Raw genomic sequence first — 72,089 nt, 5'->3', positions numbered from 1 at the left:
AAGATTGCTGACTCCTATTATGGTAGGCAGAGCAGTATAAAGTAAATACAAATAACATTTTAGAAACTAAAGGGTTCTATTAACCTATGAGCCATGCTGCTCCTAAGACTCCAGTGAGTTCTAAAGGCTGGCTGGGGAATTCTGGGAGTTGAAGTCCACCCATCTTAAAGTTGCCAAGGTTGGGGAACCCTGGGATAAAGGAAAGAGCAGATTGCATTAAGCAGTTTTGATCAACAGACTGTCTAAAGAAGTTTGGACCAAAATCTGTGATATTATTTAAGATGAAACCATTAAAAAGATTCTGCATTATAAACAACAAAAGTCCAAATGGCTGTCTACCGATACATTGAAAATAGCTAAAGAAAGGCAAAAAAGCAACAGGCAATGGTTACCGAAGGAAATTTACCCAGACAAATGCCTAATTCCAGAGAGAGAGAGAGAGAGAGAAGCGAAGCAAAGAAATTAAAGACAAAATCTAACAGGAAGGATGATATATTCATTTAATAAAATGAGCAATGTCAAGAGCATAATAAAAGATAAAGAAGGCAAAAGTCTGATGATGAAAGCAGATACAAAGAAAGGATGGCATGAGTACAGAGAAGAACCACACAAAAGATATATGTATAAGTTAGGTATCATCACTGGGCTAGAGCTAAACATTTTAGAAATTGAAGTTAAATGTTCCTTAGAAAATACTGCTAACAACCAAGATGAAAATACCAGCAAAGCTGTTCAAAATCTTGCTTCTTACCCTAATGGCATATATTTAAATGAAGCATTAATTTCACTATACCTCCAACAACATAAATGCAATGATATTATTATTACTTATATTATATAAATAAAAGGTTTATTTATTTATTGTATTTATACAGCCGCCCATCTCACACAAAGTGATTTCTTGTTGAAAAGCATGTAATCTAAAGATCTATTGACCTTTTGGGTGTTTTGTAAACATCTTTTCTTTTTTATTGGTTAAGTAAAACATGAAATCAAAAAATGCAGAAAGAAAAAGATACATACTTAAAGGATTTTGAATTAAACAAAAATATTTTAAAAATTATAAAAAGGGTATTCTGGTAGCCTCCCTCTCTTTCTTTCTCCTCCCTTCGTTTTTTCCCAGCCATTAACTGCTACTTGAATATTTTTATGTTTTACTTTGAACATTATTACTCATTTTGGATCATTTTAATTGTTGTTATTATTGTTGATTGCATAGTCAGACAGATGTTTAGACTGGATTTGGCATTTTTATCCACCTATCAAGTCCTTCCCAAGGACCTGGGATAGGCAGATGTTGTTTGATGGTGTTAAAGGTATCATCACAGGATATAAGTGATTCCAAGTAAAGCTCCCTTTTTCAATTGACTGATGGTGATTTTGTTAATGCCAATGGTGTTCAAGTGATGCTCCAGATGTTTTGTGATTGTACCTGGATTGCACCTATTACTATTGGTTCTATCTTTGCTTTCTTTTGCCAGAGTCATTCTACTTCTATCTGCCGGTCTTTGAATTTTGTGATTTTCTCCAGTTCTTTCACTTCTATTCTGCTGTCTCCAGGCACTGCAATGTTCACTATCCAGACTTTTTTGTCTTTCTTATCATGAATTGTTAAGTCTGGGGTATTGTATGGCAGGTACTCATCTGCTTGAATTCTAAAGTCCCAGAGAACGTTAGCTTCTTCATTTTCTATTACAGATAGTCCCCAGTTTAAGAACGAAATCTGTTCCCAAGGTCTGTTCTTAAATCAAATTTGTACGTAAGCCAGAACAGTGTTATTGTATAATACTGTATAAGTAGTATTGTGTAATGAACTTGAACCATTGCGTATTTAATTCGAATCATTACATATTTAACTCAAATTTTGCTACAATAGGCTCTGTTCTTAACTATAGGTTGTCTGTAACCCGGGCATTCTTAACCCAGGGACTACCTGTACTTTGTACCAGTTCTTGCTTGCAGGCAAATGGTATTCCTTGCAGATATTCCAATGCACCATTCTTGCTACTTTGTTATGCTGCTGTTTGTAGTCAGTCTGTGCGATCTTCTTGCAGCAGCTGACTAGGTGGTCCACTGTTTCTTCAGCTTCTTTGCAGAGGCGGCATTTGCTGTCTGTTACTATCTTCTCAATTCTGGCTTTGTATGCATTTGTTCTTAAGGCCTGGTCTTGTGCAGCCAGAATTAGCCTCTCTGTCTCTTTCTTCACCTTTCCTGCTCTTAGCCATTTTTTAGCCTATTAGTTTTTTTGTGTGAGTTTACTGGCCATATAATACTTTGCCTTGCCATGTCTCTTTTCTATTCTTTATTTGGTCTTTCTTATAGACCAGTTTGGTCTCTCTGGAATTCAGTAAGCCTTCATGGTGTACTAGTTGTTGTTGTTGTTATCTCTTTTTCTTCAAAAACCATATGCTAAGTGTCTTAGCTTGCCTTGCTGCGTGATATGTTGTATATAACAGAATCACTGCTGCTTGAATTTGGTTAGACTTCTACTGTGAATTTAGTTTTTCCGTTGGCACATATTCTTCCATTTTAGTCTCCCAATCCTGTATTGATGGCAAGGCTTCTCTTTTCCAGTGTTGTGCCAGATTCATTCTTGCTGCTGTCTTTCATTTATATTCTCTGGGATCATACCTAATAAAATTATGACAAATCTAGACACATCAAGTGGCAGTGATACCACACTGCCACAAAGGTATATCTTGTTAAGGTCGTGGGCTTCCTAGACATAATATATGCCTGTGAAAGTTGGACCATCAGAAAGGCTGAACTAAGAAAAAAAATGCAGCCTTTGAACTGTAGAGAAAATTACTAGAGAAAATTGTTGAGAGTACCTTGGACAGCAAGAACAAATCACTCAGAAGCTAATGAAGTAAAATCAGGTATTTGGAATCAGTTATAATGAAGCTAATGCTTAAAGATTTTGAACATATAATACTGAAAAGTCCTTGGTGTTTGGAAAAATTTGAAGGCAATAGAAAAAGAGACTGGCAGAAAACAAGATGGCTAGATACTAAAACTGATAAAATGAGCTTGATTTTACCAGAACTCAGAGAAGCAGATGCAGACAGACAACACTGGTAAATTGTTGTCCATCAGGTCAGAAAGCATTGGAAGCAATTGAACAATATATGATTATGTAAGTTTGATCCAGTTATCCTACTGTCATTTCTTTAAAAAAATCTGTACAAATTAAACAAACCTATGGGCTATGTGGGAAGCTGGAGTGAAACCCTTCTGCACAGTTGACTGGAAAAACAGTGAAACAGTAAACCCTTGGTTTTTTAAAAAAAAAATGTCTAGGAGGAAAATTAAAAGAAAAAAATGTGAATACACACACATACATATATACATACATATGTACCAAAATCAGGCCACATAGGCCAATCACTATATGTTTTTTTTTTTTTTCCAGAGAAAATATTACTGTTCTTTGGAATGTTTGAAGGTCATGCATCAAATGAATAAGGAAGGGTTTAGAAGAAAATGGCAACCAATTTTAATATTTAATGTCATTTATATCAAATTGTCTATGAGACCTGACTTTTGCTACACCCTGTGTATTCCCCCTCCTTTGCATACCTGGGACCAAATTAGCACAGTGGGGCGGTATAGAACTGTTGCTCCCAGTATCCCTCTACAATGCTCATGATTGGAGGAGATTTGAATGCATGCTTTTGCCTAAACGATCTCTCCTTTTTCCCCAATATGCTTGCATTTTTTACTTGGAGGAGCCAAGTCGATTCAAAGCTGCAACTTTTTCTGTGCTAAGTGAAGTTCTTAATTATTATGCCATTTTATTAGTGGTGTTAAAGAAAGGTCTGAAAACAATAGGATGCTTGATCAGCTTTGGCTGAGTTGAAAGGACAGTCCTTCATCTGCAATTAACTGCTGAAGGTAACCTACAGTGAACTAAAGCACTCTAGTCCAAATTGTACTTTGGAAGTGGAGCAGAGAAGTATGCCCTGAGGTTGCTGGAAATTAATAGGGGTTGATGTTGTCCATTTCTGCCCTCCAAAAAAGATATGCTGCCTGTTCTGGTGACAGGGAAACTGGATAGTATGGATAAACCTTTAGTCACTATCCCAGTGAAATCTCTCTACCAGTGGTCCAAGCACCATACAATCACACAGCTGGATCAAACCCATCATTCTGGAAATCCAGAATCTGTATCCACTTTTCCCATAACACGATTAGGGTCTCACATGACATTATGACTTCATGACATTAGCTCCCTCCCCTTTAGCTAGGTTGCCATAGCATGAGCATTGCAGCCAGAGCTTTGGGGTATATTTCACATTTCTGGGCATTGTCTGTGGCTTTTGTAATAGAGGAACTTGCTTCTTTCTGTCCAGCTCCTTTTCTTGGAAGTCTTGATAAAAAAAACAGGCTTGTTGCCTAGGTTTTGGCTCTCATAACAGAACTGACTGGAAAGAACAAATTTGACTGTATGTAAGACTGAGTTTATTTGGGTTTAAATTTAGCCCCTGGAAGATGGTTGGGTCAGCTGACATCTTTTAAATGTTCTCACATCCATTAACACTCTCATTGACAAATTCAATGGGTTGTACAAACAGAATAAATAAGTTACAGAAATCCTTGGTTGGAATCCAAATGAACAGAAGTGAGAGATTTGTTTGGGTTCCAGAAGGTTGTTTCTAAGGCTCAAAGAAATTGTTGGAAAAATATGCAGAGACCTATCCTTCAATGATCAACAGATTATGAAGAAACCCAGGCAAATATTAATTTAGAGTAGGATTCAGAAAAGTTGGTGCAGAACAACAGAAGATTCACTAAGCTTTGGACAGCACTACTTATCCCCAATTTTCAAGAGAGCAAATGAAATATGTTTAGACAACCTACTAATATGTACGTGGATTAAAGCTCTTCCTTCTACATTAGGAAGTTCCCAGCCCACAGAAGAGGTGGTGACTGAATGCTTCCTGGAACGTTATTCCTTATCTCATCTTTACTTTTGAAGTTATGGCAGCAGCAATGTACTGTGTGTGTGTGTGTGTGTGTGTGTGTGTGTGTGTCTATATAAAAGGTTTTTCCTCCTGGAACTTTGATGTAGTTCAGGAGGGCCACTAATAATTTTCAAAAGCTAACATTTGCTTAAATCTAGTAGGAAGATTAAGACAGATTAGGCACTTCAGCTAATGCCATCAGCTTAGTTGTTCTGATGATGTGATTTCACACATCACCGCCTTAAATAAACCTCACATGAACAGTACATAACAGGGGAAAGTATCTTAAAAAGACTTCAACATTCCCACATGCAATATTGTCTTTCCTCTTGAAAAAGGAATATTCAAGAAATCAATTTATATCTCACAAAGGCACAAAAAATTGTCAATGGAGAATTAACAAAACCTTGTGAGATACAAAAAGAGGTAAGACAAGGATGCCCTTTATCTCCACTTATGAAATATTGTTTTTCTACAAGGTAACTGCAGTGAGATTATCATATGCACAAAGATAGAGACTCTGAAATACCCACAATAGAGGAATGGTTGCTGAAGATTACAGAATTTGCAGAGATGGCAAAATTGATTTGTTTGATTAGGGAAAAGACAATAACTACATTTGTTAGTGACTGGAAACCCTTTACAGATTTTTTGCTGAAAATGAAAGAAAATGAACTTGTGATTTATGGGTTTGATGATTAGAAAGGGTAGAATATGGGAAGGGAGCTGTGGCCTTATAGCCTTAGAGAGAGAGTATAAAATATAAATGCATTTATAATTGCTATAAAGAAGATTGGAAGTCACTCCTTTATATCTTCCTTTTTCTTTTTTTCTTTCTTTTCTTTTCTTCTTTTCTTTTCTTCTTTATTTACTTATCTCTTTCTTTTACTTTACTTTTTGAACTTTTACTTTCCTTTGTTTTAAATTTGTATTCTTTTTGTTCTGTAAAAAATTTATTTTAATAAAAATTAATTAAAAAGATAAAAGAAAAAGGAATATTCAAAACCGTTATCAGGTATGACCTCTTCTACTACTGTGATGGAGAAAGCTGGTGAATGGAAAGCTGGTGAATGGAAAGCTGTGATGGAGAAAGTTGGTGAAAGTCTGCTATTTACACAATTAAGTAAGGGTGAACGAATCATGAGACCAGACCTCTCTAACTACTTCTGTATTCTGATTTTCCAGTTGATAAAGGCCATATGCTATTTTTATGCAATACTACATCTTCTCTCTGCAGGTTCTACACCAAGAATGGGTACTTTATGGTCCCAGGGCTTTTTTGCAGCCAGGAGAGCCTCCCTGACCCTGACTGAACCGTGGTGAGATAAAGAAACATCTGAAGATTGTATCATATGCCCTAAAATAGCTTAATTTTAGGGGGGGAAAAGCCACTGCAAAATATCCTGATGAAGCCCAAATGCATAATGTAGCCTTGGCCATTTCATATGACTATTTAATCACTGCATACCCCAAATATTAAATGCAGCCCTTGCATACCAAAAGTTAACACATCCTTACATTACCTTTAAAATATGCATAAAAGATGCAAATTCAAAATATGGGGTTTTCTCCAGTAGGAACTAAAATGATGGAAAATATGTTCTATTATGGAGATTAAGGTAAAAAATGGTATGGGAGGGGGTGGTAAACATATACTATTTTTCTAGACATTTGGGGCATGAACATTCTTTTGTATGCAAGATCTTGCTTAATACTTTCATTGCTATAAGATTTCATATCCCTCTTTCTTTTTCTCCTACCCAGTTTCATTCTGATCACCTCTGGCTGTGGACAAATTACATTTTTCTGAAGCATCCCAATAATGAAAGCACCACATATTAATATTCACAGTATTAATATTATTGGTAAAGTGGTAAATTAAACAGTGGGAATGTGAAAAGTCAATTAAGACTTGCAAATGGAAAACATTAAAAGCAGTCCAAACCAGAATGACTTAAGGATGGTCAGAAGGATTAAGGGTTGGGAAACAGGCTGTTTACAAATATATCTGCAGGCAAAAGAACACTAAAGAGAAAGTAGTAATGAGTAATTAGTGAGGAAAGGTTGACTTGCAAGCACCTGAGATAATGAACTCCCCTTAAAATCCAGTTTTAACAAGAAAATTTGAAAGAGAACAGGATTTGGATCAAGTAGTAACAAAAATACTGCAAAAACAGAAAACATAAAAGTGTCTATAAGTTACTCTAAAAGTAACTAGTAGATTTTAGCATGTTTACTTAAAAGTAAGCTTGAGTTCAGAGAGGTTAATGCTCAGTTAAAACTCCCATTCTACCAGTGGTGTAGTTTTGTACTTCTAGATTCTGGCCATGATGGTCTTAACAAGATTCCCATCCTCATGATAATATGTATTTCAACAGCAATTTTATAATGCGGTCATGGACCCATTGTAAAATACTAATATAGGTAACATTTCCTTTATCAGGCAAGGTATGATAATTGCCTGATTTAAAAAACATGGTAAACCAGCCTTGTTTCTGAATGGGACCTTATCTTATGGCTTATAGCTCTGTGACGATAACCAAGGAGGAGTACAGGGAAGTACAGCTTTAATGCTTTTTGCACTACTAGAACAATGAAATTATCTGCTGGAAGTTTAGCTTAGGCAGGGGACCACATGCAGTACCTGAAGCTGATTTCTTCAAAGGGCCTCTTCTGTAAAGCTCATTAAAAGGAATCTCAGCATGGTTTACAGTTTATAAAAATATACAATACTGTTTGCATTTCTAATTAAAAGCTAAATGTTCCACTAGCTGAAGGTGTTTTGTTAAAGCTCACAGTGAGTGTATGGTATAAGAACCCAGTACTGTTAGACTTAATGGAAGTTACCACCAGGTACCTCTGCTTATGATTTCAGGCATACCTGTACCCTTGGCTACCTTATTACAACTTTTGGTTAGATTGAGTCTTTTTCTGGCAATATCACTTGACAAACTAATAGGTAGTCACAATCTTCATAAAACATTTATGTTTAAGGACTGGGATTTTTTTTCTTTACTGGCTTAGGAAACTCTCTAAATTGTCTGTTTACAGAAGGTGCAATGAAAAAAATATGGCAAATTTGAATCTAGAGACAGTTTTGAGAGTTTTTGAAAAGGAATTTAGCTGGTCTGAAAAGAGACTTAGGTGCTGGGTTGGCATGATTCCAATAGGTTACTTAGAGAATGTGATGCAGGTTCATTAGCTGGGAAGGTCTACTTTTTACAATAATTTTTGCATTCTCAATCAAATATGAAAAAGACACAAGCTGCTAATGATATGTAATTAAAAGGAAACTAAACTCTGTAGCATTCTTTCTAGATTTTGTAAAATTGCTGAAATGTTTAATAGTCTTTAGTTTATTTCCTCTCAATAAAGATTATCAAAGAAAGTTGTGTTTGAGTACAAGCCACTACGGGTGTATCTGTTGGAACCACACTGTCAAAATCTGATTGCTATTATTAAGCCTTTTATACCTTAACCTACATTTTCATTTTAAAGTATTTTTGTTTATACTTTTTAGCATGTAAAGGGTTCTGTATATATTAACAACACTTCTATGTCCTAAACGTGCATCCATCTTCTGATTTAAAACATTGCAGAAAAATGGGGCACTTCAGTATAAGTATTTTCAATAGAAGCTTGTTCACCAGTCTTTTTTCTTCCATTTCTAAGTCATCTGAAGCCATGACTTCAAAGAGTTAAGCTACCACTGACATGCCCGAAGGGCTAATACTCTTGATGATTTTGTTGCTATTCTAAAAATAGGCGAGCTTTCTAATCTCCTTGCCACTCGTTTCCACTCCCTGCCAGTTTTTTCCTGCTCTTTCTTGCAAAGGGGCATCTGCAACCCAGAACTGTCTATGACCTAAGTTTTTAGAATGATTACTAGGGCTTATTCAGCTGAACAATTTAGAATCCTTAACCTATCAGTGGGCTTTACAATTAGTTACAGAAAGTTTTTTTTTTTTTTAAATGAGTTGGTAGGTACGTTTGGGTTTTTTTTAAGGCAACTGTAATAGAAACAGGAACTAGGAAGCTAGCCCTGGATTTTACCATGTATATCCAAGGTTTGCATGTTCAAGTGAGGATGAAAATCATCACATAAGCTTTCCCAGGAACAACAGTGAGTCTTAGAAAGGGGATCTAGGAAAGTCAATTTGGCAAAAAATAAAGATAGTTAGAACATATTTCTCTCAATCTGTACTGTGCTTGATTCAGAAAGGACATGCATCTAACTTTATCAAAACTGAATATTTTTCAGAAAGAAATTTTCATTTTTCTGTTGAAAAACTGAATGAAGTCACCAGTTTGAGACACAGGTTAGCTTACTTGTTCAAACCCTCCAAGTGAACTATGAAAGCTTATTCCTTTTAATAAAATTTGTTAATTGGAAAAGGTGTTACCAGACTCCTCCTGATTTTTTGCTACCATAGATTAACATGACTCTTCTTTTATAAGGTCTACAAGTAAACAACATGGCTGAATTTTGAACTGAGTCCAATCTTCCCATCCTAGTTCCAGCACTATACCACACAGGATCCCCAATTCCCTCCACCAAAATGGAATGTCATGATAGTGGGGGTCAGCAGATTGATCTGGCAGGGCAAACAAGGCTGACTAGATACCACAAAAGCTAAATGTGATGCCTAAAAACTGGTAACACGATTAGATATATGTCTTCTTTCTTAGAGAGAAGCATGACTTATTTAGGAAGACTCATTTTAGTTCCTGAATTCTTGGGCTTATAACTGAGCACCTTTGACTGGGGAAGTTCCAGAGGTACTGGATCCTGTCAACCAGAATAACAACAATTTGTGAGATTCTTGCATCTGAAAAGGATTTGGTTGAATTAAATGAACTATATTATTTTCTTTGTTGGTTTCCCCATGTTTAAGGTTTTGTATACAGACAAATACTTTGCATTGCCCAATGTTTCAGTCAACTTCACCTGTTGTATGACACAAAGGAGATAATGATAAACTGAGCTGATAATGTCCTTCACACTTCAATCCTACTAAAATTTGATTGGCTGTTAGTTATGATTGTTATACATTATTCCCAACATCAGAGGCAGTTTACTTCTGAATGCCTCAGCAGATGGCTGTATCTAGCCAGTCCTGGCTGATCTCAGAAGCTAATCAAGCCAGATCTTTTTAGTACTTGAATAGTGGACCACAGGAAATTCCAGGACTGCTGGCTAGACTGGGAAACCAAAAAAAACATCCCAGAAGGCAATGGCAATGGCAAACAACTTTCATAACTAAGCCAAAAAACTACATGGATTCGGTACCAAGTGTCACACTTGACTTGAAGGCATCTTTATTTTATATTTTTGGATAACTTCCTGGGAAGATGAAAAGAAGAGCACTACTGCACTCATTACCTGCTTCCGAACTTCCAAAATATATCAGGTAAACCACATAGAGAACTGAATGCTCAATTAGATATGGCTTTCTTGTGAACAGTGTAAGCTTGGTAACATTTGTATAGGAGGGGCTACAGCAATGTTAATTAATTAATTAATTCGAGCTAGTCACTGCCAGACTCCAAACAACTCTGGGTAGCTCAGAACATAAAAACAAAACATCCAAATACTATCAAATAATAAAATATATAGCAATAAACAAAATAGCAAAACTGGTTAATAACAAACCTAGTATGTGCCCAACAAGCTGCTCCATCCATCCTAGCCCAAAGCCTGGGATAAGAGCCAGGTCTTTAAGGCCCTCTGGAATTCCTTCAGGATGGGAGTAACCTAGATCTCTAGGGGGAACCTCATTCCAAAAGGCAGGCACCATGACAGAGAAGGTACACTTCTGGGGTCCTGATAGATGCCACTGCTTAACTGAAGGAACCCAGAGCACACCACCCCTGTCGGATCAAACCAGTCAGGCCATAGGACATAGACGGTCCCTTAATTAACCAAGCCCTATCCCATATAGGGCTTTATAGGTCATAACCAGCAAGTTGAATCACATCCAGAAGCAAACTGGCAATCAGTGCAGCTTGCTGAGCAGGGGTGTCAAATGGGCACACCGAGGCATGACCATCACTGCATGCGACACTGCATTCTGGACCAGTTGAAGCTTCCAAGTGGTCTTCAAGGCCCATGTAGCATACAAAGCTTCTTGTTTCATTGCTGTGATAGCCCTGGAATCATTTTGGATGAGTCAATGATATTGTTTCTGAATCCAACATGATTTAGAATACACCTAAGGAAGTAAATAATTTAGGTCTATTTGTAAATAATCGTACCGGTTTGAAAACTTATCACATATATAGGAAATACTGATGCTGATTACAAATACACATTTCAGGCAATCTTAAGTCCTTACCGAGGTGAACAATGCAGGGTTTCAGAAGTACCCAACAGTCAGCTGGGTCCCTTAGTTGTTTGCCTGTGTTTTCACACAATGCTGTTGAATCTAAACCAATCAGCTGTTTGTCAGAAACAGCTGATTTTAGCTGTTTTGTTTATCATTGTAGGAGCCTGGTTTAAGGATTTAGGGGATTATTGAAGCAAAGGAAGTGAATCATGTTGACACAGACCTCTTCTGGTTTGCCCAGTTTATTGGGAGATAAGAACAACTAAAGCTACTTCAGATTCTTTTGACATATTTACATTCAATTTCAGAAGCAAGATTTTTTGGCGGGATCATTTACCTGGCTGTAGTTTAACATTAATAAAGCTTAAAGTCTGAAAAATCATTGAGCAATAGAACATATCTTTTCTCAAAAAATATGAGATACAGTATTAGATCATATCTATTTATTACCCAGGTTCTAAGCTGTTTATTATAAAGCTTGTTCTTAGACAGATTCTTTCTTAACAGAATAACTATGGGTTGTCCTTAAATTGGGCGTTCTTAACCCAGGGACTACCTGTATTTACAATACAGGACAATTTTTGGGAATAAATCAACATCTGCCAGAGATTATATGTAAGGCAATCTTACTAAAAGTCAAAAATTAGCATTCTGCATTTTGGAAGGACATGTTCTGCAAGCAGTAACAATAAATTTTAAAATTACTGTAATGTATAACAGATGATTAAAGGATACAAATTCAGTTAACTGAGCATTTTGATTTAGTGTTAGCAGCAATAACATATGGTACAGCCATTAGTTGGGGGGGGGGAGAGAGAGAGAGAGAGAGATGGATAGATGATAGATAGGATAGATGATAGATAGAAGATAGAAACTCAGAGAAAACTTCAGACTACTCTATGATGCCTGAATGCTATTCCTGAAACCATAGGATTGCAACCTAACAGTGAAAATGAACTGGAGGAAGGAGGGCATCTATATCCTGGTCTTTGGACCAGCACTTAGAGCTGCTAGACAAAGATCCCATTATTTCCTTCTTATCTTCATGATTTCCCAGCCCTGCAGAATAACCTATCTAGAGAAATAGTATGCCTCTTCTTTCTCACATTCTGTCCTGATAATTAGGTATTAGCTTTTCCTAACCATCCACATCAGTTCCACCCAATTTTTTTCACTGTGTATTTCTTTGATTAGACGTTGCAGATGAATGGACAGAAGAAGCTGAGCAAGAACCTGGAATTACAAGAAGAAAAAATAATGCTAAAATAATTTTTATTATCCCTTTGCCTAAAACATACAAATACTTATGAATAGTAGCTGACAATATAGATACAGGTAGTCCTCGTTTAGCAACCACAATTGGGACTGGCAACTTGGTCATTAAGCAAAGCAGTCAAAAAGTGAAACCGCGACTGTGCTTATGATCTTACTTCAGCTTTCCTTTGTTTTACAGACCTGCAAAGGTTGTAAATGCAAGGATTGGTCATAAAGTTACTTTTTCATCATTGTCATAACTGCAAAAGTTGCTAAACGAGGCAGTTGCTAAACAAGGACCACCTGCCCAATTGCACATGGGATTCTAGGATTTTTACATACTCAAAGTTTTTTCTAGGTTAGGATAACCTGAAAAAGCACAAGTGCATGCATGTATGTACATGTGTATGTGTATGTGTAGAATTAAAAAGCTTTAATTATATTAGATTAAGACATACTAATTTCTTCTATGAATGGATAGAATAGGAAAGGGGAGGAAAAATAAGGATATGAATGTGTCACATTGATGTTTTTCCTCTCTATTTGATTCTAGCTTAAAGTGTGAGCCACTCAGGGACACTGGGGTATTTGTTACTTTAATATACAGAGTCGCTTTGTGTGAGATGGGCGGCTATATATATGACAAACAAACAAACAAACAAATAAATAAATAAATATTACTTTTGCTTAATCCTTAGAGTAAAGAAAGACTTTAGTCAAGTTTTTGAGATCAGTCCAGAGCATTGTAGATTTGCTATTTCATATTTGTCCCCATGCTAAACATTAACTCAAATGTTTATGCTTTACATTATGAAATGCTTTTCAATTGAGAAATTAAGGAGTCTTAAGATTAAATTCTTATCAGACTCATAAGACATGCAGGAATGCTAAGTCACGCACAGTAGTATTAGTATCATTTGCTGTGCACCAGTGCACAGGAACCCACATAAGTTTCACCAGAAAACATTTTTACAAAACTATATAGTTTCAGCTCTTATTTTTGTAGTGTGTGTGTGTATATATGTGTGTAGTTGTTTATATAGTACTCTATGCACAGTTGGTAGTTGATAGGACTAGAAGAGGGGCTATAAAAGTATGTGGAAGTCAGGGGAGTAACTGTTTCTAGATCATAGCTTTGTAATCACTGAACAGTTATCATTTGAATGCTATGCTATATATCCATATTTTGCTTTTAGACAGAACCCAAAGCTAAATCAAATATTAATAGGGAAATAGTGCTATGAAATACACAACTTCCAATATAGGAAATGATGTGCATATCTTTCGATATTATGATTACAACTCTCATAAATGTTTTGCATCAATGTTCTTTTCCCAAATGCAAAAACTTTGAAAAATTTACCTAATGAAGCTAATTAGTAGCACTAGCATAAGAGTGTCAACCTGGATAGAATAGAGGGATATAAATACACGCACGCATACATGAATGAAAGATCTTGTAATTGGCTTGTCATATAAAAGCAGTTAGAAGATGCAATAAATTTTTTTCTGCCATGACAGTCCTTAGGCAATGCAACAGTCAACATTTTATCATGGCCATGATTTTCATTAAATATATGTGGGTATGGGTACCTGATAAAAATGCCAAAGTAAATTCAAAGATGCAAATACACATGCCCATATTCTGCTCTCTCCAGTAGTTCCTAATGTGTAGGCACTAGGGGCATTTATTTTGGGGTTTTATGATACCACTGCTAAGAAAATAATTCCAATGTTTTCTTAGAGATGGTATGTTGCAATTGTAGCCCCTCCCAGCCGCTTATCCCAGAATGCCAATACATTGCCTCTGTCCCAAAGCAGGGAGTGTGACATGTTCCAACTCATGAAGGCAGGAAGAGTTTCTCTAACCCCTCCTTGTCCAGATTTAAAAAAAAAAAAAGTTTTGAATGTGAGGGACATCTCAAATGAAGGGGAACAAGCAAGAAGCTCTGTTGGAGCAGAGGGAAGGAGGAATTGAAGTCTTACTTCAGCTTTAAGCTTGACATTTTAACAAAATCAAGAAGCAAGCCAGGTAAAATTGAATCAGAAAGGAACTTCTGACTGAAAATAACTGCTATTTAGATAACAATAGCTTTATCTCTATTAGTACTGCGTTAAGGTTATTCTTTATTTTTTTTTGGTATGCAGATCAATATATTTATTGTTTCTGATGTTTATTTTATTTATGCAAGTTTACTTATTGTATATTTGATGCATCTTGGAATCTCCGTGCAACAGTGTCTCTTATATTATTAGCAGATCCATTCCATCCTGAGTCCTGCCTTAAATCTTCTCCTTTACAGCATTCTATTTTAACATGATGTCTGTGATTGTAGCAGCATTGTATGTTTATTTCCTCTTACCTTGATTGGAGGAAACAAAATTACTTGACTACTTTTGTAACAGGCTTCCCAGAGCCTGGGAAAGAGGAAGGTCTGCACAATATTAAAGTACAGAATATATGTACATTCTTTCTTTGCCAGGTTAATGGGTAGCTACCTCCCTAGTGCATTATTGGTAGTTAGCAGGAGGATCAAGAAACTCCCGCCCAAACACACTCAGAGATACATTGATTGGGTGCTAAATTAAACATATCCAGTTGCCAAGATTTCTGAAACTTAATCCCTTTTTTTCTTTCAATAAATCTGGTTGAGAAAGACTCTGATCATCTTGCCTTTTAGATTATAAGGGGCTATTAAGGGTTTGACAATTTCAAGTAACAGAAGGAATTACTTCTTCTTCTGTTTAAATAACTAATTTATTTCTCTTGTTCACCTTCACTTGCAAGATTGATTATCTTCAAAGGACAGAGTGCTGATTTCCTTATACGTACATCTCACACTATAGGCATAGGAGGTCATGCCATAGTATTAATTTCATTTTTATCTACTTAACAAAAACATAATTTGCTAGTCAGGTACAGGCTGACAAATTCCTATTTGTCTTCCATGCCAGTGTTAAGGAGGAAGATGCCAGATAAAGGCACCCCATGGAAGATAAATGGTGGTGGCAGTAATTACCAAGCAGCTACACCAAGCCAGGAAGTCAGGGTTGAGGTATGTCAAATTCTCAAGGACTTTTGGAGGATGAGACCTCCCATCTTTCACCCTATAGGCTCAGCCATGTTGCTACATGGTATGAAGGGGGAAAAAAAACGTAGTTCAGAAAGTTTTATCAGAAAGTATTCAAGTAAGGCAGGAGACACACTCCAAGATAAAATATTAGCAGTTGTATTATTTGAATTATTTTATTCAAATAATAGAGTAGTATTGTTCTATTATTGCTGTATTATTTGTGCAATACAACAGGGCCCTGGCTATCTCTACCTGTCCCACAAGGTTGCATAGGATGGGCATGCTCCAGGTTTCCTCTCTGAAACAATGCCATCTAATGGTACCTAGGAGGCATGCTTTCTTTGTTGCTATGCTTACCATTTGAAACAAGGGGTTCCACAATTCTCTGAAGTTCAGATGGTCCCAACCCTCCTGGTCTTCCACAGAGCCATGAAGACCTGGCTTTTCTCCCATGCACTGCAGCAGGATGGCAGATGAACCCATTGTGTGATGTCTATGTATGTTTTTATCTTCACCAGCCTCAATTATGTCTTGATGTCTTTGATTTTGTTGGGTTATTCAGGTTTGTGTATTGTATTTCTTCTTTCTTGATTTTTTTTTTATACACACCCAGAGTCACAAATTGTAGAAGGGGGAGCCTTATACATCTTTTAAATAAATTTTTAAAAATTAGGAAACATGTTTCATTTTTGAGTTGTAACTGAAATTCAAAAGCATAATTTGCAGCTGAAATTTGATTTTGTTGGGTTTTCAGGTTTGTGTATTGTATTTCTTCTTTCTTGATTTTTTCTTTATACACACCCAGAGTCACAAATTGTAGAAGGGGGAGCCTTATACATCTTTTAAATAAATTTTTAAAAATTAAGAAACATGTTTCATTTTTGAGTTGTTACTGAAATTCAAAAGCATAATTTGCAGCTGAAATTTGGTAGCATGGTTTAGTACTAAAATTCAAGTACAGATTCCTGCCTTTCTTTTTTTAAAATGGGTGCGGTTTTAAAAAATTCCTTTGGTTCTTTTGCCCTGATTCCACAGATGTTTTGGTTTTTGTCCCATCCACATTTGGAAGTACAGCCCCTGGCATATTACTGGAGCACTCAGAAGAAAAAAAAATATTGCCCATTAGTTGTTTAAGAAAAGGACAATAATTAACAACATGGTTCCAAGTGTCTTCTTCTATGCATAACAGAAGTGTTACATATTGGAAATGGTTCTCCATATAGGAACACCCTATTATACAGGCTAATTAGTGCATGAAGAAATGCCTTCTGAAGGGTCTCCATCCAGAATTTGTGGTATCTCATAGCAATTCAACCTTTTTAGATCCACAGTGTGAGACAGTTCCTATTCTTTTTCTTTTCAGCACAATGAAAAATATTGAGTAAAACCTGAAAAATTTCATACTGATGAAACCAGCTGTATTGTCCAGATACAAAGTAGGTGACCTACAATCTTTATCGCTAGGTTATACTTCTCTGAGTGACCCTGAGAGAAGATAACAGGATCATGAGGATGAGTGAGAAAGTCTATTGTATAGCTCCCCCCCTGTGCATACTTAAGATCCATATACTATATCTGATGTCCTCTGCAGCCAGTCAGCAGTAAAATTTTGCAGTCTCTCCTCCTTGGAATGTTTGCATAATTGATGTTATTTCTAAAGTATTTTGGACATTTGATTGGTTGGTTGATTGATTAATTATGTGCCATCAAGTCTTTGTCAACTCTTAGTAACCACATAGATTTTCTCCATGACAATCTGTCCCTAACCTGGTCTTTCAGGTCTTCCAATAGTGCACTAATCACCAGTGTAACTGAATCCTTCCACCTTGCTGCTGGTCGTCCTCTTCTTCTCTTTCCTTCCACCTTTCCCAGCATTAGAGCCTTCTCCAGAGAGCTGGGTATTTGCATAATGTGTCCGAAGTAGGATAGAATACCACATGGATGGAAAATTCTGACAAGGCAATGATAAAGGCACCTTTTGCATATCTCTTTTGGTTTTATTATAGTCTGGAATCCCCCAATAGTCATGTGTGACATGGATATAAAAGGGCAAGGCTTCAGTTGCCTGGTTGGAGCTGCTGACTTGACATTTTGATGCCTCTGTGATGCCCTGCCCCCCAGTACACTCCATTTTCCTTGTAGTTGCACATTCTGCCTTTGGATCTAAAGGAATGAATGGTGTGATGAGATTCTAACCTCCTTAAACTTTCTCTTCCTAGATAAGCAGTGTGTTCTGTTCCAGATAAAGATGCAACAGGCACATCAGTTGAAACTACGCAAAAGTCCTCCTAGCCACAGTCTCTATGTGTTCCTTGAACAGGAAACATGAGTGCAAGAGAACCCCCAGATTGGAAGCCCACTCTTTCTAAGAAGCACAACACTATCAAGAGTCAAAGATGATACAATTCTGGAATCACTCACCTTCTGAACCAATAGCCACTCCATCTAATTTGGGTTGAGTCTCAGCTTATCCTTCTCCATCCAAACCCTGACAGCCTCCAGAAACTGGGACATAATTTCCATTACATCTCCCAATGGGCCTGTTGTGGAGATGTATAACTGAGTATCATCAGCATATTGATGATACTTCACACTGAACTAGTGGATGACATCTCCCAGTGGTTTTATGTAGATACTGAACAGGACAGGTGAGAGGACTGGAAGGTGAGGCACTCCATAACCAGTACCCAGAGGTCCAAATTCTTTCCCCTGACAACCATCCTGTGGATCCATCTGCTCAGGAAGAAGCGGAACCACTGCAATACCGTGCCTCCAATCTCAACCCTTGCAGGTGGTCCATCTGGCTTCTAACTTGGAGCAGATGTGAGTCATTTTAGTCATGAAATACTTGGCCAGCCAATCTCAGCTTGCATTGACTTGAATCTTCTAGCCCATCCTTCCCCCAAGATTCTGAGATACTTTAAACAGTGTAGCTGTGATGGAATGTATCTGTGAGGAGGAAAGTGATGTGAGAGATCAAGGCTATCAGGAAGGAGGGGGTGCATTCCAGCAGTGGAAAGGAGACAAAAGACAGTGCAGCCTGCAAGAGGAAGGTGGGAAGAGTAAGAGGTTCAGGGTAGCCACTCCCTAGAATCTCCCAGGGTATATCCACTAGTTGCTGTAGTATAGATTTAGTTTGGGAAGAGTCTGTCTATAAAGTGTAAGCAAATAAAGGAACTATATTGGACTGGACTGTTTCATTGTTGTTCTTGGGTTGGGCCTGATAGTAGCAGGCTAGCATTCTGCAGATGCAATATGGATGGAGAAGTAATTATGTTTCACCACAGAGTAAGTTACTTCTGTCTGGTTGCATTCTTGTTTTCCACAAACATCACTCCAGACATCTCTTCACTTGTTTCATTTCTTGACGCTCCTCAATAAATCAATGAATTGCACAGAACTGGCAGGTAGGAAAAGGCCATTCAGGGGCAATGTACTGTATTTCCTCTGTATTCCAGTGGTCAACAAGGTGCCTAACAAAAATGCTCTCCAGTTCACTATAGAACTCCCCAAGTACCATCAGAAAACCTGCTGGATCCATCAGACATCTGGGGCAGACAATCTTAATAGGCCCCTCCTCCTTGCAGAGGTTGGCATCTCCATTCAGTCCCATCATCACAAGGAAGTGATATGCTCACGACAATGGACTGATGGAAAAGTCCCTCAGAACCAGTCCTTGGCACATCTGCTTTGAGGTGAATATCAGATCTAGAATGTGGTCAGGCACCAGTGATGACCTGGGACAAGCCCATGATTGTCATGGCAGCTTTGAACTCCCAAGTTTCCTCTGATCCCATGGAGAGGAGGTTGAAATCACTAACTGTCTGGACAAATCCACAACCAGCCCTGCAATGAGACTGAGCAGCTTGGTGAGAAATGCTGCTGTGCAGCTGGAAGGACATACAATAGGAGCACCCTTAGCTTTTCCTTTTGGTCCAGAGTCACGTACAAGACCTCACATCTGGCCATCTGTGGAACAGTGCTCCTAACAGGTTCTCCTGGTAAACAATCGTTACACAACCTCCCCTGCTCAGGGATTGGGACTAATGCAAAACACAAACTTGGCTAGACAGATCTCCATGACAGGGGCCCTCCACTCTTCATCCAGCCAGATGATTGGTAAATTATGTGATGTCCATCCTTTCCCCCATGATTAAATAGTGGTCACAGCTGATTTTATTACAGATAAAGTTGGCATTCAAGAGCATCAAGACTGACAGAAGATGATCAATCATGTCCTTGTAATCTCCCAATTAGATTATTGTAACTTGCTGTACATGGGGCTGCCCTTGAAGACCACCTGGAAACCTCAGCTGGTCCAGAAACAGCAGCATGAGTGCTTAGTTGCTGGTCTTGGTACTGCTAAATCACACCTTTACTACACAAGTTGCACTGGCTACCAGTAGGTTTCCAAATGCAATTCAACGTGCTGGTCACTACCTGTAAAGCCTTATATGGTTCAGAGCCTAGGTATCTTAGAGACTGCCTTTCCCCAACAGTTCCTGCCTGTCCTATCTGGATAACTAGGGAGTCCTTACTGAGGATCTTGCCTACTAGGAGATAGGTGGAGGGGGGTCCAACAGTGAGTGTTCTCTGTAGCAGGCCCTTTTCTCTAGAACAGCTTGCCCCTGAAGCACATATAACCCCCACTCTTATGGCCTTCCTGAAGCTGGTAAAAACATGGCTCTTCTGGAAGGCCTTTGGGGATTGATATATTATGACACCACTGCTTAATATTATAATTTTCAGCTTTGTGTTTTAATAATAATTTAATTTTTTATTTGTATCTTGTTTTTAATGCTTAATTTCTGTTAGCCACCCAGCATCTGGGTGATTTCAGGAAGTTAGATAAATTTTATAGATCAATAAATCAAGAAGTACATTTTTCTTATTTTTTGGTTTCAATTAGCACGTCATTAAAACTGACATTCCAGTACTTTGGCCAGCAATTTTACCAGACTGGCTGAGAAATAGATACTGTTGAGGCTAATGTCTGATATAAAGACCTTAATCTTGATTAATTTCCTGACCTCTGACACACCTCACATTTCTTAAAGTATGGATTGTAGCAGCTGCTTTAATCAAACTGTGCATAATCTGGTAAGAACTGAGGTGGTACATCCCGCCCAAATGAGTAGTGTCACAGCTTTATGCAGTCTACATAGAACAGTTTTGTTGCATCTGTCCTATAAGCTTACTATAGTTTCCCTGACTAAAGTGCCTTTGGAAAGTCAGCCAGGAAAATTTTAAAAGAATCCAGTACTATTTGGCAAGAACATAACAGTCCTCAACAAACACCCCCTCCTTTTCACTTTCTTGGGGTGATGCACTCTGAATGTAGGATTATATTGAAAGCCTCTGCAAAAAGGGAGAATGGAAGCAAATTCTGACGGAACCAGAAGAACAGCAGGAGCTCCTGGAAGTAGCTGGGGTTTCACATATGACATTAGGCACTGTCCCTTTGGTGCCCAATTTTTTCTGCATCTTATGGAGAAGAATCAGAAATATGACAGCTGAACAAATGGTTGCTTTGCAAGGGAGGGGCGGGTTGGATGGGAGGGAGGGGTGGAGCAAAATCTTCACCTTTTTTCAGAACATGGCATGAAGCAGAGCCCTCAAGAGGCCCTGTAGAGTTACTGACATTGGAAATATATGGCACTAAATGTGCATGTGGTGAATTGAGCTTGGTCTGGTTTCTCTTAGCTGTTCCCAAGTGTTTCTAACCAGGCAAGGGGACTGGGTAACATGAAGAAAAAGGGTGTTTCTTGTGCTACTTATGAAAACACACTCCAGCAGGTGGAACAGGTAAATTCTAGCAGTTTTGTCTTCTCAGGAAAGTAGATTATGAAGATGCACACTGCTCCTTGCTGGGAACAATTAGAAGACAGTCTCCCCCTTAGAAAGATCAGAAAGGCGACAGTCACTGGTGGAGAGAGGTCAGCAAAGATTACCTGATAGGTCTAGCAGCAAAATGTTGGTGCAGTATTTAGGCTGCATCAGATCAGAGGCAGAGCCATGATCATGAAACTATCAGAACTGGGTTCTATCACCTCCAAATGTCATCCTCCCCAAGGTAAAGTGACCCTTCCTGATGTGAAAATCCTCTGATATGTCCCTGGAGAAACTCATTGATCTTGTTGCTTGCCATAAAGGCCTTTAAAAAATACGAAAGGTGTTGCACACCCAGCAGCACCTTACCAACCAGAAAGAGAAAGGATTATAACTGGGGCAATGGGTCTATCCTCTCATGGTTGTATCTAGAAATTATAACCGTGCCTACTACAGTAAGCCAGAAGAACTACCCCAGAAAAAGATATCCTCTACCACTATAGGAAAATGTATATTCCAGCAGGTTTTACATTTGCATCACAGAAGAAAGGCAGAGAATCCTCTTTGTGCCATCTGTGCAAATGCTTTGAGAATTCAAGTTCAAGCTAGCAACTGCTGTGGAAGTTAGCACTGCTGCCCTCCAGATGTTTTGTAGTATACGTTCAGCAGTTCACCATTAATCCTGCCAACTTCATGATATGAGCTGATTTGGGAGAATCAGAATGCATCTATCAGTAGAACCGACTTCCCCTTTCAGTTCAATCTCACCCATCCCAATCTGCTATAAAGGAGTCATTACAGAAATGTATAATGTCTCTTCCTCACAAACATCTGGCTGTAGGACTTCTTCTATATCATTGTATATAGGATTATGCTGTTTTATATGTTTTGAAAAAAACTAAACGTAACTTTACTAATGTTCCAGTCAGTATTTTTTTTTTATTGAGTCCTCCTGGATTGGGCTTTTGATCTGATAATAGATATTACCTTCACCTTTTCTAAATCCTGCAAAAAGGAGTTAACAGTACCGATTAATAACAGCATCTCAGCAACTATTTGGACCTTCATGTATGTTATACACTAATCTACAATTTTCCATGTCTGCCATACATTTATTCTAGCCATGACTTTAACGAATCCTTCAGAGAAAGTATTTCCTTAAGGTATTTCTTTAAGATTTTTTAAAAATATTTTTTATCCTGCAAGTTCTGCCAACTCTTCTAACTACTGGCTAGACACTGTAAATGTGAACACTATGTGGTATTTATGTTGTAAATCAAGATCATAGCTTGTTTCCATGCAACAAATGAAAGTTATCATCTATATATCCTCTATGTCTTAGTGGCATTCCAAAATTTTTTTAAAAAACCCTTTTCTTTTTCACAATATGGTTTTGAAAAAAAAGCATAGTATTTTGGGTCCACAATTATAATCCCATATGAAAAATAACATCAGCAGTTCAATGTTCACATGTTATGTGGAACATGTGATGTGAAACACAGGCAGTCCCTTTTCTTAACATCTCCACACCTGGCAGAGTATATCTCAAGAAGAGAACTGCTGCTGCTGCTGCTGCTGCTGCTGCTGCTTAATTGTTCTGTCCAAGAAGGCACTAACTCTACAACTTGTTCCTTCTACAGTATTTTACTTTTTTTCCTTTTCCCTTTGATTCAGATGAGCAATGTAGAGAAAACCTGAGGTTCCTTCTCAGTTCAGAACAAATGACCATCGGTAAAGAATTCATTTAAGAAGTAACAGGGTTGACAAAGCCAAAAGGAATTTATAAAAAAACTAGTACTCTTCTTCATAAGACAAGGAAATAGATCCCTAAAAAAAATATCGTATTATAGAGGGACAACATTATGCAATTATTTATTAATTTACACTACCCTGAATCATTATTATTCTGCCCGTTATGAGGTATAGTCAGTCAACTGAATTAGTCAGCAGTGGTGGGCTTATGTAGCATAAGCAAGCTGTAGCACTCTTATTGAAGCTGTGTTTGTTTGTTTGTTTGTTTATTAAATTTATCTCTGCCCATCTCCCCTGATGGGAGACCCTGAGCGGCTCACATAACCCATAAAACAATAAATATATACAGTGGTACCTCGGGATACGAACTTAATCCGTTCCGTGACTCTGGTTGCAACTCGAGTTGGTCTCAAGTCGAGGTAAAGTTTCCCATAGGGTTCAATGTAAATCTGGTTAATCCGTTCCGCCCTCCGAATTTGGTCGCAACCCGAGGCGAATTTCCCCATAGGGTTCAATGTAAATCCGGTTAATCCGTTCCGCCCTCCACCCGAATTTGGTCGCAACCCGAGGCAATTTCCTCTTCAGAGCCTGACTCCCGCCAAGCCTGCTCTGCATTTTCTTTGGAGCCATGCTAACACGCACACCAAAAACCTTCACAAAACACCGCAAAACACACCACGAGCCTCACCGAACATCTCCTTGCTACTGCGACCTCGCCCACAGGAAGCCGCGACTGCGTGACAGCAGGGAAAATGGCCGCGGATCCGGTTCGTAAGTAGAGGCAAGTTCATAACCCGAGGTAAAATTTTCCTGCCGAAGCTGGTCGTAACCCGAAATGTTCGTTAGTAGAGGCGTTCGTATCCCGAGGTACCACTGTATAAAATTACCTAAAAGAATACTAAAAGAAAGAAAAGGTCCAAGAGGATGATGGTTTTCAGAGCTGCAGCAGACAGGCCCCTAAGGGGCTAGCCATCCCCACTCTTGATGTCTTCCCTCCCCACCCCAGGCCAAGCGGCAGAACCAGGTCTTCAAATCCCTCCAGAAGGCTAGGGGCGAGGGGGCCAATCTCACCTCCGGGGGCAGAATTTTCCAAAGGGCAGGGGCTACAGCAGAGAAGGCCCGCCTTCTGGACCCCACTAGCCAGAGCTCTTTTACCGAGGGGGTCCGAAACATGCCCTCTCTGTGTGATTGAGTGGGATGGGGTTGAAATCATGGGGAAGAGGTGGTCCCTCAGGTAACCTGGTCCCATGCCATGTAGGCCTTTAAAGGTGATAACCAACAACTTGAATTGGACCTGGAAGCAAACTGGTACCCATTGCAGCTCACGGAGCAACCGTGTTATGTGGGCCCTTCTTGGGGCTCCAAAAATAGCCCATGCAGCTGCATTCTGGACCAGCTGAAGCTTCTGGATACTCTTCAAGGGTAGCCCTATGTTTTGCTGGGTTTAATTCCATTTTCATTTCTCATTGTGCTCTAGAGAATCTATACTGGGATGGCATGTTTACAGGGAGGTTGAGACTGAGCAAGTTGCTCCCTGGGGCCTCATAACACTATCAGGAACACTCCTCCCCAAACTAAGTACTTACCACTGGAAAACATCAGAGCTCAGACTGCTCTGGGGAAACCAGATGGCAGCTGCTGCAGTTGCTTAGCTTGGTGCTTTTCAGGCAGACTTAGCCTTAAAAAGAAAAGAGGAAACACTTTTAAAAACTAAATAACACTTCTGGCATAGGCATTATGTCGAACATGGCTAGCAGTGATATTGGTATAAAGATGACTTTGTTAATTTGAGAAAAAATGGAGATTAAATGTGAATAAAACTATATATAATTAAAGGACACTTCAACTTCTTTGCTGCTTTGTTATATTTTTCAAATGCTTATTTCCCCCCTTTTAAATATGTTGATCTTAAAAAAAGAACTTCATTTTTTCAGTGTTTTGCTCTAGTAGGTCTGGCAATCAACAATTATATATATATTACCTCTTGTGGAAAATGGACAATTAAGTCACCAGAAGTAGTAATTACAATACACACTAGAAATACATTGATTAATATAATGCCATTTTTAATGCTGCTGCTAAAATAGATTTGAAGGGAACTTTAAATATAAAGAGTTCCAGGCTGATTCAACAAGTTCCAATCACAAGTCCTCCTACCATAATTTAAGACTTTCAAAAGAATCTGTGTGTGTGTGTGTGTGTGTGCGTGTATTTAAGAAACATATCCTTTTCTGGCTTCTTTTGCTGCTTGTAGTATATAATATCTCTAATCTTAAACAGTTCTCTAACTTCCTTTCCTTGAACATAATTATTCATGGCTGGTGTGGGTCTTCCGGGCTGTGTGGCCGTGTTCTGGAAGTTTTGTTTCCTAACGTTTCGCCAGCATCTGTGACTGGCATCTTCAGAGAGCAAGAGCACAGACAGGAGCAGTTCTCTCTGTGCCCAGGGTGATGTGACCCTTTTGTGGGTATTTATAGAGATCTGGGGGGGGGGAGGGGAAGAGAGAGAACTGCTCCTGTCTGTGCTCCTGCACTCTGAAGATGCCGGTCACAGGTGCTGGCGAAACGTGAGGAAACAAAACTTCCAGAACACGGCCACACAGCCCGGAAGACCCACACCAGCCATTGTATTCCGGCCGTGAAAGCCTTCGACAATACATAATTATTCATGTTTAAAACTTTGGTAATCAAGGAATGGGAGGAAAAAAATCAGAAATCACAAACTGCTTAAATCCTTTCTGAACTTCTAAGGTAAGTGTTGACTAAGGACTTGTGATGATAGATATTTATTCCTAGTATTGGAATGGTATTACCCTAACAGTTGAAGAATCCAGTGCCAATTCAACTTGTAGCCACTTAACATCTTTTGAAGTCCAAATAATACAAGGTAATCATTTTAACTGAAAAGCATAAATTTATCAATGGCAGTCTTCCTTCCCTATGGAAAAGGGGTCCAAAGAGCAGGAAGGAACTAGATCATTTCCCCCTCCTATTGTGGTCCTACTTCAAATCACCCTGCAAGAATTTATTTATACTTAACTAATTCTAAATCACTTATTAAAATTACCACTAAATGCTGTATAAGATATGTTTTTCCTCAAGATTTCTAGTGATCTACATTTCTTCCATCCTAATTTAGAATATTTAGCTCTCTTTGTACAGCCTGATTACCTAAACCATGGTTTATCTAATTAACCCAGTCTTTTGAGTTTTCAAAACACACTGAACCACATAGGGTGAGTTCACACAAATGTGGTTGGCTAGTTTGTGGTTCAGTAGATCATGCAATGCCAGCCTTTTCAGCAGCTGCCTTTGGGGAGCTGCATGGGACTAGGTTATCTTATCTTTGGATTCCTGTTTGAAATACTTGAGGGCAGATTGAGGGTCTTAAAAATTAACAACAAAAACCCAATCTCGGAAATCAATTTTCAGTGTTCTGCATAGCCATCCAAAATGCAAAGAATGCACACTTTTGGTCATTTAAGCTGTATTTACTTCAGGAAAGCTAACCAGGCCTTTGGCTGTGTTCCTATGGTTCATTGCCACAAATGCAGCCCTTCAAATTGAGTTAATTGGGTAAACCCCAGTGCAGCTCCATACATGAATTGTATGGAGCTCCACTATAATTTCCCTCAAATCCGAACTTACCGGGCATAAAAGCTACCCCTGCCTGACTCAGAAAGATGTCCTTTCCCCGAATAAGAAAAGCCCACAGAGGGCATTTTTCACCTCAGGGCAACCTTACTCCACATTACCTATTTGCACGGAGACCCTCTCCTGCAGGGGTCATAGTTAATCCCCACCACCCCTCCAGAAGCGACGTAGAAGCTGCCCCTCCCTCTGCTCAACTTCGGGGACGCTGCAAAGTGCCATCTGAGGGACCCGAAGTCACAAAGCTTCTCGGCATCACCTCGGAGGCGACTGCATGCAATGCTCTGCAACTGGGGCACCAGTGGAGGGGGAGGTATCCCTGGGAGAGGCACCCGCCTCTTGCTCTATTTCTGCGAAGCATTCGTCTCCCCTCTCCAATCCGCTTCGGTGGCTCCTCCTCAGCTTTTCCACCTATGCCGCGGGCGACAACCAAGGGACCGGCGCCCAGTCGTGGCGGGGCGGAGGAAAAAACCGGGAAAGCCAAGGAACTCGCGCCTGACCTCAGCACTGGGAGCGGCCGCCCAGCGGCTCACGCGGCTGACCAATAAAAGCGCGCCGAGCGGCTCCGGCCGTCGAGTGCCCGCGGCCGTCGCTGCCTCGCTGCTGACTGAGCGCCTCGAGGTCGCAGCCCGCCCGGCGGAGGGATTTGGCTTGGGGTCGGGGTTGCCGGGGAGCGGAGAGCAAGATGCTGTTTTGGCACACGCAGCCGGAGCATTACAACCAGCACTCGACGGGCAGCTACTTGCGGTGAGTGAGCCCCAGCGAAGGCAAGCAGCCGCGGCGGGCCGAGAGAGGACGTGGGATGTCCGCGATCCCGGGGGAAGGAAAACTTAAAAAAAAAAAAAAAAGCTCGCGCGGCGGGGGGAGCTATTCAGTCGGCGCTGCAGCAAGTTGGCAACTAGTCAGTACGAGCGAAAGCGACTGCTGCGGAGAAACCATCATCCGCTACTTTTGCGAGGCGGCGCGGCTTTGGGGGATCGCTTCGAGTTGGGTTTGGGGTGTTTTAGGGGCGGCTTCTGATGCGAGGGGCATGGGGTTGGCTGAGGGGATCTAATAGCGCGAACCAACGCGTGTATTCAGGTGTCATCCTTAGAGGGAGTGACTCCTGAGCTTTCGTAGAGGCGCTGGTGGGAAGCTGTCGGCGTCCTGCGGAACGAAGAGCGGGGAGCGCAGATTTAGGAGGAGCGAACCTGCACGGAGTCTCGGGGACCTCCCGTTGGTGGTTTGTACCGCTCTGTCGGTCCAGAACGCTTTTCGGGGCATTGGCTGCATTGGCAACGTAAACTCCTCTCCGCTGTAAAAGACCTTACATCATAAAACGAACAGTGGGGAAACACCAAAAGAACGGAAAGATAAAACATAAATTGAGGGACTGGTTCTGTGAAACTTTATGCAGATATGTTAGTTAAAAAGGATCAAACCCGTTTCCCGAGAATAGAACTGTACGAGTGAAAGATCCAATTTATACATGAACTCTCCTTGTGCGTCTTTGTTTGGGGATGACTTCCAGAAAGTTAGAGTGTCTGAACTGGTTGATTCCATCCTGGGAACCCGTTTGCCTGCGGTTACTCTCTGAACTGGGAGAGCGGGATGTATCTAGGCTGTTACACACTCTGTGAACTGCTGCCTGTTCTCTGTGTAGTGGAATGGATTGGGATACCTGACGACCATCCCTGTAGTGGATAGGTGATGAATATTTGAAGAAGTGAAAATTATAGAAAAGCTCTGCCAGTTACAGCTCCTATTTCATATAAAGAGTATGGGTTAACTATTTCAGATCAGACCAATCAGATTAGTTAAAAGATGTGTGACTAGGGGAACTGATCTGTAGTGGCGCCTGAGCATGGGAGGATGGTACGTAATTTAATTTGGATTAAATAACCACCAGTCTGGGATTGTGTGGTTCCCCCATTGTGTCGGTCAAGTATGGTATTTAAATTGTAAGCTGTTGCCTGTTAATAATAAATATATAAATAAATAAATAATCTCATACTTTTTTTCCCCTCAGTACCTGTTGTGGGAGGATCATTACTGTAGTCAATGTTAAAATGTTGTAATATACAACCTTGTTAAAAGATTAATATATATTTATTAAAGAATAAACACTTTCACTAAATGCCATCCTAAGTTGGCAGGAATACCCTTTCACTACCCTGTAGGTCTCTTTTGTGTGTGTGTGTGTGTATGTTTTCCAGTCAGTGTTTGACTCCAGATGACTGCCTGGACAAGTCCCTGCAGTTTTCTCAGCAACGTTTTTGGAAGTGGTTGTCACTCCCTCCTTCCTAGGTCTGAGAGAGAGGGACTGGCCCAAGGTCACCCAGATGGCTTCGTGCTCAAGGTGGGACTAGAACTCACCATTTCCTGATTTCTAGTCTGGTACCTTAACCACTACACCAAACTGGCTCTCCATATAGGTCTCTATAACTTTGTATATACATATCTACAAAGGTGTGGATTTTAGTTCACCATACCTTTATTAGAGCTCAATAAATAATGAACTCAAAGGAGCTTTCAGTTTCTTGAAATTCTTCAACAGAGATGTGGTACCAAAAGCAGGGGTTAGGAGCAGAAGCATTTAAAAATTAGGCAAGAGTTGTAGCCATATGGTCTGTCTCAGTTTGTTTCAGTTTCTAAGGTTCAAAAAGGCTTTGTTTTTCCTGCAATTTCTTATGCAACTACTGTATGTATATAGACACTCATCATGCTAGTCCTTTTTAGAGTATGCAATGTTATACAAAGCACAGAAAACAGGCAAGAAGTAAAAAGGAAAGGAAAGTAGGAGATAAAAGAAAAGGAAATGTAACTGAATCGATGTTACACAACACCATTCGCTAAACCTTTCCATCCCATTGTATCCCTGCAAGTCATCCTTGCTTCAACCATCTCTCTGGCATGTCTATAGATCTTCTGTGACATTTTAAAAACAAAGAAAAAGCCAATTTTAAACACTAAGAAAAGTGTCCAAATTAATATGGCATAAATGTTTTTGAGATATGGTCTGTTCCTTCAGATATGTGGAATCCCTTTGATAAGTGGACTGTAGTCAACAACACTTTTATATAATAAAAGATGCGGCAAGATGTAGTCTGTTGCAGGAAAAACAAACATATTCCCCAAACCGGCCCTCCTCAACTAGATGTAGAGTGGTAAAAAAGGAAAACTATTGGCTATACTGAGTAAAGATGCTCAGATGAGGTTGCCTGAAGTTAATCCATTTAATGAACAAATTTGGAACACACAAAGTGTTCTTTCAGAAATGTCAAGCATTTGCAAATATCTTGCAGATTTAAAAGACTGTCTAATGGTTTGTTAGATGTATGACCTCAACCCTGCCCCTTCTCCCCCCACCCCTGCCTATGAATGATGAGTAGTTCCTTTAATTCATTTTACTTACTGGACTTGATGAATCCAGTTTTTTCCTGCTTTATTTCTACATTAGTCATGTTTTACTTAACTGTCTTTAAGCAAAAAGGACAGTGAACAGTGTAAGAACAAATGGAAGGTCTTCATTTGAACCCTCTAAGCAGCAAGCCATAAGTGGAAAGGCCCTTTGTTTGTTTGTTTTAATATGATTTGAATGTGGTTAGGAATAATATTTTTTAAAAAATGTATAATTGTGCATGCTGTTTAAAAATCTATTGTTTGGCAAAATCTTTTTTAAAGCTAACTAAAATGCCATAATAAGTAAACAAGTATTCAGACTTCACAGAACTCTTCATCAGGTTGGATAGAGCTGAGGTAAGAAAAGCAAAATTGGTTGAGTAAATGCAGATTCACAAATCATACAGGTTGTTTGATTTTGTTTCTGTGTCTGTGTTAATTCAGTCATGGTACCTGACTTAGGTGGTCCTGAGAAGCCACTCACTAAATCTTGCTTAGAAGTTTTAATGACATTATCTAAGGCATAAGGCAGTGTTTCTCAACTTTGGCCACTTGAAGATGTGTGGACTTCAACTCCCAGAATTCCCCAGCCAGCATGGCTGGCTGGGGAATTCTAGGAGTTGAAGTCCCCATATCTTAAAGTTGCCAAGGTTGAGAAACACTGATCTAAGGATTAGAATGTGTCTCAGAAGGTGGCAGCACCTAGCCAATCTGCTCTAAGATTGGAGCTTAGCTCACTACTTGGAAGAGAGACTTACAGGGAATACCAGTCGGTAGGCTAATGAGAAAAGGAAACATAACAGAGGAAGGCAGTGAAGCACCAAGAAAACCTCATGCTCCTATCCATGAAGTCACCAGGAGTCAAATGTGACCTAAAGGAAACTTTACCAAAGGTTAGAATATATGCTGCTTTTAAATGAAATCTGAGACCTGCTGCACGGCACCTTGCGGACTCTAATCTAGTTAAAGCCTGTGAGCATTTGTCTAGTTGATTTGCCTAGTTCAGGAGCCAGTCTTCTGAAACCTTATCAACTAGTACAGCTTTTCCCCACTTGTTGTCTTCCACAGGGGGTACACTACAATTTGCAGATTCCCCAGCCAGCAGCACATCCTGCTGGTTGAAAAGTCAGGGTGTTGTCATACCTACCTACCTACCTACATTTCATGCATCTGAAAGGTGCTAGTCTGGGGTAAGTAAATAATTGCTGCACAAATGTGTCTCTTTCCTAATGAAACAAGATGGTGATAATGCCACTTTGGGAAGCTTAACTCCCAAGAGGCAAATACAAATACTTTGGAATTTGCTGAAGCCATATAATTGTAAGGTAAGGAGCCCTGCTGTGATCAATGTCATTTTATAAGCTTGCTGGGCCTGTCCTGCTAAAGTTGCTATTTCCATGCATTAAGAAGACACAGTGCATTCAACCTCTCTCATCACTGCTGACCTTTGTTAGGAAATGCCTCACTTAGTACACCTTTCTGTTCTGTGCAATTCTGAAAGGCACAGGAGTCATCTCAGAGAACACCTCTGCTAGGCCAGAGGAGAAAACTATGATTGTTTCAATCTTATGTTTCAGTTATTATGCTTACCCATTGGGTCCACAGGACACACAGGCTAATCATGATTAGCCAGCATGTTGTGTGGACCCAGGCCATGTGATGTTTATGATGTAGTATATTGTGCAAACCCAGAAAATCAAGTGAATTCATTCATTCATTCATTCATTCATTCATTCATTCATTCATTCATTCATTCAACCATGCATGAGCAAGTTGTGTAAGACAGCTGTCTTGCCACCAAGGTGAATTTCAAGCAGGCTTGGTGGAAGCTGATGCTCTTTGTGCAGTCCAGTTCCGTGTGATTTTCCATACTGCTTATGCTGTTTTCAAATTGTTTGTTTGTGCAAAAGACAGTGAGTCAGTCTTTTTAATGATGCTGGTAGAATTAAATGTAACAATATTTTGTGTTTTTGTCTCTCTACCATTTTCATACCATCCAACCAGCTGTTACCATAAGTTTATAAAGTGACTGTTGGTGTAGAGAAGGCTTACCTGCATTATTTATGGTCAAGATATATTTCCTTCAAAAGGACAATAGTTTCTTTTAATCTGCAGCTTAAATTCACAGGAATCTGATGCTTCCTTGGTTTATACAGTAAGTCCTAGTACACAAAATAAGTGTCTTTAGCTAACTCCACAGCCCTGCTTTCTTGAATAACAGACTATATAATGGCTTTGCAGAATGTGTGAACCGAACCCCAAGTGCTCACTTGTGAATAGACGTATATAGAATTACATTCTTAGTCCCTACTTTAACGTTCTGGAGAAGAGAAGAAGAAAAGGGAAGTGGGGAGAAAAAATTCTTAAGTTTTTTAGTTTTGACTCTAAAAAGAAACCAGAAGAAATTGGGGGGGGGGGGGGAGAACTGGATTTCTTAGATGGGCTACTTTAAAATTAATGCTTAAAGAAATGGGGAAAAAATTGTTGAATAAATTATGCAATATTTTGCCAATGATATGCAACATTATATGAATGAAGATATGCTGTATTTTTTTTTGTTCTTTTGATTCTAATATATGTGTACTATGTCTTGCGCACTAGCCATGGAAGCAGTGAACCTGAAGAGTGAGCATTCATTTGGCAACCAGTTTATATCTAGTGCATGTTATTCTGTTTTTTCAAAGAAATGTTCTCTAGCCTGGATTATTAGTCCTTGTTCAAATCAGTAGCAGACTAAAATTAAATGCTGCATTATTACATTTATTTCCTGTATTTCTACCACCTAAATAATATTGCCAGCAATATAATTAAATTTTTTCCTTCCTAATCCTTTGATATTAACTTTTCTGATCAAGAAGATATAGTGTAGTTTCAAATGGATTATTGAACATGAAGTGGACATTCAGTTTAAATGAAGGAGATTTATCCTCCCATTGTTCATCTACGTCCTTAAATTCACTGGATGTTTTAAAACTAGCATTTTCCCACTGGAATTGAACTAAGCATAATTCTCATTAATCAGAATCAGGTAAAATGGATGGGTACATGGGAAATGGAGTATGAAGGAGATAGCTAGATAGGAGACCCCTATCTAGATTTAGGCTTCTAGACAGAACTGAAATGTAAGGATTTGAGTATGTTGATTTTGGAAAGGGGTGGGGCTTATATTCCTTTATTTTTTTTTCTGTCCTCTTTTTTTCACCTGGTTTTGTAATACTGCAGATAGCAAGTCTTCTGGGAGGGTGAACTATGTAATTTTACATTGTGCAATTCTGCTACCAGCCCAGCCCCTGGGATGGGTGAAGCCTATAAATCTAAATCTTTCAAAAACAATGGATAGAGTTTACTGTAAGGGATCTCCATAAAAGAAATGCAAACATGCTATATAAAATGGCGGGGGGGGGGGCGGAAGCAAGAGGTCACACCATCTGGAAAGCTTTCCAACCCCTGGAATGGCAGTCTCAATTTAGCTCTGAAGTATGTAAAGATGGTGTTTCACTGAGGAACCTATTAAAGGCATGCTAATGATTTTCCAATGCTTTTGCCAGTAGATAATAGGGAAATGTCTTCTACTACTTTCTTGAAGGCAGAAGCAGGGAGTGCTCAAACATTATCACTTGTTTATGTTTTCAAGAAAGAGAACATGCTTTTGTGCCACTTGGAGTGCCAAAGTATGACATTTTTCTAGCATAAGTGCATCTCCAATCCTCTTTATCTTTCAATCTGTTCTGCACTGAGCACAGATTTTCTTGTAAGAAAACATACATGGGCCACGAATCTATAATGCATAGTATATTTTATTACTGTTTTAGAATGTGTAAGTTGTAGTAAACCAGCCAACATTCAAACTACAAGATTCAACTCATCTGGAGGGCACCAGATTGGTGAAGACTCATTTAGTCACTACTTCACCCTGGTTCTTTGACTTAATAAAGGAAGGAGATTAAGTGTGCTCATAATAACCACTCTTTTTACAAGACTATTAATATTCAGTGCTTTTACACATTCCCAGTTACATTATGGTAACTCTCTACACTGGGGTAGTGTAAAGGCTCTATATAGCAGATCTGAAGATGAAATGGTGGTCATCCTTAAAATAAGATTTGAAGTAAGGTCTTCCCAGTATACCTATTCAGCCATTATGATAGGTTATCCAACTAGAACACTTAGAATGTGTTTTGCTGGGTTTGTTTAGGTTCTTGCTAACCTAAATTCTGTATTGTGTTTAAAATGTATTACTTTACTATCTTTGACACAATTATTTCAGCAAACTATAAAATAGAGACATAATATTGCTAGGACATTGTCAGAGTTACCAGCAAAACTGTCTACATCTTCATGTTTAACCCTGCAGCTCTCGTGCCCTTTACCCTTTAGCTTTCGCCCATAAAACGAAATGGCATTCTCTCTCAGTTAAGAACTTTTATCATGTTTATTATCAAACAGATATGTTTAATGGATTCAGAAGTTTTTTTCATCTTCCTGCTGGTGAAAAGTGAATTATTAATCTGTAAAGGCACAAGACAAACACCTTCTTGCTTTAATTTTCAGTTGATGTTTATGGATTGCCTTGATAACTATAGATGCGGTGGCATCTAAAAATGCTTTTTCTCCCCACATGCACAAAAATTACATGGAAGACAGTTGACCTAATGCTGCATCTCCTGAATATTTAGAATCAACAACAAAAATCAAGCCCAGTAAATTAAGTGAATTGGACTTGTTAGAAAAGTGAGAAGTATATTTTGATTGCTTCTGCTTAGAAGAAGGCACAATTTTTGCTTTGTTCATTTTTAAAAGGGAATTGCCTTAGACTAGAAACAAATATGGATGCAGTATAATTAGTTTTAATACTATAAAATATCACTTTCCTGAAACCTCATATTACATGTATATTCCTCAACTATAACTGAACTTTTCATTATACACACTCTGACTTTTTAACTTTGGGCATACAATATATGTTCCCAGTCTCATGACTGGTTAAACAGTTTTAGAATGTGGCCCAACTTGTTTGGAAATTCTAAATTCTTGGAAAATCTAATTCTGAAGAAGGCCATGGCACACCACTTATGTACTACTGCTGAGAAAACTACTTGTACAGTCAGGGAAGTCACCAGAAGTTGAGCTAGACTTTAATACCAACTTTTCTTGAGTACACCAGAATGTGAACAGGTAATAGATTTCTCCTGCAGCCAGCAAGCTATATGTGTATCCATTATCTGGTATCGTTAACTGAATATGAGGTTCATGTCTGAAATCTATCACACATGCGCACACATCTTTGTACTTTGTTTTTTATGAAGGGGGTGATGACTGAATCACTTGGAGTTGGAGAACAGCTGTTTTGAGCTTGGGAATAGTTTCTAGGAATTGTGGTTTCTGGAAGGATAGACTGAGATAAGTTTCCTAGTTCTTGGTGGGAGGGGTTAGGTATGAGGAGGTTGTATGCTGAAATAGTTCTGGAGTGTCTTGTCTTACAAAGAACAGTTGCATAGATTGAAGTATGTTTGGGAAAATCTACCTCCTACTTACCATAAGTCCTTTATTTTAAGAAAACTATTTTCTAACATGATCTGCATTCTTGTCATAACATCTTTCTCATAAAGATAACTTTAAAACAACATCTAGCTTGAATGCTTTAGTTCTCTTCTTCCTCCATACTTTGTGGATAGATTTTCATTAAGTTTTCCAAATTGCTAACTGACCCTTGCAGAAATGAGGTTGACAGTAATAGGAGAATTCAGGATTATATTTTTGAAATAAAAAGTATGACTTTACAGAGGATACTAGTGAGTTTTACTACTTGTAATAACTGAATGAGCCAGTTTGGTGTAGTGGTTAAAGCATCAGGCTAGAAACTGGGGGACTATGAATTCTAGTCCCACCTTAAGCACAAAGCCAGCTGGGTGACCTTGGGCCAGTCACTCTCTCTCAGCCCTGGGAAGGAAGCAAGGGCAAACCACTTCCAAGAAAACCTTGCCAAGAAAACTTCAGGGACTTGTCCAGGCAGTCTCCAGGAGGGAACAACTTACTTGAAGGCACAAACACTTACACACCTGAATAGAACTCAAGTAATATTTAACTGATATTTTGGTGATGGCCAAAAAAAAAAGTAATTATGTATTTCATGTTTCCATTATATTGCTCCCTCCCTTTCTCTCTATCAATAGTTTGGGTATGTATATACACATTATCGTTCTGTTTCTCCCCCACCCTTTTCTCAACAGTAGATTCCATGCATGTAATGAAGTGGCCTGGAGTCCATAAAAGCTTATGCAGGAGCAAACTTCTTAAACTTTAATATGCGACACAGCTCCCTGCTGTTTTTGCTGTAAGAGACTAACATGGCTCTTTCTTTAGAAAGTAATTCAGTCTGCATCTATGAATGTGACAGAATATATGATACTATATTAAATAAGATTACTTGAAAAACAGTATTATCACAGCATATATTTATGTATCCTTTTCTTTGTATATCATATTGAGTTTAGTCCACCAATTTCAATCATACAAATTTGGTAATACTGAAATGTATTGAAATTGACATCTCTTTTGTTTTTGACAGGTTAACTTATTCAAGCAAAATGAATGTTTCACAGAAAAACTACTCATGGAGTATGGGTTCAGAGGATTCTGCCTTTCACTCCATTGTAGCTGTGCCATAAAAAGGTAACCCACTGCTTACTAACTTTTTATTTTACCTTTTCAGTGATGTGCTTGCACTACCATTCTTTAAACAAGAAGAGCCTCAGCTTTCCCCTGAGAATGATGCAAAACTCCCTCCATTTCAATATGTGCTCTGTGCAGCTACATCTCCTGCCATAAAGCTTCATGAAGAGACTTTGACTTATCTCAACCAAGGTAGGACCAACACAAAATTGAATGGACAATTGTTTGAATTGATCTTTGGTGATTTCAAGACTAAACACAGCAGGCCCTAATTTGGTCTGAAGGCTGTTAGTGCATGGCTGGGGGACCATAATCATTTAATGTACTGTGTCTGAAATGTGCCACAGTGGAGTAGAATTATATTTATTTGGGAAGACTCTATTCTCACTACTTTTGTGTTTGAGGTATATTTGACTAATGAAAAAATATGATTACCATTTGCAATGTTGTACTTATTTAACATTGGTTCTTCTGTTAAGGTAGAAAAAGAGGACATTTGATGAGAGATTGTAGATTTTGCTTTGCTTCTACTAAGGCAATACTATATGGTTACTGAATCTAGGAAGCAAGATACAATAGAAAAATGCAGATTGTATACCATGTAATATAGAGATTCTGCTACAAAATGCTGTGCAGTATTCAACAGTCTTTCCCAGCAAGTTCCCTCTAGATGTTTAAAATTAGTATCCTCAGAATTTCCATCCAGCATAGACATCAATTTGGCCAGGAATTCTGAGAGTTGTAGGCCAACACATCTGGAAGACATTTGTGTTGGGTGCACATTGTATGGGTTGGAGAATGTAGTGTATGATCCTGGGCTTCTTACAGAAAAGATGGAATACCGCAATGAATATTGAGACTTGGATAGTGAATGGTTTGTGGAAAAAGTGTGTTTGTACAGCACACAGTTGTTAGGTTGAACTTGCGTGTTGTTGATAGCTTGTTGCATGAACCCAGTCAGTTGTATTTTATTCAATATGCTAAACCAAACAACCCACATGATTTGGGCTATGTTTTGGATTTCAAGGGAGAAAGATGCTTTGGAGCATGTAGTACTTCTCAACAACCCTTTGAAACAGCTGCATCCTTTCATGGAATTGTATGGCTGCCCAGACCTGGGAAAAGACATCTTGGGTTTGAGGAGTTGCTGACAAGTGCTAAGTATGCAGCCTCACATGCTCCAAATCATCCCTTTCTCTTTAAATTCCAAGCATTGCACAACCCTGGACATTTCAGTTTAATATGAAGTGAGCCCAATCAGCATGCTATACAAATCCAGCCAGTTGTAGTTTATTTAATAAAACACAGACCTAGAGTAATATGTGAACCTAATTCTAGAGTAACTTTAAATAATATAGGAACTGTCTCTATAAAGTCAAAAGTTCTTTTTAACTATAGATTCCTGGTATAAGGATATTATGAAATAGTGAATCAGCTCCATTAAAGTGTTCTGGTTGAAAAGAACCCTGCTGTTTATCTCGTGCACCTAGAACGGCTTGTACTACAGAAGAATTGCTGTGGATAGAGCATGATATCCGCTGATAGCATCAGGAAAAAGTTCTACCCAATACATTATATGTGGACTCTCAGAATAATAACTATTCCCAGCTCTAGAATAATCTCTATATGGATTTCATATGATGTTCAGATAATATTGAACACTGTCAAGTGACAACAGAAGCATATTCTAATTACTTAATATTAATTGCACTTTTCTTTAAGGGAAATCTTAAAAAACAATTATTGATGTTAAATGGTCCACCCATGAAATCTCTGATCTTTACTTAGCCAAAATAAACAGAGTGCAAATATTTTCCATATTTCAAAAATAAGGAACTAAGACTTTCAAAAGAATTCCAGGAAAACTCAGACTTTATATTAACAGTTGTTTTTGGGTCATTCATCACTGAAGATACCAGTTAGGCAATTATTTGCATGAGCAAACACCACAACACTGAGTAGTCATAGGAACTTCATTCTTTCCTGTCATCCAGGTCTCCTGTGCTTAACACACAAAGCTAGTCCTAGGATGGGTAAATAGTATGCTGAGGGAGGATATCTTCAGAGTCATGCACTTTTCCCAGTTATAAACTATTTTTGCAATGTTGTCAAGGTAAGACAATCCCCCCAAAAGAAGAGTAGATCTCTCAAATTATAAAACAAGACAAAATCCAGCTTTCCTACTTTGTCAACCTAGGGTTTCCAAATCTATCTGAAATCATTCTTGGAGGTTTCTCTTTCCCTAATAAATGTGGGGATATTTCACACTTGTGTTTGGATATATGTATCTACGTTATATATTTGCTAGAAGCCACACTTCAAAAAAGGGCAGGGAAAGTACAATGCTAACAACTGAATTAATAACAACCGATTAAAATTAATTGCCTGTAGAGTAAAATCTCTGAGTTGAGTACAACTTCTAATGACTTCTGAGGCATGTCCATGTAGTACTGTATAGTTATAGTGGTCTGCCATTGTTTTGTTCTAGGGTGATTTTTCAACTTCCCTTAAGTTGGTCTCTCATCCAAGTACTAGGCTGGTCAAACTCTGCTTAGATTTGTCAAGTCAGCTAAGAATGACAAAATGTAAAATAAGGTATTCCATTTATAACATCAATGCCAATCATTTTCTCTGTAGTAAACACGGAAACATATTTTCCCCTTTCTCCTTCAACTAGAAATAGCAAAAAAGGAAGAAAAACAGATTAGAGGTGGGTGGAATGGGTCACTACACTGGGAAGGGAAGGAAAAAGAAAGGGAAGAACATAACTGGATGGAGATGAGGTGAGCAGAGGAAGTAACTGATCAGGGAAGGAGTCTTGTTTTGATGTTACAGGGATAAAAAAGATATTTCCAAGGAAATCTTGATTCCTGGTGATTTCATGGACATGTCCTGTAGTTTTCTTAGCAAAGGTATGGAAATAGTTGCCATTTCTTTCTTCTGGGAAGACTTTTCTACTACCCAATTGAGCCTAGAGCTCTACGGTTCTATGGTGCCCTCTTGTCCAAGGACTAATCAGGCCCAGCTCTGCTTAGGCTTACAAAATCAGCAAGTGGATTACAGAAAGGATTATATTTTCTGGAGAAGCAACTGCTCCCAAGCAAATGTGTCCATGTTCCTCCTCAGTAAAGTCAGCAAGTGATTGCTTCACTGATGTAATTGGGCTAAGACTTTTAATGCAGAAAAGATATTGCTTAAAGTTATCTATTTTTCCTGAATAAGGAGCAACTGTTGAGTTGTATTCATTCATATTTACCTTGCCTGAAATTCAAAATTTCCTGTGGAAAGGAACAGTTCTATTAATTACTGGAACCAAAATATTAATGTTCAGTTCTCTTTTATTAATGTTGATGACAATGCTTTAGTAAGCTTGTTTGAGGCACAAAATGTCATTTGTAAATAAACATATTCTGTTTTTAAAATGATCTGTTACTGCTTTTAAAAAATGGCATATCAATTGGATATTGAAATATAATCAACATTTTTATTAATGAAAGTAAGTTAATTTTTGGTAGTAATATCCAAACAGTTACAACTTCAGGGATTCAAGACACTCACAGTTTAATCCTCTACATGGCTCTTTAGAATTATGTCTGTTGGGTTCAATGGGCCTTAATTCCAGATAAGGGCTATAACTTTTCAACTTGAATTGCTTTTTCATCCTAGCTAACTCTGGGTAATACACAAACACCAAAGATCAGTTCTGCACTCTTTTTGATTTGATACAAGCACTCAGACTGATCACCTATGCGTCAATCTTATAATCACAATTTAGTGTGGATGAAATATATTCTATTCTACAATGGGATTCAGTTATTTAACAAAAATAGTTGGGACTGTTTTTTGAACATACAACCAGGCATAACTATGGGTCCAAAAACAACTATTAGCACCATTATTACTATATGTTTACATAGCTCTTATGTCATGAAAACCAACAGTAACATAGGCAAGCACTGCAGTAACTAACAGTGCCATTAGGATTTACCAACAACAATATTAGTGGGGCTAGAATAATATTTTGGATATAAGGCCAACTAGGTATTATGAAAATTATAAAAAATTAACTTAATCTGTGTTTCACTGGATTAAAACCAATGTAGTCCTTCATTCTATTTCCTCATTTTCTCCAAATATTGTTGGAAATTAAGCCCCAGAGGAAAAAGTCCATCTCATATCTCCCAGAGTTCTGTTGATCTATTATAAAAAGGTGTATTATCTTTTTTTAAAAGACATAAAAGCTAAAGAGCCATACTTCATGCATCTTGTAGTTCATTATTTACATTTTCCCTAAACTTAGTGCTGATCAGACATCACTGCATATCTTAAATCTTAACATTAAAAAATTGGAGAAGAAATTGTTCATTCTCTCCACAGCATTAATCATCTGGTAACCTTGTCCCCATCCAAACTAGCATCTAAGTTCAGTTATATCTAGCCAGAGATTAATATGTCAATTATCATTTTACTCACCATTTCTTAGACTTTTTCTTGACTCTGGGATACCCTTTATGAATACAAGAAAAGGAAAGAGTGGGAAGTTTGGACTCTGACAAGGATCAGAATGCCATAAGAGTAAAAATTAATTCCAATAAAGGGAATAGGGACATCCATAGTAAGAGAAGGAGTAGCCTGGCCCTCTTCCATCACCCAGGATTAAAACAATAAGAGGACTTTCTTTTTCTTCTCCTACCAGAAAGAATCTAAATCTGCAATTGTTCTTGACTTGCAGGGCAGGAATCCTATGGAAAACTGGATCCTTTTCCTCCCATGAAGATCATCATGGCAAATAAAAAGCCAAATTAACATTATATAGATCAGTGGCAGAACTGTTGTTGCAGTTCATGCTTCTTTCTCTGCTTTCCCTTTTTGTATCATGTCAGTTTAACTGAACCTCTCGACTCAGTCTTTGTAACATCTATACAGTTCCAAGAAAATTGTAGGCTTTTTATTTATGTGCTTCATAATAACTTCGTGCTGTTGAATGTACTGTCTGTATGAACTTCTGCACTGTAATCAGAAGAAGGCAGAAGTTCCAATCATAAATCATCCTTACAGCAGAAAGATTTTACCATATAGTACTAGAAATGTCAACCAACATGTGCGCTCTTTAAATCTGAGGTCCTTTACATTCAGTTCAAAGGAACATTTGTTCCAGGAACCCTCAGACAGTTATTTCTTTGTCATAGTGTAATGCATACAACATGATGTATTCATTTCCCAAAAGAAACAGGCTGTCTATTTTAAAATGGCCTTTTCAAAGAAATTGCAGGGAAAGTATTATCTTTAAATAATATAACTTTTCATACAGAGTTGGAGACTCCTTACATAAAAAGAGAGTTCTACAAGGAGAAGGCTCCTTAAAACATTAAGCTTTTCCCACTGTGCAGAAAAATGGAAGCTATAGTTACAGTCATGTATCTTCTGGTTGTATAACAATCTATTTCTAAAAGGTGAAAGATTTATATGATCTGAAGAGAAACCGTTTTTTTTTCCTGTTTCTGAGAAGATGTGTGTAGGATTGCACTGAATATCAAGGATGAAATATCAGTAGGATTTTCAATAAAGTGAGGAGTTTCTAATTTCCCCTCTGATGGTATTCTTGCTATATGTGTTGCTCAGAGAGGTTCAATGAAAAAAAACAACAACCTAAAAATAATCAGGAGTTCTTAGTTTGTTACTTAACTGGGCATCAATAATGCAATATATTTTGACTGCAGATGAACAAGATTTCCACTAGGTTGTTAAATTAATTCACACTGGACTGTGTTTTGTTCTTTGACATGGGTAAACTGTAGGAACCTTTGTGATCTGCAAAATATGCTTTTTTTCTTAGAGTTATTTGAGAATCCAGCTGATTATTAACCATGCCTTATTAAATAGTTATGGCTTAGAGATGTCAACTCAGTCTCCTGGAACTGGTTTTACTTCACTTTGCTTCTGTGGAGATGAGCAATGCTTCTAGTTCCTGATATTTGTTGATTCTTGGAAAACACAACTTGTGCCTGGGAAGGGTTCTTTTACAGGCTATATAAATGGGCAAGGGGACCATTGTTAATCAAATGAGAAGGAACAATATTTCTCCCCCACACACACACACAAAGCAACTCAGGTTTTGAGAAGGAAAAATGAAATTCATATAAAGAAAAAGGGTGTAGGAAATATATATAGACAAGGAGATTTTAAAAAGGAGGAGTCTTTGATTTTTAATAATAGATACAAACAGAAAATGACTTAACTTAGAAGGTTCAAGTACAAAGAGCCTAGGGTTTTTTTTCCTGTTTGTTATGAATATAGTCTTTACTGACACTTCTTATGAGTGTAAGTAAAGTGAACCATAGTTTTATTAGACTGTGTAAAATAAAACTATAGGTTAGCGCTTGCCAGGAATAACTGGGATTTAAGAATGTTGAATCTGATGACCATGGTGGTGTATGTCACATAACTATCACTACTCAGCCTGCTGATAGGGACTCTGATTGTAGAAAATAAAGTACAACTGAAGCATAATATACCAGTGCAGCTTGTGAGATTATACTAATATAGTACAGGCTGCTTCCAAAATTTTCAGCCAGTCTGGCCAAGGGACCTGACATCCAACAGATCTAGAGACCACCAGGATGGGAAAGTTGTTCTGTTCATGAAAGTATCCAGAACTTCAACCGGAAAAAGAGTGGGGTGACTAACAGTTGTTAGCTTTCAATCATCACATCAAATATTCTGATTAGTTTCCTATTCTGAAATAACCAAAGATTCACACAAATTGTTCTCAAAGTTATCTGATTAAGCCCTTTAGTCAATAATCCATTTGTGATTTAAGAATTTAGAAACACTGCCTGACTTGAAGGTTTTAGCTCTATTTACCTGTTACAAAATTGAAATAACTCCAACTCTCACTGACATTTCTCTCTTGCAGACATTTTGAAGGAGAGAAGCTTCCTCAAGTATAGTTGCATTATAAGGCTTATACGGAAGTCAATATGCACACATTTCTACATAGTAGGTTGGCTTTTCTCCTGTAGGCATGCAACTCAACATGCAAACCTCTCCAGGAGAAAGATGTGACTGGAGCAATGTTGGCATATGTATGTTAATTATCAAGAGCAGTCTCACGGAATAAGCACTCCTAATTTCATAAGACATAAAAAGAGCTTTTGTGGAATACAAGAAAGCATAAATACTATATGACACCCACTGATAATTTATTGACTATAGAAATGGTACCATAACTTTTGGTTTACACTTTGCACTAAGCTTTGATGGCTGATGGGGTCATTCCTTGTTTTAAACCATAATTTGTTACTTGCTTATTGATTGCAACTGTGGCCTGGTATGATATTTATACAAAGATGCATGGTTTGTGGTTTTCTAGCTTTTTATGACCTGTCTAAGCCTCCATAGAGTCTACTGTAAGATCACAGTGGTTAAAAAAAGGTCAAAAAACAAATCATGAATTGAAAAAACATGTCATTTTTTTGCCTCCTTTCTGGTTGATTCAATATATTATAATTCAGACCAATCCAGGATTCAATGTGATATGTGAACAGATATACTGTAGTAGTTGGTACAGCAGCAGCTAACCAAAATAGGAGAGCTAATTTAGTGATTTGGGAAACAAATATTTTAGTTTGGAAGTCTATGGGTTTTATCTCTAATTCCTATTGTTTTTTAAGGAGCTTTTTCTTGGGAAGATTTTATCCTAAAAGGTGACAAAAAATAAATATTTTTTGCCTCTCTACATCCAAGATGCTGTCATTAGCAAAACAGCTGTTAGTTTTCCTCTGAGCCTTAGAAATTGGAAGTGGGGGAAGACTGGAGGCTCATTCATTAAGCCAATTTTTTTCCCAATCCAGTAATTCCAAGTTTATGAGGGAGCCTGAAGTTCTGTCATAGTTGGTGGTGGCATTTGCCATGACCCTAACCCAAACAAGAAAGAAAAAAGCTGCCTTTTTTGTTGTTATTATGACATAACTTTCAAACATTTTATTTGTATTTTATACTGCTAGTAGGCAGCTTTTTTGCCCTAAGTGTTCAAATGTACTGCTGTTTTATTTATGAGGCTTTTAATTGCAGGCAAAAATGGCGTTACTTGATGCAAAAGGCTCATAAAAATTCTTTTGAAGACAGGTGGAATTGCTTCATATAACATAGTTTAGGAACATTGTGAACCAAGCTGATTTTACTACTTTTTTATTATTGTGGAACCACACTTCATATATATTATAGCCTGCTTAGTAGTACTGTATGAAAGCCTTTTGCTCTGGTCTGTCTTGACCTAGCGTCAGTCCTCTCTCAGCTGACCATAAAAAATATTACAATAATATATTTCCCAGAGCACAAAGGCACAGATAAGCAGATTTATTGTGGCAAGTCTATGACCTATTACAAAAGAAGTCCAATGATTGCAGTGTATCAAATGTGAGCTCTATTTATACCATAGTCAATATTCAGTTCCTTATGCCTTTTTCCCCACCCATTCTACTTAAACGACTAAAAGCTATTTTCTTTTGAACAGATGATACAATATCCTTTTGTTCCTTGTTTTGGTAATGGCCTAATATCAGGCTGTTTTACTTTTGATTGTGTAAGAATTAACTTTCACACTTGGCTCAGCTTGTAAGAAAAGGTGGGCTATAAATACAAGTAGTCCTTGTTTAGCAACTGCCTCGTTTAGCAACCATTCACAGTTACAATGATGATCAAAAAGTAACTTTATGACCAGTCCTCACATTTACAACCTTCACAGCTCTGTAAAGCAAAGGAAAGCTGAAGTAAGTTCATAAGCACAGTTGCGGTTTCACTTAGCAACCAGTTCACTTAACAACTAAGTTGCCGGTCCCAATAGTGATTGCTAAATGAGGACAACCCATATTTAATCTCTTTTCAGCATTAGCTGAAAAAGGAAGGGGCCTAAAGGAAATTGCTTGTTTAACTCCTGTGGTGAGCTGTTTATCTGAATGTACTCAGTGATAGCTTCAGCTGTCTGTTTCCAAGATTGAATCAATTACTATATAGTAATAATGACCAACTTACATGTAAAAGCAAAACAAGCACACCTGGACAACCTATTGGAGAGTCATTATCATGTCGAACTCTAATGCGCAGAGTGGGGATAATAGAATTATGGATTGAATTACTTAAAATGAGGGGTAGATAGCTTTTTTTGATCGGGGGTGCATTTTGAATCTTGAGAACATGTGATGACATGGCCACTATAATACGTCTCTTTAGATGAGTTAGTACCCAAGGATGTTCTCTGTCATTCCAGTGTGGGTTTGTGTGACATTTTAAAGGCATTTTTAAAAATAAATACAGTGCTAGAAGTATGCTGCTTTGTGCCATATCAGATTTCTATTTAACATTAAAAATAGTTTTTAAAACAGTCAGGTGAGATAGGAAGCCTAGTGAGCATTAAGAGAGGACTTGAGGGTACAGTACTGTACATATACTGCAGGCACCATATTTTTTATCCTTGATTTAAAACCAGTGAGATTTCCTGGAAAGCATGAGAGGATGGATGGATGGATGGATGGATGGATGGATGGATGGATGGATGGATGGATGGATGGATGGATGGATGGGTGGGTGGGTGGATGGATGGATGGATGGATGGATGGATGGATGGATAGATAGATAGATAGATAGATAGATAGATAGATAGATAGATAGATAGATAGATAGATATCCAGTGGATTTCAGAAGGAAATGTAACACAAAAATATGTCATTCCTTGCTGTAGACTTTGGTAATGAATATTCGTTAAAGATAGCTATCGTTTAGGAGGTTAGGGTAGGTATTCATTTTTCAAGTTAGCCTGAAAGCTCAGCCAGTTTGTTATGCAAGCTTAATGTAGACTGTAGCCTACAGCATTACCTGGAATCCCCTGCTATTCATTGGTTTTCTGTGATGATATTTCCCTGGCCATAGACAGATTCTATGGGAAGTGTTGCCTGAACATAGAAAGTTTTAAAAAATATATAGCTGAAGGCCACACATGATTGCATGAGAAGTCTTTAGTGTCTGTCATCAGGCTGCTAATTGCTGCAGAATTTAAATTGTTCACCTGTATGCTAAATTGGAAAATAATGTGGGCAGTGTTATGCTAAAATGAAATTCCCATGTAATACCTTTGCTCCAGTTCTGTTTCATATTTGTATGTCATATTTTTAGCCTTTGTTAATCTAAATGAAATATTTATCAGATCTCCATGAATTATTACTGAAAGAATGGAATGCCTCCAGCTGCCAAAATATTAATAAAACATATTTGTCAGTTTGGCCTGAAGCCTCTGCATTGAAACAGACTACAACTGAATTGAAAGGTATCCATACTCTCAATTATTGGGTTGCATCAGAAATCAACATCATCACAATCTTGTCTTAGATAAGAAACCAGTTTAGCTTCTAGGTTTAGCATATTTTCTCTGAATTATAATTCAGTAGCACTAATTAAATTGTCTTTTTGGCACTTAAAAGTAGTTGTCTGCTATCATAATTTAAAATGCATTACAGGTAGTCCTTGACTTACAACCATTCATTTAATGCCTGTTCGAAGTTACGATGGTGCTTAAGAAAATGACTTATGACTGGTACTTGCACTTTGGACCATTGCAGCATCCCTACAGTCATGTGATCAAAATTTGGGCGCTTGGCAACTGGCATGTATTTATGATGGTTGCAGCGTTCTGGGGTCACGTGATCACCATTTGTGACCTTCCCAGGGGGCTTCTGACAAGCAAAGTCAACGGGGGAAGCCGGATTTGCTTGATGACCATGTGATTAGCTTAATGACTGTGGCAAAAAAAGTCATAAAATTGGGTATGACTTAACAACCACGTTGCTTAGCAACAGAAGTTTCAGTCCCAATTGTGGTTGTAAGTTGAGGACTACCTGTACTAGTTTTAGAATAATGTAATTTAAATTGTTGCTAACATGATCTGCTCTAAGTGATGGTAGTAGCAGCTTTAGCATTCATGATGGTGCAGCCAGTACAACATTTAAAGTTAATTGCAAATCTAGTAAGGAATTTAATAAGGGATTCAGGCCTATACACTAGACTGGAAAAACGTCCCAAAAGAAGACTTTGGCATAACACTTACGTGCTGCTATGCAAGTGGCTATGAAAACTAAATGGATATATTGATTTGAGCAGGACTTTATTATCTTACTCACCAAAACTGAAGCTTTTCATTGACTTCCCAGAATTTTGGAGGTTATGAGAAGTAAAAAGACAGTTATGAACTATGACAACCTATGCAATCTTTCTGGTTAATATAATTTTTTTAAAAATTTTATTTAGTGTAAATCAACTAAACATGCATTTTAATATATATTTTATTTAGAGTATTGTATCCTTTTAATTAAGGAACTCAAGGAGCATTCATAACACTTCCCAGACAGCCTTCCATTTAAGTACCAGTCATATTCAGACCTGCTTAACTTCAGCATGATGTTTTCAGGTCTATGCCATATGCAGTACTTATAGTACTGATCAGTACTACACAGAATCAACTGATTAATTCATATCTCTCTCCCATGACAATTCTGACACTTCTTGAGTAAAAATGGGGGGGGGGAACTGTTTTGCACAATTTGATAAAAGGCATGATTTGATTTGTGGTGAGAGTAACTAATCATTAACTGCATCAGAATAAAGAAGATTAAACAAGGGCTAAAGTGTTCTGTAGTGAATCTCTTTTTATTCTTGATAATCTTAATAAAGTGTATGGAGTTACACGGAAGATCTATTCTATAAACTAATGATTATAGTGGTTTTTGTTGGGTTTTTGTTTGCTTTTCTTTCAGAGAGTTTCATCTTATTCTTGAGCTCTTCATACAGCCATAGCTAATGCCATAGTTCTCATGGTCCCATATCACTTGAACTTTGGTGTAAAGTGTTTACAGTACTTGGGTAACCTTAAACAATCTATTTTTTCTGGACAAAGTTCCAGAAATGTAGCATTTTTATCTTCTCCCAGAAGGGAAAGATACAATTTTCTTTAGAAGATCAATTTCACTGGTCAAACCAGAAGTCATACTGATTATCATTTTAGATTGCCTTGTTATACATTGAACTGCATTCTTGTGCAAGGAGGGGAAGTGATTACAAGAGGAACTTGAAAAACCAGTTTCTGTGTGTCTGTTTCTTATTTTATTGTATTTATAATTTTGTTCTTGTTCCCAACATTTGGTTACCAAACAAACTTTATTATATCCAAAATAAATACATTTATATTTCTGATAAGGCTTATATTCATGGAAATACATGCCAATTTCTTACTTTGATGATAGAAGAACAGATTTAATTTATGTGAGGTCTTATATTGCATTGAACTCTTACAATTAATTGTAGTAGTTTTGTACCATTTTGAAAGACTATTGACCAGATTTAACTGTGTTTCTAATAGCAACATCTGACAAGTCTAAAACAAAACAAATGTTCAAAGCTATTTCTAGAATTAATGAAAAGTCATTGTTATTTACTAAAAACATACCTGCTCATTTTCATGCTGAGAAGTTTTATGATACATAGTTACGCTACTAGGAACCATTTAAAGATCTGATCTTGTCATTGGGTGCTCATACGTGTGATCCTCAGAAAACTAGTAAATAACCCAGAAAGAGAAGAGACAGACTAATTCCATCGTTATAGCTGCTCTTTAATTGCAGCAATGTATGAAAAACAGTTTTAGGTCATTATTTGAATTCTCTGGAGTGTTTAGTAACTACTATCCATCTATTTTTAGTTAGCAAAAACATTTCTGGCTTTTGAAAATGTTAACAGTGCAAATGTATGAATGGTTACTCAGAAGTGCCCAGTGGGGCTTATTCCCTTATTTTAGGATTCGTCTCAGTAGTTATAGTAGTAACCTCTATTGATAATTCCTGAGGCAAAGATCCATTTGTCAAATTCTGTGGATTTAAATGGTAGAATATCTCACTCTGATGGTACAATACAGTGAAAAAACACATATTGGTGAAACAATTATAGAAAATTTTCCTAAGCTTGTGTATTCTTGGAGCTGCAGCTGGTTTGAAGGATGTAGCTGTTTAAGAAGACTTCTTCCAAATGATTACATGACAATTAGACCATGTAATATGCTTCAAGTTCTCTTGGAAGTAATTAGAAGGTTCTAAATTTTTGGAATATCCACATCATTGATGTAACCAAAAACACAATATTTTAATTAGGGAGAAGTTGCAATAATGTCTGACCATTTATTAGGAGAAAATTGTCCAAAAAAAAAAAAAAACCCCACACCAAAACACCTCTCCCAAGCATGATTGATGCTGGTGCAACTGTCTCTTGCTATTCTTGCTGCAACATGCTTAAACAACTTGGAAATGTTTCCTTGAACTCCTAGGTCAGTCATATGAAATCCGTCTACTTGAGAATAGGAAATTGGGAGAGTTTCAAGATTTAAACACAAAATATGTAAAGGTAAGGATATTTTCTTCCTGCTGCCACATATAGGCACGCTACTGGATATAGATTATGCTGCTGGAAAATACTTTAAGGGTAAAAGGGCCATAGTGGTTGCTCTGTTTCCTGATTAATTGGAACTTCAGGGCTTTGTGTAAGCCAGAGGTTTTCTAAATTCCCCAGCTACTATCTTCATACATTATCTGGAAGTATTTAATCTGTGCCTTTCTGCCAGATTCCCTTTGCATGTTAGAATATTCCACAATCAGTTCTAGATGCAGTTTTTGTACATGACACACTGTTAATCTAGTCTGTTGGGCCCCAGGAACCTGAATGAATCCAGGATTCCTTTGGATTCTACGTTATTGTTCATGATGCATAAATCATTTTAAAGGAACATTGAATACCTCATGGTTCTTTTTGAAGAATCCCCTATGAACACTGTTTGAGGAATCCCTAGGAATAAATACCGTTTGAAAACGACTGATGTAGACTTTTCGTCCTGTGGTCACAAAGTTAAACATATTTTGGACTGAAATAGCATCTACATTTCCTGATTGCTCCCTTATTTGCAATAGTGCAACATCTATTAAAGATAAAATCAAGGGGTACTGACTTTTTTATTGCAGGTAAATACAAACCATGATTTACCAAGGCAATGACTGTCTTTGCACCACTGCTGCCAGTCAAAATGTTGGTCTATAAAGGGTGGTCTTTGAGAACATCCAGAGTTTGCCATGTTTGTCCCAGTGTATGGTAACAGAAAGTTTGCTGACTACTTGGTCAGGACACCAGGCCAGTGAATTTATGACTTGAGAACAATTTATTATTATAATTGGGAGTTTCTCTGTCACTTAAGAATTCAATGTTTGTTTATATATTGTATTTTGGAATCCAAACATGTAATAAAATGACTGCATATTTCTACTCTGCCCAAACAAATGTACATAAACTTCATGAATCGTGCTAGAAATTTAACAGGCCACTTTGCAATCAGAGGCACAACCTACAAAATGCCATTCGATCCTCAATGCATCTAGTTTATAACATGCATGCAAGGCTACCGTTCATAACATGAAAATCAATATCTAGAACACAGATTGTTTTGGATCTCTCTTGGTCTCTTCATTTGGATATAAATCTTAACTTCTAAGTTCTTCTCCCTTAATAAATGGTCTGATTAAATAAAGAGGAATAATTAACATCCCATATTACAAAAGCTGCTTGCTTTTATCTTGTGGCAGTTCCTGAAGATTTCAGAATACTGATTTCCATTCTATTACTCAAACTTTCTCCAAATATTCCACTTTCTTGATGTTTAGTTCTTTCAAGGGTTTGTTCAAAATAAGTAGTGACAGTAAGATATGACTTACGAAGTGGGATATGAGATCTAGCTATCTGCTATGGATACCACATGACAAGATACCATAGCACTAAACAATAGAGTTTTCCAGATCCCAGATGTCTGGTTGTCAATATTTTCTGAATAGAAATTTTATTTTATTTTAATTAAAATATTATTTTGTATGGTGATGGGTGATTTTTGCGCATCCCCTTAAATAAAATACGCATTGCAATTTATCAGTTTTGTTTTAGAATTAGAATCGTACTTTTTTAAAATGTATGCATCTAGCTTCCTTTATTATTTCATCCACTTCTCTCTCTACAGAGCATTATTCGGGTAGTTTTTCATGATCGGCGCTTGCAGTATACTGAGCACCAACAGCTAGAAGGCTGGAGATGGAGTCGGCCTGGAGACCGCATCCTTGACATAGGTGAGAACTTTTCATTATGATATCTGCTCCTTCCTTCTTGGATGTATGACTTACCTGTAAAATACAACGGGTATAAAGTATCCTTTGTAAAAAGTATAATGACACTTACAAATTGGATAAGAGCTGGTGTCTTGAAGTAACCAACAATGTTTTGTTTGTGTTAGATTTCATTCATTTCATTCATTTGTTAGATTTCATTTCGTTCATATAATAAATTGTATTTATCTTTTTCCATTAATATATTTATTCCCCACCTTTTAGGTAAAGCTGTTAGAAAAGCAGCTTGTATATAACCACATCCACTTTTGCTGATAATATAAACAAACTCTTTAGAAATATCTGTACAATGAAAGCCAGAAGAGGTATAAATAGGGTGGGAAAACTTTAGCTCTCCAGGATTGTGAAATACGACTCCAGGAGTCCCATTCAGATGGAAACTCTAAGACCAAGTTTCTTACTCTGCAGCTAGTAGTGATTCTGGTCAGGCTGGTCTTTCAAATGCATCTGGTGATTGTATTGCAATGTTTCTGCTCTTCAATTTTAATTTTTTTAATATTTTAGGGGTTTTCTTCTACAGATATCCCACTGTCAGTTGGTATCTTAGATCCCAGAGCAAGTCCCACGCAGTTGAATACAGTTGAATTTCTGTGGGATCCATCTAAGAGAGCATCTGCATTTATTCAGGTAAGGAAAGAAAATGCCCCATAAGCGGAATACATTTTATCTCAGGTCAATAGAGAGCATTATTCTTTCATGTTCTTTGGGACATATTTGGTTGAGAATATATGGAATTGAGAATCTGGGTGCAGAATTTTAGTTCAACCTCCTTTTAACTTTAATTGGTATTTCTTTCCGTGTTGCCTAGAAAGCATGCCAAAGCAGAAAGAAGTAATTCTATATAATTTAAAATGAGGTTGGAATCTGCATATTGATAATAAATTGTGAGAAGATAGGAATATACAGTGCATTTAACAGCAACATTCAACCTTTGGGGGCTTGTGTGCAGAGTCTGGAATTTGAGGAATGGTAGCACTCAAATGGCTGCTATAAAAATGAGATTGCTCATAAAATTACACTTCTAAACACATGGCTGTTTATTAAATGGGCATGACAGATCGCCCTTAAATTATGTTTAAAAATGGATTCCTCCCCAATCCACCTTTCTTTCCATTACAGTAAGTATAGTTTTTAACTTGGGCTCCAAATTACAGTGGCACGAATCCCCTTTGGGACTATAAATTATCTTTATCAGCTAAGCATCCAGATGGTGGCAGTGCAGAGGAGGCCACTTGGTTGACTGTGCCAGGTTGGAGGGCAGAAGAGGTGATAGAGCTTCAGAGGTGGGAGAATGGATGGGCTCCCTGAAGCACAGACATTTCTCCAGCCTGCACACCAGTGGCATGATGGCGAGAGAGCTGCAGGTTGGCTGAGAGCCGGATGTGACTGCTTATTGTCCTCAGGCAGCTGATATGGTGCCAAAATACACAAAGTCCCCTTCTTGTCTTATTTCACCATTTCCACCAAAGCCTACATAGCTTCATTCACTTGCACAGAAGGAAAATTGCCTGACATGCAAAGATTTGAGAGCAGGTACCGTCTTGCTGACCTCAGGAGCACATACTACATATATGCCACAATACATTCAATTGATTTTTTTTTCTTTTAATATTCTGTAAGGCAAGAAAGAAACAAGAGTACAAGATAACAGCCCAGAACAATATATCTCAACATTCAATCATAGTTTACATATAACACTAACTTTATCAAAAAATTCAGTTCAACTAATGAAAGATACAAATAGGCGATATTATGCCCTTTATATTCCAATTATTGTGAGATTACATAATTTTCATTTTTCTGCAAGCAGAGGAGTAAAATACTTTTTTCTTTAATGTTGAGGGCTTAAGGGTATCTCTGGAGTGATAAAGAGTGAATAAAGAGTGAGTCAGACAAATTTTTAAAAAATGTTTAGCCAACTTTTTTCTAAGTATTAAAAGAAGCCCTAACACCTGAACATAACAATATCTGCATTCAGTTAGCAATACTGAAGTAATGTCCAAACTACCAGTGGACTTTTAATTATTAATACTTTTGGCATTATCTAGCCATCAGACAGATAATGATAGGGCAAATGTTATCCTGTTCATTTTTTAATGTTTGGTAGAAGGAAATAGCTACTTTGGAGAAGAGCTGATGATAAGGAGAATGTAATTTGGGTAATACTGATTCCTTTCCCATAGCTAAGCAGTAGGTTACATTATTGGTTCAGCTTTCCCACATGGGGCTTGTCAAATATTTCTATTATAAAAAATCCCCAAATCTCAAACAGCATGATTTAGGACATGAATGCTAAGCATGTCTCTTTTGGCTAGGTACACTGTATTAGTACGGAATTTACTCCAAGGAAACATGGAGGGGAGAAAGGGGTACCGTTCCGAATACAAATGGATACATTTAAACAGAATGAAAACGGCGAGTATACAGAACACTTGCATTCTGCAAGCTGCCAGATCAAAGTATTTAAGGTATGTGGCTAATCTGACTTCCATTCATTTTGTGCCATCAGGAGGAGCTACAAATTATGTTTCTTTTTTTCTTCTCCTTCATCCTTCTTGAAGAGAGGATGGTTGGACAGATACGAGGGGATCTGTAGAGTCTTAGAAAGAGAAAGAAGTATGTAGCTTAAATTGGCACAATTGGGGGTGGGGAGAGACTATTCAGTGAAAATGACAGATATCACATATCACATATTAGATTTTTCATTAATTTTTAACCATCTCTTTAGTTTCCCTTGGTGGTAATTCCCTCCTTTTGTCACTTATTCTGCTTAGGTCCATTTGCAAATAGATCCCCTTTGGGGAGAAGGCTGAGCAAAGTAAAATAAATCTGCCCTCTTCCTATCACCTGTTGCTATCATATCATCTTCTCCTAACAGCAGGCCCACACTTCCATTTTTTCCTTTTACTACTGCTATAGCCAAAAAAAGGTTTTGGTTGCTTTTAAGTTCACTTATGAGCCTGAGTTTCCTTTTGTGCTTTATCCTTTTTAACTTTCTTTCAGTAGATATTAGCTAGATGCTGTTACACATCTTGATGAATACACCCATCTTCAGTTTCCTCTATATGCTCCTTTCAACTCTTAGTTCATTGAAAAGCTCCCTACACATCCAGAACTGTTTCCAATTCACCTTCCATTTTTTCTCATTAGAATGGGATACAACTGTACTTCCAATATCTTATTTTTGAAAAGTTCCCAACCTGCACATAAGGATTTCATTCATGGGATCCTGCCTAGTACTTCTTTAATTCTGTGTAAATTGGCTCTCCTGAAATCTAGGGTGCATAAATGACTGCTTCCGTTTCTGTTTTTGATATAACTTGAACTTCAGGAGACATGGTCACTTTTTCCCAAAGTTCCCATTGCTTTTACCTCTTTGGTAAGCACTCTCAAATGGTTAGGATCAGATATAGGAAAGCCTGTCTCCTTTTCTCTTGTCTGGAAAATGAAACAGTCAGCAAGCCCAGTTTTGAAGACCTTGCAGTGCTGACCCAGTTGGTTTCCACAGTTTTCCAGATGGTTGAGGTCTTGTATGATCACTATGGTTCTTCTCCCTGCAAGTTCTGTAAGCTGTCCAAGAGGGATTATCCGGTTCTGACTGTCTTGGTGGTCTATAGCACCCCATTATAATACTATTTTCACTGTTTCCCCTTCCTTGTATTCTTACAAAGTCCTCCCAAATAGACACTCATGCTGAAAATCCTGTATATCAGCACATGTGTGCACTTTACACATATGAGGCTACTCTTCCTCGACTTTTGTTTGGCGTATTAGTTTTGGATAAGTTATATCATTCAACCCCTACATTCCACTCATGAGTTTCATCCTACCAGATTTCTGTAATGCTGACTAAATTGTATTTGCATTTAGACTCCTAGTTCTCCCTGTTTGTCCCCTATAATTTGTGCATTTATATGAAGAAGCTTGGCTCATGTGACTTGGCCTATTCCTTCCTGTATTTATGTGCTCATTACTGTGTGACTCCATGTTCTGCATCCCCCTTCTGGACCAATTCCCAGAGTAATATATGTTAAAAACTAGAAACAAGATTAAATCCTAACTATCACTGAGCAAATTGGAATATTAGCCAGCAGTAATTAACATAATAGATTATGCTCCTCTGAAAGATGGCGGGCATGTGCTTTGGGGCACTGTCTTATCAAAGGTTATCTGTGTGTATGTGTGTGTGGGTCTCTATGTATGTTTGATTTTTGGAATGGAGAGTGGGATATAGACACTTTTGGGGGATCCTGCTTTATATGTAATAAATTTAAAATTATAAAAGGCAGTTTGCCAATAAAAATAGGATCCTCTCTGCCATTAAGTTCACTTGATGGCATTTAATATCGCAGTATCTGTGAGCCTTCTAGGTTCGTTGAGTGGCTAATCACTGAGGTTTGTAGAAGAAAAGCTGGATTTGTCCTAAATACTAGGACAACCTGATACCATTGCTAATGGAAAGTATTCTGCACTGGGGGTGGAGAAACCGTAGCACTTTCTATATGTTGCTGAACTACCAGCATTTCTCACCCAAACCGTATCAGGCAGGAACTGTAGTTCAGCAACACCTGGAAGAGATTCCCCATGCCAGCTTTGCAAAAATAATTTTCGGTTCTGTACCTCATGGCAAATACACACAAGTGAAGAATGTCCATTAAATTATGCCTCAATGTCACTTTTTTCAGCTATCAAGAAAACCATCTGCACTTTCTGTTTAACAGTCCTTGGCTTAAGATAAACTAAATCTTGTATGTGCTTTTATAGCCTAAAGGAGCAGATAGGAAGCAGAAAACAGACAGAGAAAAAATGGAGAAGAAAACCACTCAAGAAAGGGAGAAATATCAGCCTTCCTATGATACAACCATTCTCACTGAGGTACCACTGTCCTAGAGTTGCAGTGTTTTATGGTTATTGCATGCAAGAGACTGCATAGTTTATATGTATAGAAGGCAATATTGTAGAGTGTTCATTTCTGAAGTAAAATGATACATTGGGCTAAAGTCTGTAACAGGGCACTGTTGCTTTCTTAGTTTTGGTGGTGCTCAGCATGACCCGCTTGACCTGAATTCAAAACTGATACATCCTAAAGCGCTATAAACAGTCATGATGCTTCCTAACATTCGAAAGAGCTGAAAAGGAGGTTCTACTGGATCGTGAAGTATCAGGCTAGCTAATATTAACTTTCTAAGCCAGTTGGAGTCAGGTTACTTGAACTGTCCCCATGTGGATACTAAGGTAATTTTCTGAAATCCACAGGACTGGCCCTACCATTAGATGCAGTGAAGAAGCCGCTTTTGGCAATGAATTGAGGTCAAACTTCCACCCACTCCCCTTCCAACTTGCCACCTGAATCATCATCATCATCATCTTCACCACCACCACCACCACCTTTTTGCACCTAAGGCTACGTGTGCAATTGTGCTGTAATCTCAAAATGCATAATTCTGCAGATCCCCTCAGAATGATACTTACAGTGTGCCAGGCTGAGTGTACAGAAGGAGAATGGCTGTGCTGTTGTGCCGGAGAAAGAACACAATCCTCTTGATGAACACCCCACTGAATGAGGGGGATTGCTACTAGAAGCAGAGCCCTAACAATGGGGACATCCAGATTATAGAATGACTTCCCTAGAGAGGTTTACTGATATATATGTTATGGTTTTTTCAGCACACAGTGAAGGTCTTCTGATGATCTCAGGTTTTTAAATCTTTTAAAAATAATTTTCGGATCTTACTGCGTTATCTTCTGCTTATTTCTATCTTCAAGATTTTTTTTCTTCAACTCTTCTAATTCATTTTAGATTTTATGTTTTATTTGTGTAGTTTATTTCATTTCATTTCATTATTGGGCAATCTAAACACACAAAAGTAAAATTAAATCAATATGCAGCTGTTTTCTGTGTCTGCAGAGAAGTTTTGGTCTCATTCTTCTTTTGAGACTTAATTGGATTTTGACATTTTAGTCTTAAAGTTCAGGTTGCTGCAAGACCCAGATTAAACAACTATTGAAAAAGTAGGGTAAAGTTAATGTTTAAAGAAGAGCTGAAACAAATTTGCTGTTTCATTCATAGAACCTTTTATGTCTGTCTGTGTCATTTAGCCAGCTATATTATGTGTCCTAATAGTTCAGGGCAGTGAGACCTCTGCATGGAAAGTGACCTAGTTTTAAAGAACTACTAGATTAAGGTGGCCTGCTGTTGATGAGAATGACCTTTAGCACCTTGAAACAGGAAGTCAAATAGTCCCTGTTTCAGAAAAGTTAAATATTTGCTAATGTGTGTATTTACCGTGAAGAAAGATGTTAAGGCTATGCACAGGTTGCCTCTTGTATCACTGAAAATGAATGGTGAAGTCCTTTTAACTGGCACAGTTGTGGCAGCCCATACAGCCACTAGCAAACCCATAATTCTGCTCCCAATAGTATGGGAATTTCTAAAGCATATTTCAGAAGCACAGCTGGAGGGAGATGGGGGTGGAGGAGAAAGAGGGAACATTCAGCTGCACAAGCATCTACTCCTACAACATTAGATTTTGCTAAGAATTTAATTATATAATAGTACATAATAATTTAAGCATAGGATTAAAATGATTTCTGCATAAAAAGGGAGTGGATAGATTTGGATTAGCTTTCTTGTAAGACTCATTTTGTACATTTTTTTTAAAAAATGACATGGTTGTATATAGTAAAAAGGGGTTGCAATGTATTGTATTCTGTGTTGGCTTCTATAAATTGGCAGGCCTTTTTCCTATTGAACATACAATTCAAGTAGGTTTTTTTGTTTGTATGTTTCCACCATGTACAAAGCTACAATGCTAAGAAGACTAATTTTAGGTTAATTCCCTGCTTATTCTTAACATTTGAGTAGTTGCTTGAATTCCAGTGCTTATGTGATTACCATTGGAAATTAGAAAATTTCAAAGTCAGAGTACGTATCTAGGTGATGATAAATATGTTTTTTACTACTGATGATGCAATAATAGTTAGTTTTGAAATAGAATGAGATTGCATTTTCTGATTTTCTTTCTCAGCAAATTGGTTTTGTTTAAACAGTGTTCCCCGTGGCCAGATGTACCTTATCAAGTGAACAACGCTCCGTCTCCAAATTACAACAGCTCTCCAAACAGCTTCAGCCTTGGAGATGGGTACGTGATAAATATTTTTATCTTTTCTGCTGACAGAGGCACCCCAATTTTGAGATTTTATGGTTGTGTGTTCTAAACACTTCCGAATGTAAAAGATTAGGAAGCTTAACCTGGCTTTCAGGCCCAGCTTAATGTTGATGAACTGAGATTGCAAGATCCATTCCTCCGCAGCTGAGCTCTTGCACAACTCTGCTTTATTTGAAAGCTATGTACGTAAGAGAGTATGCATGTCAGAGAGTTTTTGGATGAATTTTTCCCACTGTTAGCGAGGAGACAGGGTGAAGTTTTATTTTAGATATATATGTCCATTCTTTCTTCAAGAACCTCAAGATACAATATGCAATATCCACGCCCCCCATTTTAGCTTTATAACAATCTTGTGAGATATGTTGGGCTGAGAGATGGTGATTCGCTTAGTTCTATAGCAAGCTTTAAGGCTAAGTGAAGATGTGGACATATTCCCCTCAGTCTTAGTCTGATCCATATACCACCCCTGGATCTCAAGATCTGGTCATCATAAATAAATGTGAGCAAACCTTGCTAGAATAGTAATCTACAATGGTAATGGTAATGGTAATGGTAATGGTTATCTATCTATCTATCTATCTATCTATCTATCTATCTATCTATCTATCTATCTATCTATCTATCTACCTATCTATTTAATATGGCCACCCATCTTATGAACCACAACTCTGGGCAGCTCGCAACAATACTAAAACCCAAAAAACTGTAACAGAACCTGACATTCTCCAATACATCACCAAATACAGGCCCTGGGCTCCAACCTCATCCTATCTCAATGCTTGTAGGAAGAGTCAGCTTTTTACAGCCTTCTGGAAAGCCAAAAAAGGGAGAGGGGACTGCTAGATCCCAAGGGAAAGGTGTTCCACAGAGTAGGGGCTGCTATGGAAAAGGCATGGTTTGTAAGACCTGCTAGATGGCAACCTTTGAAGGAAGAGACCTGGCCCATGCCAAAGCTTTTTCCACCACTTGAATGAGATTCAGCTCCAAGTAAGGACATATTGATTTAAAAAACCAAGATGCAGTTTAGATGCTTGATATTTTATTTTAAAACTTTATTGTGGACATTAACCAGTGCAGATGCTTGATAAGACTCAAGCAGATCTTATTCAAACCAGGAGCAAGTGTCTTTGCATTTACACATGGCTCAAATTTAGAAAAAATTGAATAAAGAAAATTCATTTTAAATGTTTTAATATGTCAACCAGATTGTATGATGGAGGTGGGGGGAGTGGCCAACATTATTAATGAGAGATTTAAAAATACTTTCTTTTTTCTCAACTCTATACGTTTTTTAGCAACAGTTCTCCAACTCATCAGGTGGAGCTCCTGCCTCCCGGCAATGATGTAAGTATTTGAGATCATGTTAATGTGGTGCTTTTCTTTTTTAGGACACTGATGAACAGTTCATTTCAAGACCCTCTTATTCTTTTTGCAATGTAGCATCTCCTTCCCTCTGCTTCTATTCAAGATGCTCAGCAGTGGCTTCATCGAAATAGGTTTTCTCAGTTCTGTAGACTATTTTCAAGTTTCTCAGGTATGTGTGTTTAATGTACGCTTAACAGGGATAAGCCTGTACTTTGGATAGTTCATGTATTCTGCAGAGTAGTTAACTATGGATATTTGTATACAATAGCTTTCTGATGATTATGTGCAAAACTCCTCCTTTTCTGTCTGTGTCCTCCCTGCTTTCTAATTAGAATGTATAGTCAGCAAGTATCTGTCATAACACATCTGTAAAAGGTGGATCTGTATTCTTAAGATATGCTCTTGGAAGGAAAAAGGAAATCACCTTTGCTTGAAATGTATAGGTGCCGACTTACTGAAGATGTCCAAAGAAGACTTTGTTCAGATTTGTGGCCCGGCTGATGGCATTCGACTTTTTAATGCAGTTAAAGGAAGGTTTGTTACAGTTCTTGTTCCTACACCAGTTATTGTGGATTGAGATATGTGAATACTGTGGAAGATAGAGGCCCAAATTTAATATTGTAACTTTGCATCATCAGTGATTACTACTGCTGCTGGTAAGCATCATAGGTGATGTCCCCCCCCCCCCACCTTCACCATAAACACCAAACTGTTTAATTTCATTGGCTTTCTATACAGTGATCAGAAGTCATACTGATCATATCCTTGGGCAGTCATGTTAAAGTCGTTGATTAAGGCTGGAGAACTGTATGTCTGCTTAAAATGCCAAAACTGAACAGAAAACTTTGTTTTGCCCATAGAAATGTAAGACCTAAGATGACCATTTATGTCTGTCAAGAACCTGAGCAAAATCGGTCTCATCTTCATCAAAAACGAGAGAATGGAGATGGTAATCTTTGTAGTAAGTGTCATTTGGGCAGAATCTGAAGCCTTTTCAGAGCTTTATTATGTGTTTCATAAAATTTAAGAAGCTTCAACTACTTTTATAATACATATAAATCTAGCATTTGCATTAGATTCAGAGAACTCCTATTCGATGCATTCTGGAAGATTCAGGACATGTCCAGAGGTTCTCCAAAATGGATCATATGTAGAACTTGAGCTCTCCTGAAGTTTTGTATAGTGATTCCATAGCACAGATACAGTGTTTTTATAAAAATTAATACAATAATCCAGAAACTCTTGAATAAGGAAAATTCCAAGGTGGAATGATGGGAGTTGTAATTTTTGAGTGACAGCTTTAGGTTCTAATCACAGCGAGTGGTTTTATCAGAGCTTTCCAATTACAGTCCTTGCCACTAGTTGCTTCATATCTTCCTTCTGCTCTATTGCACTTCCCATGATCAAAAGCATGTAAAGAAAAAAAAATCTGTGAAAATGTTTTTTGTTTATCATACATCCATTGCCCCTATAATATCTGAAATTTGTCAGAATTTTATCTATGAACACTGCTGTGATATATGCCATGACCATAAATTGCCATCCACCCTCAAAGGAAAGCAAATTATCTCCACTGAACTCCCAAATTTGAAGACTCACCTTCTACAAAAATAGTTATAACTATCTTTTGGAAGCTTGGGAGACTTGACATTCATGCAGAAGAAACAAACATGCCTTCAAATTCTGCTAAGAAACTACGAAAGCTTCCTTAAAAAAATCTAAATATATCTAACTGATCCCTATTGATCTGAAATTTGTCAGGCATCATGTCTTCATTAGGAGGATTCTGTCTATAATGTTAATCCAGTTCTGAAATGAATTAAATGGCCTCCAAAACAGTATGTGGCAAATCACCAAATCAGGATCTGAACCAGATACTGTGGTGGAGGCACATCCTTAATCTTACCCCTAGTCATAATTAAGATAAATTTCCATAGTGTCCCCTCCCTCCTCAGATAATGAAAAGATTCTTCCCATTTCTCAGTCTCCTTGCAAAGTAGATGAGTTGGTTTTGGGGCTTAAATATTCAGCCCAAAAGGCAGGCAGATACTTCCAAGGAGTTAGGTGTTTGGAGAGTGTAAGATAGATATAGTAATCAGTATTTTACCATATCTACAGGACCACTTTCTGAGGGCTAGAGATGGGCTTGCAATCCATTAATTATCTTTTGAAGCAGACAGGGGGCTCTAAGAAATTTAGCTTCAAGAGAGGATTTTGGCTATCCCTGGAAGACATATGGCATCAAAAAATTTCTTGTCTGCCACCTGCAAAGCCTTTGAAAAGATGTGTGTTAATCAGCATGATTTTCAACTCTCTTGGTCAAGTTTTAAATGAATGAAATATAGGAGAGGTACTTTGCATCATATGAAATGCAAATAACATGTCCCCTAAGATACACTATAAATAATTTATGGGCTGATCTTGTTCAAGTAATGTGTTGACCTGGAGCAGTTAGCTGCATTAGCTAGGACAACAATACTACTCTGTAACCTTTACAATTATGTTAAAATAGACAGTTTAATTGTGTGCAGATTTTAAAATGCATTCAATCTGTTAAGGCAGTCTGAATGGTTTTCTTCTGTTATCAGCGTGAACTTAAAACAAGAGGTAAGCTTAAATTTGAAATGCCTTTTGTTCTTAGCCTTGGTTTCTTGGTGCGTATTGAGATAAACAAGAGATGAAGGCAAACAAGAGAAGAGATTAAGCTCATTAGCTTAAGATTCTGTCTTAAATTGTATATATGTCATCTTGACAGTGGCAGCAAAGTTTTCTGGTTTGTTGTTAGGTGTGTGTTTTTGTTTTTTTGTTTTTTGTTTTGGTAAGCAAGAGTTGCAGAAGGCATAGCAGTGATATAACCAGCAACAATTCTGTGGTATTTGGCCCGATTCCCTCTTCTCCCACAACTTTTATAGGTGTGTTAAACGTCCCACCAAAAATATACAGAAAAACTAGGCAGCTAAAATTTGGTGCTGCAATTTCCATGTAACAAAAAAGGGGTCTCACATAATCACATGTCATCTGCAAGTTGCCAGTATGTCCTCTCCTGTCCTAGTGTTGTAAAAACTGAAAGTTGCTCTTTCCCCAATACTATTGCAGTATACCATGCTATCTTCTTAGAAGAGTTAACAACACTGGAATTGATGGAGAAGATTGCAAACTTGTACAGTATTTCCCCACAGCAGATAAACCGGATCTATCGGCAGGGACCTACAGGGATCCATGTATTAGTGAGCAATGAGGTAAGAGTTTTAACTAGAATATTTTCCATGTGATACTGGGTTTTGATGTTCACCATTGACTTATTTGTTCATTCTAGATTATATGTTCCTTTCAAATTGCTTAGCTTCAAAATACTAAAATGTCTTGATCACTCTACAACTTGTTTTTTTTAAAGTCCACCAATTACAGTGTCTTGACCCTTGAAATATTTAAAATCAGAAATTTCTGGTAGAATTTGTATGGGACTAAAGTGAGTATAATCAACAGATGAGAATTCAGTTAGTATGCCCTGCAAATAAATAGACAGATAAGACAATATTACCAAAAATTGCCTAATTTTTCTCTTGCCTAAAAAAGGCAAGTACTGAAAGATAATTAAGGCATGGGTGGGGAAATCTAGTAACAGTTGTGATAATTTGCAGTAGACTAGTAAGGAATTTTGACTTTCGCTTGTTTAAGAGCAGTAGCATAAAGTCACCCCCCACCCCCAGTTAATGACTGAAATGACAAAAGTTTGGAATAAGACAGGAGTGGATTTTTGTGACCTAATATGAAATCAGGGTAGTAACATTTGCCATTACCTTTTCTCTTGTATAACTGGAAAAAATAGTAGAAATTCAACTCTTTACCTACTCATATTAATATTGTCATATGACTCTTTTTTAAAGTTCTGTTAATTTTGTAGTCAGTAATTTCCCTCAGTGTCATAACTTATATAAAGCATGGGCATGTTCTTAGCTTTGGAATCTGAAATCCATGATCAACACTTAATAGGTTGATGCCTTTGGAGGCAAATTTTAAAGCAAATAATTTTTAAAGAATCTTGTTAGTTTGAACTGCTCAGTCAGTCTTCAAACATGTAGTTTGTAGTTATATCACAAATATTATTACATAAATAGGTTTAAATATAGTTATGAGTAATAAATAAGGCAAGTCAGACCATCAATTTACATTTTAGAAATTGATTTCAACTGCAAAATCTATAGCAGATAGATTTTGACTCTTCTAATAGACAGGGTAAAGAAAAGGATACAGGTGTTCCTAGACAGCAGTATATGAACACTAAAAGATATAAAAATGCAGGATATTTTGGTAAAAGTAACTGATATCAGCCCTGATAACCATGAATTTTCTTAGAGGCAACATTTGCTTTGGGGCAAATGGGGGAAAGGAATCCAGCTGCTTTCTTCTAACTACTTCTAAATATATCTCACTTCATTATACTCTGTATTTACATGGCAAATATTACAGCTTTTTCTGAGTAGCCTGTTTCATGCTTCAGAATCACTTAAGAAGTTTCATTGTATTTGACCTCTGGACTGGAGTTATAGCAAAGCACAAAATTCCCATGCAGTTATGGATCAAGCCTGTAATGTTTGTTCTGAAAGTGGCTCCACTGTTTCACCGTGATGAATCAGAAACTTGTAACGTTTGAATAGTCATGAAGTGCTTTAAGGCAGCATTTGGAAAGTGGAATTGCCTGGACTAGCTTTGGTGCAAAAAGATTTTCATTAAATATTTAGGTTACTGATTAACAACTGCTATTGCCTTATTTTTGTGTTCTAGTGGCAGGGCAGCAGCAGGGATGTAAATGCAAGGCACCAACTACAGTAGTTGTTCTTCATGCATGATTTGTGCATGTATTTGTTGGTAGCCTTGACCTTAATTTTGGTGAATATTTCAATATTTGGAAAATGAGTGGGAAAGAAGAAATTTTAAATGCCTGTGAGAACTGTAATAGGGAAATGGAGATAGATCCTACTGTCACCTATGAGCTCTACAACACCTTGCAATCTGAACAAATGCCTAGAAAGGTTAAGTGCTAATTGTACTGATGTCTGTAAACATTTACAATCAACTTGTACATTTCAGTACTTGGGCATCATGCCATTAAACAATGTTAGTATATTGTATTGGAAAGTTTTATTTTCAAGACCTAAAACAGATGTGCTTCCTTTTGTATCTCCAGAATGGTGTTTGTGTGTATATATGTGTAATGGTAGTAGTGGTTGTTGTTGTGTTATGTGATTTTTACAGCCCAAAGAAGATTCCTGCAATGGAAATTTCAACTTTTTTTCTCCTACATGGGTACTTTTGTGTATGATAAAAGGAAGGGTGGAGGGAAACCAAAGACAAATAGGTAAAGCCTGAAGTTGGAGTTCACAAATAATGAAAATTATGCCATAAAAATCTAGTATCCTAAGTGAGGCTATTTGCCATAGTTTCCTTCTCAACTCTCAGAGTCCAACTTCTTAGGAGAACCAAAAAATTGCTATCTACTACTTGTAACTAACTGTATTGCTGAAATAATAATATGTTTCAAAGTATGCACTGAGTCTGACACATTTCTACTTCCCAACCTTGTCCATTTGGTGAACTGTTTTATAAGGCTGTGCGAGATATTCAAAACAGATGCTTTGCAAAGTATATGAGTAGTACAAAACATCTCTCTTCAAACCGTTACAGCAGTTGTGTGCTTTGCAAGACTTGTAGAGTTCTACCAACGATAACCGCGTTCTTGGTTATCTGCAGAGGCATACATGGGCATTTTTGCCGAGACTGTGAAAGAAACAAAGTGGCTGTGCAAACACGTGCCAGGTCAGCTTTTGAAGGAGTTGCACAGCCCTGGCAAAGGACATGATGACTTTAATGCTCTGAAGGCATGATAATGCTCTTCATGCTAATGTGGTCTACAAAGCACTTCTTCTGAATACTTTGCACAGCCATACTGTCTCATGGTAGTTATTTAGTTTAAAATGTTTTATGTGTATATAACATAGAGTAAAGCTCAACTCTTCCATTTAAACAGGCTTCAGGTGCTACAGATTAAGTTCAGGTTTTACCTCAGAAATAATGCACAAATCCATTCTTTCTGAAGCCTGTCTATGCTGTCCTTTGCACTTGTGATATCACTTGATGTTTGTACCTAATTTGTGTCAATTGACATCATTTGAAATGAAGTAAATAACATAAACACTCAATTATCATTAGGTAAATTGACACAAAAGACAGAATTTAATGATTTAAATTCAGATTTATAGTAACAGATATTTGAATCTAACACATAACACCCCCTGCAGCCCTTTAAATCAAGGAATTGGGTTTTTTTCTCTTTTGAGCATTAATTTGGGTTTGGTATGTTGTGAGTGAATCCCTCAACATCAATTCTCCAGGAACCTCCAATTTTCAATAAAATAAGGAAGCAGCATGGAGAGTCCTGCAAGGTTTGCTCTTGGGACCATGCCATGCTGGCAAATATATTAGAATTAGCCCTTTACTTCTCAAGTTAGAATGGGAATCCTCCTTCCTTAATAGTCTGATTAGCTAATACTAATATCCAGTGTTTCTCAACTTTGGCAACATTAAGCTGTCTGGACTTCAATTCTCAGTGTGCTGGCTGGGGACTTCTGGGAGCTGAGGTCCACACAGCTTAAAGTTGTCAAGGTTGAGAAATACTGAGATAATCTCTGCACGATTTTCTTTTCAAAATAGTAGCACCTTATTTAGAGCCACAGACATCTGGAAAACCACTAGGTGGCATGAAAAAATATACCCTTTTTTGCCATCTGGAGCTCGTCCGGAGCTTTTCAGCCCATACCTGATAACCATTTTCTTGTTGAATGAAGCTTAATAGAAAAATGTATCATGAAAGAAAGAAAAACCTCTTCCATTTGTCTCCTTATCCAGATGGTACAAAACTTTCAAGATGAATCTTGTTTCATCATCTCTACATTAAAAGGTATATCTACATACATTTCTTGCCATGGTCATTTTTCTGGGTCTCACACTGAGAGATGCAAGAAGCAAGAAGCAAAGCTATAAGCATTTTTCTTAAGTTCTTTGGTCAAAATTCAACTATAAACATGAACAGATAGCTAGATGGAACCTATGGAGCCCTCTTCTAAAAACAATGATCATGTTCTTCCAGTTGCTTCTCCCAGTGGGTTAAGAGGTCCTAAACAATTCTTAGAACATTATGAATGGGAATCTGTCAAAATGCAGCCTAAATTAGTAAAAAGCTACTTGCTGGATTGGGTAGGTGTTCTGGGAGGGAAACTGCAAAAGTCTGCTTTGGGGTTAGGCTGATCTTTCATTTTGTTTTTTTATGACTGATTACTGTGGATGAGAGAAAGGATAGGCCATCTTCTATCTACATGTACATATCTTGCCTTCCACTGAAATAGTTTGTATTTTCTAGCAAGACACATCCTATAATTTAACACTGAGTTGCCCTCCCAATACCATTTTGCAGAATGGCATTTTTACAGTCTCCTGTTGTGCAACCAGAATCTGAGGAAAGTACAGACTGTAGAATTGTAGATACTTATAGGATTGAAAACACAAAGATTGCAATGAATCCCTGACAGGTTTCTTCTCCCTTTTCTTACAGCTGAAAGTAACGATGGCTACCATATCATTCTGAAATGACCCACCTGTCTGTATATTGGGACTTGGAACAGCTTTACATCACGATGTCTCACCCTCCTTCCTGCAACTCATTCTGGAAAGACAGAAAATTCATTGGATAAAATACTCCTATTAACCAAATGCCCTAACAATAAGATTAATATCTGTAGTTTTTGGAGTCTTGAGAACCACATAATGCCTTCAGTTTGTTATTGATCTAGTGGTATTTTGATTCAAGTTCCTTGTTAAGAAAGTCTTGAAATGAGCAGATGAAATAAGCTGATATAATAAACCATCAAGTTTTGGAATTCATCCTGAATATGGATTTGAAATTAACTGGGCTTACTTTATTGTCCCCTCTCTTTCCAGGCAGTTATAGGAAGTCAGTTGCAGGCTTTTATCATTAATCTGTACTGCTTTCCCTTTAAATTCTTCAACCTTGGCAACTTTGTGGACTTCAACTCCCAGAATTCCACATATTGGCTGGCGAATTCTGGGAGTTGAAGTCCACACATCTTAAAGTTGCCAAGATTGATAAACACTACTTCAAAGCAAAGAAACTATCTTCTAAGCTCATTGTGAGAAAATGTTGTTTCTGCACTCTGTTCTTATTAACAAGGGCTTTCTTTTTCCTTTTTTTTTTCCTGAACTTTAATGCCTCCAGCCTCTATTTTTAAACTTTTAATTCATTTCTTCTGTACAGGCTTCAGACTTCAAACTAAAACCAGGACAAACAGGGTCAGACCTTACTTACAGCTGAATGATGCACCTCATTGTATCTAGCTTATGTTACTTCATACAATTCAGCTTTTCTTCTGGTTTATTGGATACATGGAAAAGGGCTGACTCTTGGATAAGAAAATGGGAGATTGCAAGTTTGGCTTACCCACCATTATAGCTGAGAGAAATGCAATGCACCTCATGGGACTTGGTGAGATTTTACTTCGAAAGACAACAAAAATGGTTGTATGTGTGCATAGCCTGTTGTTAAACAAAAACCTAACCACACTCAAGGGTGGCCATTAAGCTTTACTTTTAAGCCAGTGATATGTTCTAGATAAAGCATAGTTTCTGCAACTAAAGTAAAATGGCTCAATTCACTTGTATAGGTAGAAAGTTAAAGGCATAGTCAGGAAGGACCTGCTTTTGTGCCTTGGACTTATAACATGGCTATGTGTGAAAAAACTCTTTCTGTTGTCATTCCATAGCTCTGATGGTGAGTCCATACTTTCATCTCAAAGCTTTGAAGAGAGTGTTGTTGGTAAGGAAGGAAAATAAGAAAGATGGGTGGACTTGCCACTTCTGTTTTTTTATCCTTTCTAATCATGAAGGGTAACCTATTGTACATGCTTTATTATTAATTGTATGTTAAAGTTCCTTCCCCAAGTGTCTGTTTTCCCCCCAGACTTTCACATCTCTAACCTTTAGAGTGGGGAGAGGCAGATCTTACATTGTTCCCACTTCTCTTAGATATTGCCTGTTCATTTTAGGAAAACAGTTGTACCCCTTTTTCATATTGCTTGTTTCCTTAAAAATAGTGAGGCCCCTTCATTGTAGTGGAAGACACAACTCTTTACTCAAAACTTGTAAGGGTAATCATCTGCTTCTGGAGCAACAAGTGTAATTTGCTAGCCTAAGTGCCTTTTCATAATGACACAGTTGTGTCTCTTGCGGTTATTTGGCATTGAACAGACTTTAAACAGTATGAAACGTTTGTGTTTAAATATTATTCTAGTTGCATAGAAATCACATTAAACTGGATAGACACATGTCTAATATTATGTGTTTTACATGCATTTAAGCTGGACCCTTGCACCTGATCGAGTGAATGGGGTGGGTGTGCAGAAGTAGGCTTCTGTACAAAATTCCCTGTTGGATCAGAAATGTGCATAAAGAAAGCTAATGGACATATGTCTCCTATGACTGCACGCTAGGCACTGGACTGGGACTATGCACACAGAGCTAGACAACCACTGGTTTAAGATGACAGACTATATGCAGTTGCATCATGCAACATTTGATTGACATCTGTTGAGTAAGTGCCCATGGCCAGAATCCTTATATGTAGGCATGAATCCTTAGACTGGAAACTGATTTATATTTTTGTGCCTTCTTCAATCTCTTAAATAAAGCAAAATATTAAACTATTATACTCTCTGAAACAGTTCTGATGGAACCATATCATGGAAGAACCCAATTTTGGTTCAAAATCACATTTAGCACATTCATAACTGTGTGTTGCATTTCACAGAAGTATAAATTCTGTGCTCTTGGTAAAGATCACCATGTCTTTTTTACTTCCTTAAATGAACAGCTTTTATAGCAGGTCGGTAGCTAAATGTTGTTGTTTTTTAAAAAATGGAGAAAGCTTGTTATTTCAGGTTAAAAAGTGTAAAACCATTTGTGTCACTGGCAACATATTTTTCTGCCTTATTTGTACCTCTCAAGTGCTGCATGTTAATTCTTGTAACCAATAAGGAAGCCGACTGAGGTTTATTAAATAGTGCTGATGTTTTACTGCTTCAAAATACCTCTAGGAGAGAGGACCCCGGTCTTTCTGAGCTGAGGACACATTTGGAATGTTGAGACTCAACACAAGAGTTGAGAGGAAGAGAAAATCTTCCCAAAATGGCCATCCTGGGGCTGCCCATTCACAAATATCTGCTGTGGTCAGTATGCCCAGCTATGTGAGGTCTGGAGGCACCTTCCTGTGGGAATAAAGAAGATGCTGGAAACTGGAAATGGTTAGGCAGCATGCCAACTTTCCATTTAAAATTTAAATCTGTAAACAAATTTGGGGGTGGCAAGAACCAAGGGACAGGCTTATGGGAAATTGATGCCAGAGGCATTACATTATCTTGCAGTATCTACACCCGTGAGATCTTGTCCATATTCTCTCGCACTGACCCTGAAGCTTGAGAGAAAATGTTGGGGAAATGAAAATGTTTGGTATCCACAAGGAAATTGGTGGCTGTGATACCTTTTAATAGTGCTTGTCTCTCAGGAAAAGCAGCTTTAAATCAATGCCTGACTTTTTAAGATGTATGCTGAATGTTTGTGCTTTTGTGCTTTGTTTTATGCCTAGTTTTTGTCTTATTGTGAAGTCTGGTTGATCTTAATCTCTCTAAATGTTTAATATCTTCAGATGATTGGAGTAGGTATTTATGTCTTTCAGAAGGGCTATGGGAGTTTTCTTGTCTTCGCTGTGTAACACCACAACAATTATAATTGTGATTTAAATGAAGGGAGAATGGAGGCCCAGGATAAGAATTCTCAGTGAAAGTGCCAGAATGTTTGTTTATAGGTTTTTAAAAATACATATTTTGCACTGGCCGTTCTACTGTTGTACAGAAGAAAAGATTTGCTGTAATTCGACTCTGTGCTCCAATAAACTTGTTTGTAAAAAATAATTCTGGTTTTGAAGCAGATGCGTTATCTGTTTCAGGTGTTTTAATCATTTTAGTTCCTTCTGCTTAATTTCATTGACTCTGTCTCAGAACCATCTTTTTGCCACTTACATATTACTTTCACAGTGAAGACTGTACAGAATTTTTTTTTAGGAGTAGATTTCTACTGACAAATTTGTGGAGGTGGCTTAATTTGTTGTCTCACCAGATTCTGCTACTGTGGAACAACAGAAGAAAAACGAAAGTATTCAAAAACCAAATGTAAAAACTTAACAGCAAAGCAAACTGAAATTATTTTATGTGATCATGAATTAAGGAACAAGGTAGCAGCTAAAAGGCACTCACAATTTTCAGTAAAATTGATAA

The 72,089-nt window shown here is 37.8% G+C and overlaps 1 protein-coding gene across 1 annotated transcript; it reads left to right on the top strand.

Annotated features, from left to right (window-relative positions):
- The first annotated feature begins 27,384 nt into the window (after window positions 1–27,384).
- Window positions 27,385–71,726, top strand: TFCP2L1 (transcription factor CP2 like 1). The gene is made up of 15 exons (XM_088146420.1): window positions 27,385–27,596; window positions 36,943–37,094; window positions 50,266–50,342; window positions 51,994–52,099; window positions 52,677–52,783; window positions 54,472–54,624; window positions 56,921–57,031; window positions 59,207–59,298; window positions 60,621–60,669; window positions 60,766–60,859; window positions 61,134–61,224; window positions 61,551–61,651; window positions 63,787–63,929; window positions 67,597–67,648; window positions 68,300–71,726. Exons 1-15 carry the CDS (start codon window positions 27,535–27,537, stop codon window positions 68,335–68,337), a joined length of 1,428 nt encoding a protein of 475 aa, XP_088002546.1. The 5' UTR covers window positions 27,385–27,534; the 3' UTR covers window positions 68,338–71,726.
- The last annotated feature ends 363 nt before the right edge of the window (window positions 71,727–72,089 follow it).

This window comes from Python bivittatus, unplaced genomic scaffold (assembly GCF_059951505.1).
Source record: "Python bivittatus isolate LINGU-HERP-01145 unplaced genomic scaffold, Pbiv_v1 ctg000480_np1212, whole genome shotgun sequence".
Classification (NCBI taxonomy): domain Eukaryota; kingdom Metazoa; phylum Chordata; class Lepidosauria; order Squamata; family Pythonidae; genus Python; species Python bivittatus.
This window is presented reverse-complemented; position numbering and strand designations above follow the sequence as displayed.

Excerpts from the sequence above, each read along its gene's own strand:
- TFCP2L1 (XM_088146420.1), top strand. The coding sequence starts at position 27,535 with ATGCTGTTTTGGCACACGCAGCCGGAGCATTACAACCAGCACTCGACG. Across the intron at positions 59,299-60,620 it reads AGCTTCAGCCTTGGAGATGG|CAACAGTTCTCCAACTCATC; the intron begins GTACGTGATAAA and ends TACGTTTTTTAG. Across the intron at positions 63,930-67,596 it reads ATGTATTAGTGAGCAATGAG|ATGGTACAAAACTTTCAAGA; the intron begins GTAAGAGTTTTA and ends CTCCTTATCCAG.